This window comes from Chlamydotis macqueenii, chromosome 1 (assembly GCF_036417535.1).
Source record: "Chlamydotis macqueenii isolate bChlMac1 chromosome 1, bChlMac1.mat, whole genome shotgun sequence".
NCBI lineage: Eukaryota > Metazoa > Chordata > Aves > Otidiformes > Otididae > Chlamydotis > Chlamydotis macqueenii.
Window position 1 is genome coordinate 131,270,767 of NC_141556.1, and position 52,879 is coordinate 131,323,645.

General features: G+C 41.0%; 1 protein-coding gene across 7 annotated transcripts; it reads left to right on the forward strand.

Moving 5' to 3' along the window:
* The first annotated feature begins 214 nt into the window (after positions 1–214).
* SMPX (small muscle protein X-linked) lies at positions 215–51,049 on the forward strand. Of its 7 annotated transcripts, none has more exons than XM_086767181.1 (5): positions 215–345; positions 11,151–11,210; positions 16,805–16,894; positions 20,790–20,943; positions 49,942–51,049. In XM_086767181.1, the coding sequence occupies exons 2-4, from the start codon at positions 11,172–11,174 to the stop codon at positions 20,928–20,930; spliced, it is 270 nt and encodes an 89-aa protein (XP_086623307.1). In that variant the 5' UTR covers positions 215–345; positions 11,151–11,171; the 3' UTR covers positions 20,931–20,943; positions 49,942–51,049. The 7 variants fall into 7 exon arrangements, with proteins under 7 accessions (XP_086623307.1, XP_086623298.1, XP_086623350.1 ...); XM_086767172.1 differs by having other exon boundaries at positions 224–365; XM_086767224.1 differs by lacking the exon at positions 49,942–51,049 and adding an exon at positions 33,262–34,265 and having other exon boundaries at positions 224–365.
* Positions 51,050–52,879: the final 1,830 nt, after the last annotated feature.

Below are 52,879 nucleotides of genomic sequence, written 5' to 3' on the forward strand. Positions count from 1 at the left end.
TGAAAAGCCCAGAATGACAGGGAGAGGGAGGGCAGGAAAAGGACCCAAAGGTGTGTTCCTTCAACACCTCCTGCTTGGCACTTGAGCCCTGGTTTTACGGTGGTCAAGTGTCACAGGGGACCGAGTTACAGGGTGAATCAAACTCTATATTTAGGAAGAACAACTGGAAGCTATGACAGGAATTCCCTTTTACACTTCACTGCTCAGCCGAGTCCCACTCCAGGCTGGAGCAGCTCTCAGTGCCGTCCGGGCTGAAAGCATCGGAGCTATTTCAGACACATTAAAAGGATCACAGTGAATACCTCAGCTGGTAGAAGAAGGTACCTCTTTCAGCATCAAAAGGAGGTGCACATACTCACTTGACGGTTTGGAACTTTTCTTATATAAGTAAATAAGTAAGCTAATCTTGAAGGGGTCAATTAAAAACTTGAACGACCCCAAGGAGAACTCTTTAATAACTGCTGCGAGGTGACTGCAATCATTGTGGGTTTCTGCTTATTTTAATGTCTTGTGCAGCGTATCAGTGTATTCAGAGCAGATTGTTACAATTATTGCTTCATAGTCTGTGGGGATCTTTAAAGATTTAAAACAGAAAGTCACTTAAATACCTAGTGACTCGTAAGAAACATGACTCTGTATTAACTCAAATGCTGCAGTACATAGGTACATGCTTATTGTTTTCTATAGGTTTGTTATAGCTTGTGAATTATTATGTGGGGGTTTTGGTGGTAAGAGAGGTGTTCTTTCACCGTAAGCTTAACAGGTAACTGTACTGGAGACAACTGCATTACAGAAAATGTTATCATGTTTGCCTAGAGCCTGTAGTAAGTGTAACAGGCTGGAAGCTGCAAAGTGGGGGTTTCTCTTCTTTCTTGGTACTAGCTGGGTCTCACAGTAGTGTAGTTCCTGTCAAAACCTTTTAATAGATAATGCACTCCAGTCCTGTGTCCAAAGTACCTGTTTGGCTTGATGCTGTGGGTGCGGCGGGGGAGAGAGGACAGCTTCCAGCTGGGGTGGGGGGAGGGCTCTTTCTGTTGTCTGTGTGCTACTGTACATCTCTTGTGTGGGTTACAAAAGATGGCATTATGATATCTCATGGTATTTAAAGCAAATCGAATAAGTCAGCTTAGTATCTTGCTTCAGCCCTGTCAGAAACTATTTTTAGCAGAGGGGCAGAAGATAGGTCCTTTGTTTTACAAAGGTTCTTTTCAAAACCCTGATTTATTTCACTGTAGTAGCCCTGTATTTCACAAGTAGTCCTGTTCATGAGTACTTTCACTGCGGAGCAAGGGAATTTGCAGGGGAAGTCTGGCATAAACCAGCCCCAAACTGAACTAACGTTGCTGCTGCTTTCTAACTTTGGCTGAGCATGCAGCCCAAAAAAGGTAAAAGGTAAGGTGTGGGGAGGCCGAAAAGACACCGGGGAATACAGGCTGCGTGTGTCTGCGTTTCGCTGGGCGCGTACATGTGAAATCCTGTGGTAGAAATGAGGGTGAAGAGTGATTTTTTTCAAGTTTACAGAGCTGATTGGAATGCCAGAAATTACTTAATACAATCAGTGCAGCACTCTTGACACTCTCTCTCTTTGAGACATGTGGCAAAAGAACAAAGGAATTTATAAAAATGAACTAATAACTATAGTAATAAATGCATCTGTAATCTAAGGTTTATTTTCCCGTGACTGATGGTCAGCATTGCTCTGGAGGGAAACTCAGAGAAGGGAGGGAAGGGGAGGGAGCCGGAGAAGATTGTCTATTTTTACTCAGTAGCGTGCTGTTGTCCTGATTTCTTGGGCGGTAATGAGGACAGCATGAACTGGTAGGAAAATCACCTCCTCCAAAAGCAGTCCTACACAATTGTATCATGCATCCATCTTTAGGAACCAGTGTCTGATTGCAATCGTTTCGAACGTAGACTTCTTGTGAACCCAGAGCACCTCACTGAGGAGCAGAATTGCTGTGCTTGTTTTTTAAAGTCGAGATTCAGTGTAAATCCTTGCCCATTTAGCTCTAGGTGGCCCAAGAAGTGTGTATAAGTGTTTTTGCAACACGCGGGCATGCAAGATGAAGGAGTACATCCTAGCTTGATTTTTTTTTTGTGATAGCATTTACAAAGTAGCTCCACAGTGTTTTAAAATGTTTTATACGTTAATTTCCTGTGCTTTTGTTTCCATTTTTCATTCTGATTACAAAGAGGAGAAGATGATAAGAAAAATTAATTAAACTTTTCTGTATTATGAGTCCTATCTTTCCAATAAACTGGAGGATTATTTTGTGTTTGTCTTTGGAATACAACCTCTGGTTAACAGCACAGTTATTTCTATGCATAGTAAAGATTTTCAAAAAGGAAAAAGAGAGAGTGAAGTAAATCCTTTTGGCTATTTGAAATCTGTGCAGATTTTGTCGCGAACTTCAGTGGCCAAGATTTCACTCCCCAAAGAAAATTCTGAAGTTTTTAAAGCTACTTCTGATTTTAATATTGTAAATGTAAATGTAAAACCACAATATAAAACTCACTGGAAGCATGCTAGTTCTGTATTTCATAGTGGGATATTTTTTCTGGTTTACTAATTTAGCAGAAGGAATTTAAACCTGAAGCAATCTATGAAGACGACGTGCTCTGACTTACAGCTGTGCGTTGTTTTGGACAGCACTCTTTGCAGCTGAGAGTGCGATCAGAGAGGGACCTCTAATGGCAGGTCATCTTTCCTTTATGTTCTGCTCAGCATTATGCGCAGATTTCAAGCCAATGTGAGAATATGCGAGAGCAAGTCTTCCACGCAGCTCCAGTGATAACAATTTCAGGCTGATATTTCAGGATGAAGCCAACCTACAACCGATCTGTACTTTCCTTTGGGGTACCGCCTCCACGTGACAGTTATACTCTATGGAGTACCAAAGTCTTTGACCCAGTTCTGATTTCTCAGTATATTTCTGCTGTTCTCTCCTACCTCATTTATTACTTTTCTCAATATTTCCTTTCTCATCTCAGGTTAAATATTGTGGCCAAAATATGCTGTAGTTTGTGATCAATTAGTTCTCTGGTGAACTAATTTCTCACCTTTTAGTATTACTATCATATTTTGCCATATAATGAGATAGGTTAAATAACCAGACTTTGATGAAGGTCTAGTCCAGTTAAAATCTTAATTCTCAGTGAAAGAATAAAATGCCAAGATAATATTTCAAAATTTAAAATCTATTTCTTGCTTTTTTTTTTTAATCTTTACAGAATCTTTTTAATTCATAGAATCATAGAATCATATAATCATAGAATGGTTAGGGTTGGAAGGGACCTTCAAAGATCATCTAGTCCAACCCCCCTGCAAGGAGCAGGGACATCCCCAACTAGATCAGGTTGCTCAGAGCCTCATCCAGCCTGGCCTTGAACGTTTCCAGGGATGGGGCTTCCACCACCTTTCTGGGCAAGCTGTTCCTGTGTTCTATAACTCGCATTGTAAAAAAATTTTTCCTAATTTCCAATCTAAATCTACCCCCCACTGTAGACGCGGAAGTAACGGACACTGCTGACGACCAATATGATCAAGCAAATGCCAATTTATTGTTGATACATCCCGGTTAATATAGCCCTTCTAATTCCGTATCATGCGCAAGCTCTCTACTAATTGGTTAACTATATCATGCACGCGCTCCTAGCTAAAATATGATTCGTTAAGTCTCTATGTTCACGCGCACGGCCCTCTCCACCTGCACCCTGCTTCACATTCAGCCCCCAGTCACGTATGCCAGCTGTTTTCCTTCTTCTCAAGGTTGCTTCGTTTACTTTCTCACAGGAAGCTTCATTACTTTCTCACAGGCGGCCTCATTATTTTCTCACAGGTGGCTTCAGTACTTTCTTACAGGCAGCTTCAGTACTTTCTCACAAGCGGCTTCAGTGATGTCCTTGAGGCCTGCTGCTCACAAACATAACAATTCCATTCGGTCTGGATTGTTCACTAAGTGCCCCTGGTACTCCAGGTATCCAACAAATCCCCCTTTTTGTTTTGAACAATCCAGACCCACTTTCATCATACGTTCCATAGCTTTCACAAAGCATTTTTAAATATACCCCAAAATCATCAGTGTCAACAGCAAACCCGTCAATAATACCAACCCATAAACTATCAAATCTTTTAGCCAGCCTGTGACCCCCAAGGATTTCAACCAGTCTGTTAACCTGCTTTCCACTTGTATTGCATGCATGTTGCATCATAACTCTGCCAACTGATAGCGTATCGACTTAGAGTGATCAGAAACATTCATGCAACACATACCTTCAAAATCTTCATGTCCATGCGCTAATAACAAAAAATCAATGGCTGCTAGATTCTGCAAAAATATCATGACGCATGCTATCCATGTCTTCTAATAATCCTGATAACATGCTAGAGGTTAAATTCATTTGCTTTTGTGCCCAACAAGCTAATTTATTTAAGTTAGCTAAAGTTTTTGCAGTTGCTGCCCAAGGAACAAATAAAGATAATGCTATCCGCTCAGCTGTACCCAACAGGGTTAAATTGCCGTCACAATGGGGAGTCAATACTTTTAGCGATCTTCTTGCTCGCGTATGATACCGTAATGTTCTCATAGGTGGAGCAAACACTATCAATTTTCCAAAATAACATGGTCCTCCTATGGCCCTTTTTGGTACTCCTGACCTTATTTTACTACAATATCAACTAGGTTCATGTAGGCCTCTACTGAATCTCCCCTTTTTTTTTTTTTTTTTTTTTTTTTTTTTTTTTTTTTTTTTTTTTTATTAGCCAGATTGTCTGTATTGAGTTGTTAATCATTTTTTGCAAGCATGGTATGTTAATGATTATGCCTAGTATGATGCCTAGTATCACAATTCCGATTTTAACCAAGGACAGCAACCACCCAATTATGCCACACACAAGCTTAGTTAATAAAATTACTGATCACACGTTATACATATTCATGATTATGAAGCAAAGCTAAGTTTCACTACCTTCTAGTAATTTTCTACTATAACATTCTTCTACTATTATAGATATAACAACTCCAGTAACTTATCTATAAGAGCAATGACTAGTTTTCTGCAGGCCTCTGTTGAAACAAGCCATAAATTCTGCTAACAATGTTTTGTATCTTAAAGCTTCCCTTCTCATTCCATGGCTTTCTTCCTGAGAGCATGATTGCATTCCTCCCTCAAGGTCGGTGTGCTTTCACTGATACCATACTGGCTCAGCGGAATACCACATCTCCCCCTTCTTTTTTTATGAGAAGAGGCTTGTTTCAACGCTTTATCTGTTAAAGTCTGCACACATTTTAAGACACAGAATATAGATCAAAATACATATATAAAAGGAATGAATAAGCATCCCACAACTATTAGTAACAAGCTTATATCAAGTCACCAAAAGATTTCTGAATATCAAAACCATCACTTTGTTGCTGTTTTTGTACTCCTTTTTGCAAGTTTTGAATACTTTTGTGAATAGATTCCGAATGATCAGACAGATTCATGCAGCAAAGCCCATCAAAATCCTGACAGTCATGATTTTGTGCTAATAATAATAAAAAAATCTATTGCTGATCTATTCTGTTACTAACCCAACTATGCGAAAGACACCGCTGAGCAAGAGGCTGTTTATCAGCCGGGTCAGAGCAGAGAAGGGAGACAGGCGCAGCACCTTCAGGGCGTCCCCTGTTGTAAATAAAGTGTGCTCTGGGTCTGTCCTCTCCCCTCCGCTCCGAGCCACCTCTGTTTATCCCCTCAGCAGATTCAGTGAAAGAGTACTGACTAGGTGTTGCTGCATGCATGGCCAGTGCATACAACAAGGCCTGTCAAATATGTGCTCTGCAGGCTAACAGCGATTCTGTTTTATAAAGTAGCATAGTATATAGAATCTACATCAGTTAACAGCGTTAATAGTGCCGATGCAGTTGTATTTATTTGCTTAGCAAGCCAACAGTCCAATTTATTTAGCATAGTTAATGCCTAGGCACTTGCCACACCAGGTGTAAAGACTGAAGCAGCAATAATTTTACTTAGTTTCCAAAACTCTGTATTGTCTTGGCAATCAGATTCAATGCTATGTATGCTTCGTTTAGGTCTTTTATGCTGTCTAGATTTTGATATGTGCTCGCATGATTACGTCATGCTGTGTCGTTGCAATGTGTAGATCTTAAAGCATTTACAGTCATTACCCCTCTAGAAACATTAGTTCTTGAATAGTTAAAAAATAGACAGAAGTCCATCTTTACTGATCCCAAAAAGTTCCATCTTTTGTAGTTTTAGCACTCAGCACTCGTGGTTGCTGCTGTTTTACACAGAGTTGCTGTCCGACCGGTATCTGGCAGGTCAATCAAACATGTTCTGAAATACCCGCAGATGAGACAGACAGGGATCCACTTGTTTACTGCTCCTGTAAAGACATGAGCGTATCCCTTCCCCCATGTTATAAGAGGGAACGGTCCTTCCACTTATACAAAGCTCGACTCAGACAGGAGTATCTGTTAACCACGTCAGGGGCGGGGGGGTGGGGGCGCCTGGCGGCGGCTGTGGCCCCGGGCATATAGGAGGAAAGAAAACTAAAACCCGAGGTTTAAGACAAGAATAGGGAGGGATCCTTAAAGCCACCGCTACAGGCAAAAAACAGACCATCACTAAAACCAAAGCAGGACAATGAAAAAAGGAACAAGACAACCTCCCCCCACCCCTCCCTCCTCCCAGGCCCAACACCATCTCCACCTCCCTCCCCTGACCCCTGAGCGGGACAGGGATGGGGGGCGGGAAGAGGGAATGGGGGTTACAGACAGTTAATCACGCACTGCTTTATTGATATCAACGGTTTAACGGCTGCACCTACAGCAGCAACCATGACCGGAGCCTTTTCTTGTTCTAACATTCGCTCGACAGCTTCCAGCAGTTGCCCTGTACTAGATCCTTTTGGCAGCACACTAAGGGCTCTTAAGGGCTCTCTTAGGCTTTTTTTTTTTTTTTTTTTTTTTTTTTTTTTTTTTTTTTTTTTTTTTTTTGTTAGCATTATTAAAGGCAAGCATATCTAAGAACTTTGCTTTCATGTCATCATCCAGATCAGGGTGAGCCATAATTGCGGTGTGCAACCGATCAATACATTTCCCATATGGTTCTGTGGGACCTTGCCTTACTGACGTAACGGCAGGTCCGGACTTTTCATCATACACCCTAGCAAGCGCTCTATAAGCCAAATCTTGGCCCAGTTGTAACACTTCGGTAGCAAATTGCGCTTGCCAATCAGATCGTGTGTAGGGTCCCACTCCCATCAGCATTTGAGTTTGCACCCCGAATAATGGATCACCCTGTTGTCGAGGCGTTGCAGGTGCCCTATCACAAGCAGCCTGCCAGTACTGAAAGAACTGCAGCTGCTGTGACAGTAGCAAAAGCATCTGGACAATCATTCTAATATCATAAGGAGTTAAAAACTGTGACAAAAAAAAAAATATGCTGCAACACAGATTGAGTATATGATGATTTTAGCCCATACTGAGTAACTGCACTTTTAGCTTCCTTCAATATTTTCCAGTCTAATGCTTGCCACACACTTCTCCCAGTATTATTGGTCACAACTGGAAATGCCATGGGCAAAGGCTCTCCTTCTATCAAAGCACCTCGAATCACCTCTTTCCACTGCACTATCGGATTCAAAACCCCGGCCCCTCCCGCCGGCGTCCCTTGCAAAGGTGCAAAAAGACTGATCTCACCCGATGCTCCGTTCGGAACGAATAGGTTGGATGCTGACAGGTCTCGATGTGGCACAGGCGAAGGAGTTGACAAGTTTCCCAGCGACGCTTCTAGGCGAACCTCTAGGGCTTCTAGCCTTTTTAGTGTCTCTTGCAGCTGTGCATCCTTCAAGCCGGATGAATGTTCATCCCCCTCTTCCTCATGCCGTGGTGGCAGGGAAGAAGGTGGTAACGGGGGATAAACCGGAGCTGCTGGCGCCGGCGAAAAGGCTCGTGACTCTGAGCCTGCACTGGCGCAGTGTGGCGGGGTGCCTGGTGGTGGTACATCTGATGGTGAAAGGCTTTCGGCAGTTTTTCCTTCTGGTGCTTGTATATCTATAGTTATAGGGGCTGTGGCTGCAGCTCCTGCAGTCCTTGCTGGGACTCGAACCCCCCCACCCTCAGCACGAGCCGGGGCGGCGGCAGGGCTCGTTAAACCCGAGAACGGCATGCTAGTAGCGGAGGTGGACCTGCCGGCTGGAGTTAAGGCCACAAAAGCAGATGTGGCAACTGAACGTTCGGCTTTCATGCTTATCAATGTTTCGTTAATTAGCCTCCACACGGTGGAGAGTTTGCTCGCCTCCTTTGATCCTTTACTTTTTTCATCCCACAGCTCTTTTCCTATCTTCTCCCATGTCGGGAGTTCAAAAGCATCATCAACTGTGGAGATTAATTCCCTTTTCTTTGCCCACTGCAGCAAAGCTTCTAGGACGGCCGAGTCATAACTCAGTCCTCTCATAGAGAGCATATGTTGGAGGAGCTTAACCACTGCTGACTCCTCTTTGGTCAGTGTGGACCCCATCTCCTCCCCGGCCGCTCGCCTGGCCAAGACGAGATTCCCTCCGTACCTTTTGTACCTTTTTGCGCTATAGCGACTTCCCGAGTGCCGGGGCAGCACTCGCCTTCGACCGGCTTCCGCCCCCTCTTCTTTTCCTATTTCGGTTCCGTCGGGATGACCAACGCCGATCTGAGGGTCCCTGTTCGGGCGCCACCTGTTCACGCGGAAGTAACGGACACTGCTGACGACCAATATGATCAAGCAAATGCCAATTTATTGTTGATACATCCCGGTTAATATAGCCCTTCTAATTCCGTATCATGCGCAAGCTCTCTACTAATTGGTTAACTATATCATGCACGCGCTCCTAGCTAAAATATGATTCGTTAAGTCTCTATGTTCACGCGCACGGCCCTCTCCACCTGCACCCTGCTTCACATTCAGCCCCCAGTCACGTATGCCAGCTGTTTTCCTTCTTCTCAAGGTTGCTTCGTTTACTTTCTCACAGGAAGCTTCATTACTTTCTCACAGGCGGCCTCATTATTTTCTCACAGGTGGCTTCAGTACTTTCTTACAGGCAGCTTCAGTACTTTCTCACAAGCGGCTTCAGTGATGTCCTTGAGGCCTGCTGCTCACAAACATAACAATTCCATTCGGTCTGGATTGTTCACTAAGTGCCCCTGGTACTCCAGGTATCCAACACCCCACTATTTTAAAACCATTACTCCTTGTCCTATTGCAACAGGCCCTACTGAACAGCCTATCCCCATCTTTCTTGTAGGCCCCCTTGAGGTACTGGAAGACCACTATAAGGTCTCCCTGAAGCCTTCTCTTCTCCAGGCTGAACAGCCCCAACTCTCTCAGCCTGTCCTCATAAGAGAGGTGCTCCAGCCCTCTGACCATCTTCGTCGCCTTCCTCTGGACCTTCTCCAACTGGTCCATGTCCTTCTTTTGTTGGGGGCTCCAGAACTGGACACAGTACTCCAGGTGGGGTCTCACCAGGGCAGAGTAGAGGGGGAGAATCACCTCCCTTGACATGCTGGCCATGCTTCTCTTGATGCAACCCAGGATGCGGTTGGCCTTCTGGGCCGCAAGGGCGCATTGGCTGCTCATGTTGAGCTTCTCGTCCACCAGCACTCCCAAGTCCTTCTTCTCAGGGCTGCTGTCAATCCATTCCCTGCCCAGCCTGTATTTGTGCCTGGGATTGCCATGACCCAGGTGCAGGACCTTGCACTTGGCCTGGCTGAACTTCATGAGGTTGGCACGGGCCCACTCTCCAGCCTGTCAAGGTCCCTCTGGATGGCATCCCTCCCTTCCAGTGTGTCGATGGCACCACACAGCTTGGTGTCATCAGCGAACTTGCTGAGGGTGCACTCTATCCCACTGTCCATGTCGCCGACAAAGATGTTGAACAGGGCCGGGCCCAACACGGACCCCTGAGGGACGCCACTCGGGACCGGTCTCCACATGGACATTGAGCCGTTAACCACCACTCTCTGAGTGCGGCCATCCAGCCAACTCCTTATCCTCCGAGTGGTCCGTCCATCAAACCCATGTCTCTCTAGTTCAGAGAGAAGGATGCGGGACAGTGTCAAATGCTTTGCACAAGTCCAGGTAGATGATATCCGTTGCTTGTCTCTTGTCCACCGATGCTGTCACCCCGTCATACAAGGCCACCAAATTGGTCAAGCATGATCTGCCCTTGGTGAAGCCATGTTGGCTGTCACCAACCACCTCCTTGCTCTTTATGTGCCTTAGCATGGTTTCCAGGAGAATCTGCTCCATGACCTTGCCAGGCACAGAGGTGAGGCTGACCGGCCTGTAGTTACCCGGGTCTTCCTTATTCCCCTTTTTAAAAAATGGGGTTATGTTCCCTCTCCTCCAGTCATCGGGTACCTCACCCGATGTATTTCCCTTTCTTATTGTATATTAATACTTTAAGAGTCGATATTTCTATGCATACATAAATGCATAGAAATGCATAGTCGATATTTCTATGCATACATAAAATTATATTGAAACCTCTATTTTTTTTTATCTTATTACTAAAGAAAATCAATGAATCTATATGATCTAAAACTTTGAAGAAAGGCTACTTTGTGCCCTAGCAGTTGTCAAACAGAACTTTACATTTTAACCATCTTGTTAATTTCCAGTCTCTAGGTGTTAAAGGTTTGCAAGGACTTGTGACTCAGAAAAATGGTCATGTCTGCATTTCTTAATGTTTTGTAGCAAGTAATGCTTTATTTGAAAGAAGGTTTAAACTGAGAGTTCTAATGATTCCCACATACATACTGTGACAGAAATAATTATACATTGTTTATCCTCAAATGCTTCCCTTAATTCTTACTCATTTTACAACGCTATTAAGGTTTGAGGGATTCCTTATCTCTACTCATTATTGTTTTTAATGTGAAAGAGATATAGCTCCATTTGTGGCTATGAAAGATTAATAGGAGAAGCTCAGGTGTTCTGTCTCCTTCTGATATTCAGAAGGAATAACTAAGCAACTCTGAAACTTGAGACAGAAACAGGAGGTGGGCAGATGAAATGGATGCCTGTCAAGAGGAAGCATGGGTTACGTTCTAGCTTATCTTCCCGGCTATCAGAATGTCAGAGCCTCTAACACTTTCCCATTTTGCTTGCAGGGATAAGCCTCTGTCTTAAAAATGTCAAAACAGCCAGCGTCACATGTCAAAGCCATTCAGGTAAGAGACACTATTTATGTTTCTAATATAATAAAATAATAAATTTCAACCTCCCTTGCTTGGCAAACTGCATTTTCCTCATACAAAACACCACAGAAGTGCTGACTGAGGAATATTCTTTTAAAGTGAAAAGCTTGTTAGATATACAAGCACTGAAAAAGTTTGATCTGAAGAGCATCTTATGATCTGAGCTGATAAAAACTGGATCAGGTAGGTTGGTTGATCGCTTGCTTGCATGCTCCTTCCAGTGTTAGGTTATATCTATTGGTGGATCAGCTAAGAAAACATGGTGATACATCTGCATAACTGATCGGCTTTATGAGTAAAACTAATTCTTGCAACTATTAGATTTTCCACAGAGTTAATATAATGATGGAAGAATTCTAGGCTGAAAAGATGGCACAGGTATTTAAGTTTTTCATGTCTGCATTCCTTTAGGAAAAAACCCACGCTGCCAATATTTGTTTAAGAAACATTTTATTTAACAGCCAAAGTAAAATGAGAGAAATGTTGATGTTTTCATTTAAAAAATTCTTATATGTCACATACCTCTGCAAATGGCATATGCTCATAAGGATGAAGTTGGTCGTTACATACTTGTAAAAGAAACAGCTGGAGAATTATCCCAACGTCATCATGAAGTAGCATCATGAAGATTGTATTTAGCTCATGCTATCATTGATTCTTGTCAAAAGACCAAAATGCCTTCCGAATTTTACAGAATTTTCATGTACTTTGTAAAATGCACTTGCAATCAAATTTTCCCATGAGTTCGGATTCTCTTAAAGTTATGTAAGAAACACAAAAAGGAATTTCTAAAGTCTGAGCTGTCTTCTGTTTCTCCAAGGTAATACTAATTCAGTGGACTGGAGTTTCAAGAAGATTAATTACCCGGTGGCTAGACAGTGTACTGCAGTTGCAAAGCTCTGCAAAAATGCTAGTTCTCTTTATCATCATCAACTCCACTGGAACAGGCATGCAAACTACTGTACTCTAATTCAGTTGAAATTAGCAGAAGCTTGCCATTGATTTCACTCAGTGCAAATTTTCATCCCTCTTTTACAGTGACTATGGAAATACTTGTATGATTAATGAAAAAATGTAGATAATTTATAGCTCAAAAGTACTCACATTTTACATTTAAACTCCATAGGCACATGCAAACATTTTTAAGGAATTAATTTGGCTTACTGTTTTCCTTAAAGTGAAGGAGTAGTTATAGACTCCTTTTCAGTTGATTACTTTCCGACTTCTAAATGTAAAAAAATCCTTCTAGTTTGTCCATTAAAAAAGTACATTAAGTTTAAGCACCAAGTTTAATATTTTAAGAAAATTTCATTTTTGCAAAGGTAATTTGAATGATGAGAAAAGTTACAGCACAAACTTTAAAATAAATCTATTAAACATTGTGTCAAAGGTTGCTCCAGCGGGGACACTTGGACTTGAATTGATGCCTGTTACACTTTGAGCACTCTAAGAACCATGACTCAAAATGTCACATTACTTTTATATGTTGTGATTCATATATTATGATCTTTTGCTGTTACGTGCTGTTATAGTAGGACTGACATCTCCTGGAGAATATACATTGTCCTTCAGTGATGTAATGACACTTTACGAACTGAAGCATTCATGGTACTCCATATGAGAAGTGGCTTCTGTCTGACTGTACGATATGTACGCTAAAACCATCCCTTGCCAACAGCCACTAAGTACAGATGTGGAAGAGTTAAAGGTATTCCCAAGAGTAGTTTGGGGCAATAAAGGACCAAAGTACTGTTAATTCATGGTAACATTCATTGCTGGCCTCTCTCTCAGTGTGTAAAAGGCTGTGTACAGCTCTGGCTGAAAATTAATCTACCTATAAACATCACTCTTGGCTTTCCCCAGAGGTAAGGGTGAGGGATTTCCTTTTTTTTTTATTTTTTTTTTTTCCTGAATTGCATTCAGCTTTCTCTGTAGTTCCTTTATTATTTTTTTTTAACTTGAATATGTTTATACTGAAGTGACTTTTCAGCTTGCTCAGTTATCTTTCTGGACAGCTAGGAGTGGCTGTAATGCTATGGAAAACTTAGCCATAGCAGTCCTCAAATCCTGCAGGGCTGCTGCTAACTCAAGACCTAACAGTTCCTGATCTGGATAATTTGATCTGGTAAACAGAAAGAAGAACACAAATGTGTCTCTAAATACCAGTTTAATCAAGTCAAACCAGCAATATATGTTGTATGCCATGCTTACAGATATTTTTCCTTCAGTCTGTTCAGGAAGACCCTAGTCCAGTGCATCAGTGCATACTTACTCAGTATGAAAACTGCAATGGCATCTGAAGTATGGTAGGCACTTTACAAAAACGAAGGAAGATGTGAACCCCATAGTTTTGACAATTAGCATGCTTAAAAAGAATAATCACACCTAGAAAGTCTGTCTGAAGTAATTATAATTTAGGATTTCAGAAGTATGGAACAAAAAAAAATCCTGTTTATCATTTCACTGGATGGGGAACAAGTGAGGAAGAGGCTTGTATCTCTGTCTCAGCAGACACGTGACGAGAGCCCTGAAATGTGTTTTAAAAACAAAATAGCAAACTCATGCTGATTGCAGCACAACACAGTCCTTGCAGAGCTACGTTGGTGTACAGAATTTCCACTGTTCATCCATTATACAGCTGCTCATCCACAGAAGGGGACTGGCATTGGGTTAAAAGGGAGATTTACAATTCAGGACTCTGGTACCTCTGGTTGGGAACTACTTCGAAATCAGTCATACATTCATAGAATCATAGAATGATTTGGCTTGGAAGGGACCGTAAAGATCATCTAGTTCCAGCTCCCCTGCCCTGGGCAGGGACACCTTCCACTAGACCAGGTCACTCAAAGCCTGGCCTTGAACACTTCTAGGGATGGAGCATCTACCACCTCTATGGGCAATCTGTTCCAGTGCCTCATTGCCCTCATAGTAAAGAATTTCGTCCCTATATCTAGTCTAAACCTACCCTCTTCCAGTTTAAAGCCATTACCTCTTGTCCTATCACTACATGCCCTTGTGAAAAGTCTTCTTGTAGGCCCCTTTTAGTTACTGGAAGGCTGCTACAAGGTCTCCGTAGAGCCTTCTCTTCTCCAGGCTGAACAGCCCCAACTGTCTCAGCCATTGTTCATAAGAGAGGTGCTCCAGCCCTCCGATCATCTTCATGGCCATGGCCTTCCTCTGGACTCACTCCAACAGGTCCACGTCCTTCTTATGCTGGGGGCTCCAGAACTGGATGCAGTACTCCAGGTGGGGTCTCACGAGAGCAGAGCAGAGGGGCAGAATCACCTCCCTTGACCTGCTGGCCACGCTTCTTTTGATGCAGCCTAGGATGTGGTTGGCCTTCTGGTCTGCAAGCACATATTGCTGGCTCATTTCATACTAGAAATATTTTAATTTATAGTATGTGTTAGCAGATCCAGACAGTGTTAAACTATGTCCTAAAGGCTGCTCCTTTTACCAAGTCAATGTTTCCTGTCTGTGTATGTCTTGTCCAAATTCTGATGTGAATGCACTTATTGCAGATAAATAGTTCAAACTGCTTTCATGTGACACAGATTACTGTGAAAAATGCTGAAGCAGACCAAAGAGCAGGTTATTTAATTTAATTATCAGTCTGGAACTTAGTAGTTCATTTTTGTTTATTGAACCATTTTTAGTCACAGTTGATCTGTCAGTCACAGTAGGAAATGCAAGGGCCAGGTACCACCATTACCATGTTGCGGTATGTGCTGGGTTGCCATGGGAAGCTTCTGCTTTTACTGACTCCAAGGGGAAGGAATGCCCGAGTTCAAAATGAGCACCAAGAGGAGAGATAACTCTTAATGTTTGAACTCTGCAAACTTGTGTGACCATGCCAGCTGTTAAGTGCAAAGAAGTTTCATATTCCAAAAAAAGAAGCTGCCTGGAGGTATTGGAGCCTGGCAGGGGAGATGCTTAAAATTAAAAATAGCAAAGCTTTTTTTTCCACTCCTAAATGAAACAGTGAGTTAAATACTGTGAGGCTGAAAATGCCCTGTCTCCTGGGAACTTAGGAAGTGCAGATGAAAGGTTTCACAACAGCTAAACTAATGCTTAGTGAAAAAGCATTACAAAATAAATACCCAGTTGTCTATAAAATACATGGCCCTGCAGACATTTGCCAGCCCCACTGATACAGCAGCATCACCTTGGATAAATAAAAAAAACCCCCAGAAATAGATAAACAGAATACAGGGAAAGGTGCTTATTTCTTGGCAAATGGATTCTTAATTTGCTTGACGTTTGATGGCAACTGTCGGAACAGTTGTTGCTACTGAAAACAGTGGGCTGTTTTCCTGTGGTTGCCCCACCTGGGGCACGATCTGAAAGACTGTGATTTGAGCAGAAGGATGAGATTATTCATCTTCATTTAATGCAAATCAGTCAGATGGGAAACTACAATAGCACAGCTTGCTCTTGGAAGGTTCTCCGTTTCCGCTCTGTAACATTACAGATTCACCCGCTGGTTTTACCAGTGGGAGTCATGATATTTTGATGACATTTCCTAGGAGCAGCTTCTCTTCTGAGATCACAAGATAAGAGTAGGTATAAATTGTGCATTTAGTTGATCGTACCATTTGACTTTTAAAATAATCCAGATTGGACCACATTGGGAAATAGATACATTTTAGCTGCTCTTTCATAAGCGGTATTTTTTTATCAAAAATGTTTACTTTTAAGGTGTCTGTTGTAAGCCCCATTTATGCTATGGCTACTGGCTTTCTGCCACAGCTAAAGAATCAGACTGATGCAGTTGTGTAGTGGCATTCTGGAGGGGGTTTGCTAAAGCCAGGGGTAGTGGTCTGTCCAGTACTGGAGCCAGCTCAGCCTGCTCCGACCCCTGAGCCTCCGCTGCAGATTGGGCTGGGGTGGCTGGGCAAAACCCAGCAGGGGCTGGAGGGTCAAAAAGCCCTCCTGCCTTTTCCCACAGATCCTTTTTGCAACCGGGAGGCGTATTTCTAGGACTAAGGCATTACATTTGCAGTTTGTAGCACCTATGGGTAAATTTTGTCGGTAAAATCACATTTTAAACACTTAAGTTGGCTTAAGTTGGCTTAGGGTGGGCTTTCCTTCCTAACTACCTGTAGTTAAATAAGGTGAGAACTGGTGCCACTGGGAGAGGGAGAGTGGTCCAATGATTGGGTTGTTACTGTAAGATTTGGGTGATTTGCACTTAAATTCTGATTCTGGCACTCACTTTCTGTTTGACCTTGACCAAACTGAAGCAGACCCAGATGCCTAAAGACAATTTGGTGTCTAGTACTCATTTGATTTAAGTCCAGTGAAATCAGGGAGCTTTAAACTAAAATGCAGGACTTGAAAAGCTTTCTAGGTAGCTTTGTTTTTTCACTTTCCATCTTTAAAATGGAGTTGAAAGCACTTCTCTTTCCCACAGGAGCGGTGCGGTCATGCGTACATTGAAGACGTAACTGCTCGGAAGCCATGATAATATCTATACACTTGTCCCACCCCTTTTGAGTTTTGCTGTTTACCAACTGTGTGTTTATTTATCAGTCATTATTCTATGTATCATCATTTCCTTGTCACAGGCTAATATTAACATACCAATGGGAGCATTTCGACCTGGTGCAGGCCACCCTCATAAAAGAAAAGAACTTACACCTGAAGAAGTGGAGGAGGTAAGAAAAAAAAGGATTTGGGATTTTTTTTCCAGGAGAATCCCTGCCATTGATGGAAGAAGGCCTTTTAATCAACCTTGTAGCACTGCATACCAATCTTAGGTACCACAGCTGAATTTGTGCTGATCATTCATCGAAATAAATGGCCACCTACTAAACACTTGATACATACATAGTTCTGCGTTTGATGCCAAGGCGCCTATAGGAATTTAAACTATTTCAAAGGTGCGTAGCTCTGCTTCAACAGCAGAGGAAAGAGAGCCAGCATTTCACCAGTGGTATTTATCTAGATGGGAGTTGATGGGATACAGCAAGAAAAGTTATAGCAAGGCTTTGGAAGAATATGCTACTACCTGCTGTCCCATGGTGTGATTTATGGTTACACCTTAACAATATTGGAACAGATTTTCAAATCTGACACATTTTGGAATATTTATCAACAAGGAGAAATTGAATGGGAAGACACTAGCAAATTAAAAATAGAAATTGTGAGCCTACTTACCTGCATAGAGGGGGAAAATACTCAATTTTAGATTGAAATCTGTGGTTTCATGCTTATATTTTACAGGGAGGATTTAACACTGAGTTTTGAATATAAATTCCAATTTATACTTTAGCCAACATTGATCAGAAAGGTTATGATTGAACATGGATGTCATCTTTCTGAATGATGTTAAAACATCTTATTTAGCATGAGCTATTATAATAAATAAGAACTAAAATCAACAATGGAGGAAAAGCTAGTGGTAGATACTCAAAAAAAAGATAAAAACTCAACTAAAGGTGGATGCTTATGGCTTCCTGGCCAGTTGATTTAGTTTGGATTTATAATCTCCAGACGAGAACTGGTCCTGCTGGGCCACAGCTGACGGTGCTCCTCAGAGCCAAGGGCAGGAAAGGCTCAAATTGACCCCATAGAGCCAGGCTGCCTCTGGCAGGACTCGACTGGGTGGACTTGCTGCCATGTGGGCGAAGCAACGGTGGTGTGGCTGGAGGGAGTCTTGCCCTCTTGCAGAGCAGAGCCGTGAGGACCAGGAGGGAGGTGGATAGCCACTTCTCTCCAGGCATGCAGTGGTACTGCTGGGGATTCAGCCCCAAACAAGAAGCAGCCAGATTAAATTTGGATGAATCATTGGCTCCTCTGACCTGGTACAGGCACTTAAAATGGTCAGGTTTAGTGATGTAGGAACTAATTCTTCCCTTTCTGTCTAAATCAGACAGATTTTTTTTTTTTTTTTCTGGATTTCAACATATTTGACATAAATAGTCCTCTGTTTTCAGAGAACTTTTCTGAAAAAACAAACCTAGGCTGACTTAACTCTTCTTAAGAAGATTTAAAGAAAACAAAACCAAATGTACAAAGTGACCTTGAAGACATATTGAGGCTTTCTCCCCTGGAAAGACATCAAAGCATATTCTCTCTGCAGTAATTAAACTGGTGAAATAATGCATGTTATTAAGCAGAAACTAACATAGCATGTGTGAATTCTGGTGGTATTTGAGAAATAAAATAAATGACAATTGCTGATAATTAGATTTGGTTGGGTAATTGAATATTGCTTTGCTTCTCAGTTAAGAGACAGACATTACAGAAAGAAACTTCTTGGCCTTAGTTTTATAGCCAATGTGCAACCAAAGCAATGGGAGCAAAGACTACAGAAACAGCTCTTGTAATAGGAATAGAATAAAAATGCTATCAGTGGACTTATCTTTTCAGCTTTCTCATCTCATTAAGTTTTGCAATACAGCTTATGGTTCCTTAGATCAGCTTTAGACAAATACAACTTTTGCTAACAGTGCTTAGCATTTTTCACTGTATTTTAAAACCTTGGCAAAGGAGATGAGGGAAATATGGATCTTACTCAAAGGGATGGTGGAGTCAGAAGGGAATGCGTATTTCTGAAGGTCAACAGAGCGGATATGTTAATATGCAAAAGAAAAGGGGGTAGGAATTTCAGAAAATAACTCTTCTTCAGTCAGAGCATTTCCATGCATGAATTTGTTAGCTCGTGTCGTATATCTAAGTCCTTCTTCAGACTTCCTTCAATAAAACTGAAGGGCAAGGTCTTATCTCAGCTGTGCACTGCACGCAGAGTGGGTGATATAGGGAGGGGTACAGTCATAAATAGCACACAACTGAGATGAGAAGGAAAGCTAACATCATTCGATGGAGTGCAAAGTCTCCAAAATATGATCAAAGTTTGCGCCATTTGTACTACAAGAAGGAATGATGTTGTAGATGACTTTAAACAGTATTTTTAACACAGTGTCTGCTATGGGGGTTTGAGGGATGGTAGTTTTCCCTGATTATTCAGATTAGCTAGCTGTGCAAGAAAAGGGTCAAAGGAAACAATAGAAGTTCATGGCATCTTTGCTTACTGATAAAATTTTGTGCAACCCTTCAATCATCTTCTGCATCAATTTACTACTTTTCCTGCTGTGCTTCCAGGGTGTTAGATCATTAAGTTAGGTGTTAGACAGTATACATAGTAGCTGGGGCTCGACTACTGACTGGGATTTTAAATAGTCAAGCCAGAAACAATAGTATGATGTTATTAGTATTATCTTGTGTTAACTAATAGAGTATTAGCTACAAAGTGAGAAGATGTAATACAACTTTACTAAGACAAGCAGTATAATTGTTGCTTCAGTTTTCTTTTATATGGTGATCTCTAGAAAATTTGTAAAGGTCAGATAAGAGGAAAATGTCAGTTTTCTAAAATTCCTTGCTTTTTTTGCTACTTGACCTTGCAAAAAGTCTGCTTCCTGATTAGCATGTAGTCCATTAGTCAACGGGAAAAAAATAGGGGTTTGTTGACCATTAATGTTTGACAGATAATTTTTGCATTTTAAAAATGAGGACAAATATTAAGAAATGACTGTTCACAGTAAATACACCTTTCAAAAAAGGATGGCTAATAAGTCTGAATACTGAATTAACTCCGAAAAGCACATCCCAAGAGGACATTCACAGAGTAATCAAAAAAGAAAAAATAATTTCACTGTGAAAGTATTTGCAGTAAAATATTAATTAATTGCTAAACCTACATGATTCTCCCTACATGCCGGCTTTATAAACTACAGAACAGACTGGAACAACCTTGAACTCCCTACTGAAAAACTACTCCTTCAAAACATTGCTCAGTCTAGAATAGAAATTGTCTAAAATACATGCTCTACCTTACCTAGGAGCAATAGTACAGCCAAGGAAGTACCAAGGGCTGAAATACTGTGGTACATTGGGAATTTGGCTGAGATGCTCGCTAATATATAAGTGCTATTATTTAGCCTGTGTTTTTACAGTCTCAGCAAAGTAGCCATCAGACACTACCCCAATTCAAACATAAAATGACAAAAAAACATTCTGGTCTTACAATTGAGGTTAAGAAAAATTAATCATCAGCTCAAGCTGAGCTTGGATGCAGCTTTTGGTGTCCATAACCTACTATCATAGCTCTTCTCCGGAGCTGCAGAAGTGCTTGATGGTTTGCTTCTCCAACTGGCCAGCAACTGTGAGACTCTGAAATAAATTAGATTATAAAAATAGTTTTCCACTTTTTTTCCCCCCCTAAAATATGAAGAATCTATGAGTTGTCTTCAATGCTTCACTCAGTTAATTTTCTGGTAATGGTCTGACGCTGTAAATTCTTACTCATTTACCAAAAGATCCACGTTCCTCTGCACTGAGCATCTTGTAATTTTTTTTTCAGAATGGTTTTAGGCATTTTAGACAACAACCAACAGAATGAATTATCTTCCTTCCCTGCCCCCAGTTTCTGTTTGGATTGTATTTACTATAAAAACATCCTTTCCTGTATCTCAAATAACTGACCTATGCTTATGCTCAAGAAATTGCTATGGCGGCAGCAAAGGTCACTGGTATCCTTTTGTGCAGAGTGCTCCTGCTTCGACAGAGGAGGAGAAAGACAAGAAACATCTCCCAGGAGCTAAGAAACTTCCAGGTCCTGCTGTCAACTTGTCAGAGATTCAGAACATAAAGAGCGAGCTGAAATTTGTTCCCAAAGCTGAACAGTAGCTGGAACAAGCAGGTGAGTAAAAGAGAAGTTCTTTGTGTGGCTCTGGGAGAAGCAGGCTGATCCAGAAATCTCTTTGTGTCAAAAGACAGCATTCCAGTTGCTTCAGATGACCTGGAATCACACTCCGTATTTCAAAATGTAAGAAGAAAAGATCCTAATCCTTGGAATTATCTGTTATTTCAAATGCAGGTCATATGGGAGACTATATCTGATGATATATGGCACCCATTAACCGGCCTAACAAAAACTGTGTTCAGCTGTTAGGAGTATTGAAGCCAGCTTCTTGGCTCGCAAGTACAAGTTCCAGTTTTACAGGATACAGGACTTGTATTTGTACACACTAATTACAAATAAATGTATTGCAATGCAAATAAACTTGTTGCAATGATGGACAAATAAGTCAGTATTTTTAAAAAGCTCTTTTGAACCATAGATATTTGATAATATTTTATTTCTGTAATTTAAAACTGATATGCTAGTGGCTTCATGGATTTGATCACACAAAAGTAGCTACTTGTGGCACCCAAGGACTTACCATATGTCTGTGGGGGCTTGGAAATATGATTGTTGTAGTTTATCCCCACTCAGGACCAAGCTACGCAGTCTTACTCACTCCCCCCACCCTCTGATGCAATAGGGAGAGATAATATAAGAGAAAAGGCTCAGAGTTTGAGATAAGGACAGGGGAAGATCCTTGAAGTTAATGGGCAAAACAGACTCAACTTGGGGAAAACTGTTTATTTATTATTATTATTATTATTATTGAAGCCTAAGCAGGATAATGACAAAGAAAACAAAACAACTTCCCCCCACACCTCTCCATCTTCCCAGGCAATTATTTCTACCTCTTTCCCCCTCCCGAGTAGCACAGGGGGGAAGAGGGAGTGGGGGTTATGGTCAGTCCATCACAAGTCGTATTACGCCGCTTCTTCCTCCTCGGAGGAAGAACTCCTTACATTCCTCCCCTGCTCCAGTGTGGGGTCCCTTGCATGGGCTACAGTCCTTCATGAACTGCTCTGACATGGGTCATTTTTCCACGGGGTGCAGTCCCTCAGGAATGGTTCCCTGACGTGGGGTCCTCCACGGGCTGCAGGTGGATCTCTGCTCCTCCATGGGCCTCCATGGGCTGCAGGGGGACAGCCGGCCTCACCATGGGCTGCACCACAGGCTGCCGGGGAATCTCTGCTGGGAGCAACATTACTCCTACCCTGCCTTCTTCACTGACCTCGGCGTCTGCAGCCATTCCTCTCACAAAAAATTCTTCACAATCAGCTCAGGCAGACACCTCTCAGGTTCTCTTCACATCTCTTTTCGCTTCTCTTGGCTGGGCCAGGCTGAGTCGGGCCCAGTCGGCCACCCAGTGGGAGGCCAGAGGGTTGGGGGCCACAAGGCCCACAGGGCTCCTGCCTCCCCCTCTCTGTCCCCACTTCACCTTCTTCACTTCTTCCTTTTTTAAATTTTTCCCCTTCTTAAATACGTTATCGCAGAGATGTTATCAGGGAACATTCTGTCACCACGTGGCTCAGCCCTGGCCAGCAGCAGGTCCGCCCTAGGTCTGGCTGAGTCCACTGGACAAAGGGGAAAGTTCTGTCAGCTTCTTGCAGAAGCTGCCACTGTAGCCCCCTCCACTAAACAGAACCAACACAATGGTAGAGGATCCTGGGGAGATCTGTGCTCCTCTGGAGTGAGAGCTGGAGACCAGGCAGCGACCCTCAGGCAGTGCAGGCAGCACCAGACACATATGGGGTGAGCCACTGGTCTATGATTAACACCACAACTCATACTTCATCTTATTTTATTTAAAAGGAAATACTCGGCACGTCAATACAGATTTCAGAATTATTTCTGTCTGGTTTCAAACAAGAGCTGTAAGCCTCTGTTGTACATTCTGAGCCTTGAAGAAATCAACGAACATTTCTGTCCATGAAGTTATCCTCTGATTTTCCTTGAAAACCCTGAGCCAGTAAAAATGCCTCAAGCAGTTACAAGGAAAATTCAGCTGTACAGAGAAGTCTCAATACAAAAAAAAAAACGGCTGCAGTAAAAAAAAGATAGTTGTGTCACATAGTAGTAATCTGAATTGCCAGTTGTGCCTATTGAGACGAGTCCTTTTAACACGAAGAGAAGCAGAGGAGCTAAGCTGAGCAGAAGAACATAATCTGGAATTTACTGCACCAAAACATAAATGAAGAACAGAAAAAAAACCAGAAAGCAGTGCAAGAGGGTTCTGGGGACGCAGAAGTGCTATGGACCAGGAATTTTGAAGGAAATGGCATATAATCTGAGTGAATTGCCTCAATACACTATGCAACATTAACTTATTTTTATGTGTAGCATAAATATGCCATTTAGAAGGAAAAAGTGTTTAGTTTTCTTCTTGCTTTTACCCTGCTGTGTTGTAACATTCCTGTTATTTTAAAGAAACAACAGAGTCTTTGTCTTCAGAAAACTTGGGAAAAGGAAAATTAAGATTTTGTAAAATGAAACATTGTAGTCATCTCACCAAAGCAGTGCCCAGGGAAATATGAATTTTTAATGTTGAGGATTTAAAGGGTTTTTTTTTCTCTGTGAGAGATATTTAGACATAAATTTAACCCCATATTTATTCTCAGATGATCACTATTTTCAATGTTTAAAACAGTTTTTTAGTAATTAGTTTACTGAGAGTCTGACAGAAGTATTTAGGGTGTGTATGGAGATTCACTCTAAAGAAAACATTTCTACGGAAAGGTCGGTAAAGTAAAGAGCATCTTGAAAGCTCTGAGGTCATTATGAAGTCATTTCTATCTCTGTCCTTCTTTCAATATTGTATTGATTATCGGATTCTGACAGTGACACAGTTTTCTAGATTTTGGTTAGGACAGTCACAGATCGTATCTGAAAACTTAGCTTCTAGAAGTGCTGAAGACACAGTACTTACTGGAGACTAGGAGTTTGGGTTTGGTTGCAGCATATGTGCATAAATTCTGCATAAAATTGAGATGTAAATCAGTCACTTGCCGCATCCACAACCTTGAATGGTACTAAATCTAGGGACTGTCCCCTATAGAGGACTTCAATCAGTTCAGTTGTTTTAGGTATGACCTGCAACTTTGTACAAAATGTGATCTACTCAGTGAATTGTTTTATGATTGACCATGCCAGGCCAGTGAAGATTATATTTATTTGCAAGAAATCTGCCTTCTCATATGCCTTATACTTTGCTTCATCTCTAAGAAGGGGTTACTGATCGTCCTTTGGATGTGATGCTCTCTAAAGAATGGTAAACTCACTGGTCAATAGAATATGCCCGTGCAGAGTGTGTACTGATAAATGGGGGCGTTCTTTGGTTTTCACAATTTGGAAATGAATTCTTTGTCACATCAGTACAAAACCTCTTCAGATATTCACTGTTGATGGATTTCCCTTTGTTAATGTTTTTATATTTCTTGTGGTGCTCTGTAGAAAATGCCCATGGAAACTGGTAGAATAACCACAAATTCTCTGGATAATTTCCATTATGCTGTGATCCTATAACATGATCTAATAAAAATATCAAATATACATAAATATGTCAGGAAACACCAGAAGTTTTAGAACCACAACAATTATTTCTAACACTTTCTCTTAGTATTGTCATTCTTCATTGGACTGTTTCAGTAAATTGCAAGTCAGCAGGATCAATTTTGTTTTAATTTTGATCAGTGTTTTCTTGCTCAGTTTTACAGAGTGCAAATATATCAGCAAAAATAAGGAACCTGCAAAACAGTAGGTTGGTTCATTATTTACAAATCCATTCCTACATAATTTGCACTTTAGAGTAACTTCTGTTAAATATCTTTGGTCTTGCTCTTTCACCAAATTAGGAAACATTAATAGACTTGCTAAGATCATAGCTGTGAGTCTAACAGTTTGTGGGAGGGATGTAATTAGTGAGATGTCATGAAGCTGGATCCACTGAAGGTCATAAAGTGCTTATCAGTTAAGATATTCCTGTAGTCATCCCCTGCTGCTGGTCTGTCACCTATAATTAACTAATTAGCATACTCTTCTTTGTCTTAAAGAATTTTTTTTGCTTCCACAGACTTGTAGATAATGTTTTTGATGCAGCTAGTTTTAATATACAACCAGAGTTGTGATTTGTTTTCCTTTTCTCCATCTACAATTTTTTTTTTTTGCTGCTCCTTTTGCCTGCACAAGAGCAAAACATATGCAAAATAAAATAGTAACAAAATAGCACATACTAATCAGCTAAATATATGTCCTATTGCACAAGTAATTATAGGACAAATGGAGCCTGCTATGACTGAGATTTATTGCTGGTTGTTGTGATATCTTATATGATAACTGGTATGGTGAATGTACCTGAAAATGGGCCTGAGCACAAACTGGCACTTCACCTGAGAATGTACATAATTGCAACCAGTTACTGCTGCAACTCATGTTTGGGTTCTTTCTTTATTCTGTACCCCTTCACATTTTGTGTCCTGAAGTGTGGGCGTTTGTGTAACAAGACTTTTTACAATGAGCATGGAGCCTGAATGTTGGACTTCAGTTTTAAAGGACCTAAACCTTCAGCTAGTGTGGTCTAGTCTTTTCTTCTTGAAGGAGACTTTCATACTCACTGAAAGAACTTCTAAAAAGGCAAAAAAAAAAAAAAGGGAAATTTACTGCCTGAAGTAACAAAACAAAGTCTGTCGTAAACATACAGGCAGCACTCCTGGCACTGCATTCTGGTCATGTTTGGAGAAAGTGCTTGCCAGGATGTTCTACTCAGAATATGGTCAGACAAGGTTGCTGAGCCGTACCTGGGCTGTTCCTGACAGGGCACCTCTCTTGTTCAAAATGTGAGAAACCATGCAACTGGTACTTGTAGATAATCTGTTTTCTTTACTTGGAACTCTACTAGGGAGGGTGGTTTAATTGCAGAAGCTGTGTGGTAGTTCTGTTGTCAGGTTACAGAAGCAAGGGGGTTGTATTTCGAGGGCAGAAGATTAAACAGCTAGCAAAAGCTTCCCAGGGCAGCTTAGACTTTGTATTACTTGCAGCATTACCTCTTCTATAACATATTGTGAATCCTGCCTCACAAAAAAAATGAGGAATCTTGTCAGTAGAGCAACCTCTGAGATTGGCATCACTTGGGGAAGAAAGAATAAGAAAGAAAAAGAAAAAAGAAGTCCTTTAGGGAATAGAGCTCTTATATCCATAATTATAAGATGTTCCTTGGTGTTGCTATTTATTTACAAAAAAAAATGTCAATTACCCTGGGCTAAAAATACACATTATAACTTTGTCCACTGAGTACTGCAGATTTTAATTACAGTTTCCTGCTGTATACTGCTCTTAAGCTGCATCTCAGCCATCTGCCTCTCCTGATGTCACTGTTCTGACGCGCTCTTCAATGATTATGTTATTCCTGTGCTCACATGGACAAGAGGGATACAGTTAAACTGCTGTATAGCAACAAGCAAAGTTACTGTCATTTTGTCCAGCAAACACATCTAGAGCCTTGCTAGTAGAGGGACTCTGACATGCTGTGAGCTCTTGAAATAGCCCTCCAGTTTTAAGAAAATGTGGGGTTTTTTTTTTGTTTAAGCCTAAGTAGCCAGCCCCCACATGAGAGAAGGGAATTTCGTGTCCAGAGGATGCCTGGGTAGGTCAGGAGCTCAGATCTCCTTAACTGGAGTGGGAACAACAGGGTGAAGAGGGAGGGTGTGCTGCAAGAATTTCTGCAGGACCCTTCTGCCAAAGTCAGAGGAGGCCTGGGGTATGTCAGCAATCTGTACCTGAATGGAGGGTGCAAAGAGGACGGAGGCAGGCTCTTTTCAGTGGTGTCCAGGGATGGGCCATTCCTGAACCCACTCACTGTTTGGCCTGTGTTAATTTCAAAGTACTTCTTGTGTTTTTCTGTCCTTGGTTTCCTACCATCCTGTTGTCTTTGCTTCAGAGTTCCCAGATTAGTGGCACTTGAGGATTTCACGGCCAGCCATCAATTTTGCCAGGTCACTTCTGTTTGTAAAATTGTCCTAAGAAACTAGATAGTGGAGGGGTTTTAGGATTTTTTAACAGCATGTTTAAGGTTCTTTTGGTTTGCCTTCCAGGTTTTCTGAGTCTACTTATGTCATGCTTTCAGACTTTAAAACAGAAGAGCTAGAAATTTCGTTTCAAAGAGAAAACTGGAATCCCCAGGACATAATTTAATATCAGAGGAACCTTCGCAATCGTGTTGTCTTCTGGAGCAAAAAAAAACGTTATTCATGTTTTGCTTTCCAGAGTTTCTGGGTTCAGAAATAAAAATGTCGTTCCTTGTCTCTAACATGGCCTGCAGCTGTCTGTCACAAACTGAGAGTCTCTCCTCTACCACCGACAAAATGCCTTGGTAAGCCCCCAGCATGTCATTCCTCGGGCCTTTGCGAGTCAAGGAGAGATTTCCTTCACGTTCTCTTGTTAAATGTACGAAGTGAGGAGGAAAGTAGACTGGAGAGACTCGGCTTTCTAGATGTCTAAGAAAGGTTGAAGGTATGTGTTAGGAAGTTGATTTTACCAAGTGAAGAAGAGGGCTTATTCTTGTGAACAACAAATGCTTCTACATAAACTCGTTAGGAAAAGACTGTGTTTTGTGGTTTGGAAAACTGACGAATAACTTCAAAACAAATACTGAAAAATCGCAAACATTTGGCTGCAAAGTCAACTACAAGAATGGATACTTGTATTTTTTCAAACAAAAATATGAAAAAAAAAATTCTTTCTAAACTGTATCTTCAAGCAGAGCATTTATATTACTGGAAGAGACAAGCACAAAGTAATAACTTGAAGAACTCTCTACTGATTTTTAGAACATGAGCATGTTATTTACTCCTCAACCTTCACCATACTCAAGAGAGTTTGCAGACATGTAGAGATGAATAAGCCTCTACACACAGACAGAATAAATTTCTTTATTGACCCTCTTACTTTGAAACATTAATGCCCTTAAAGTAACAAAATACTTCATGTGCTAGCAATGTTTCCCACAAATCTCTGCTCCATTCTTGAGTGAGAACTGTCAGTTTCTGGGAGAAAGAAATATTTTGTTTGAAAGCTGAAAATTCTCCTTCTTAAAAATTAAGACATGATTTGCTGCTGTTTAATAACTGCTTTCTCTGTTGATTACTTAGTCCTGAACTTTTAATGTCAGACTCTTTTATATAGAAACCCCTATGTTCCCATCAGTGCTCTTTATGACATATTTTTGTAATAACTAAACTTTTTAGTCAATTCCCTGGATTGGATGCAATTTCTGGGGTGGCCTCCCTCAAATGAAACTCAGAAAGGCAGGAGGCCTCCTGAAGATACCAGACATGGAGTGATCGGTGAAGTAGGAAGGTGGGATACAGTCAGTAGACTTTTTCTTGCTTCTCTCTGCTATGTGTGTTAACAGGTATTATGAATGAACTGCAGCATTAAACAGTAAGTACCACTGGAATGTAGTCCTCTTGGAAATCTCAGAACAGGATATCAGGAATCCCTAAAACTTCAGCTGTTTGCTGTGTGAACAGATCCTGGTATTTAGAGAAGATCCTGTGACTTAAATGGCGCTTACCCTGAGGCACGTGCGTATAAACCCACGCAGAAAAAATTGTAACCGGGGAACCACAGGCATTAGAAATTGTTTGGAGAGTGGGAAAGAGATAGTACTGGCCACTATTAAGGAGATATGAGTGAGAGGAGAGCCATGCTATTTCTCTGTACGCAGGAACTGTCCCGACAGCATTAGGTGTGCCTGGAGCACTCAGACTCTGTAATGACAGGTGTCATCAGGAACCCAAAATAATAAGTAATTCCAGACTCTCTAACCTTACGCAGTTCAAAATGTGTTTAGCACAAAGGTTTTCAAGTGCCTACATCAGAGTAAAAAAGCTAACTGCTTTTGAATACATGGAGTGCAACTTCCTATGTTATTAACAGCTCAGATAGTTTTATCAAATCTACATAAATTGTAACCAATTAAGTTGACAGTATGATCTGAAATATCACGGCTCTGATGTGATAAGCAAATGAATTTTCTTCTAAATTTAGTGCCTCGTCATTTTGTTTTATAGTTTTTATTCATTTCATTTGATAAAAGACTACCTAATTATGCTTTCACAGCCTTGTGCTCAAGAACCAGATAAATTACTGCATCACTGTACTTTATCATCTCTTGCAGAGGTGGCTTGGTATTGCATGAGACTTGTAATCCCTGTCTGAGAGCAGGGCATCTACAAGTTTCATGAACCCTACTCTGTACTTAGGATTAGGCCTGCTTCAGCCCCCGAATTGCTCCTTGTATGCCTTGTTTTGAAAAGCGTAGCTCTTTTTAATGTCGAGGCTACTTCTATTGCACACTTGGTTGCAAATTCCTTCTGAAAATAAATAACACCATATAATGGTGTAGCTCACTGTATATAGATAGAAGATCATGTATAGGTAGAGCTCACCATTACAGTGATCCCAACATCTGTTGCCCAGTTGGCAACACTACTGAGGAAATATTATGCTGCAGATGTTATTGGTTTTTCCTGTTGCTATCTCCTGCCATTTTAACCTCCTATTCCCCTTTGACTTGCAGCAGCAGTCTCAAATACAGTGTATTTCCATGCACTAAGAGAACAAAGGACGCAGCATAAATAAGCGTTTCTTTGGTCGTACTTTATTTTTCACATTTGATTTGCTGCAGGTTGTAGCTAGTTGAAAGGAAACTCAGATGAACTAACCTTTACTTGAACTTGGGAACAAGTATAAGGTCTGTTTTTCTCTCCCTGCATTTAGTGGTTATATTACTATGGCTGTATTTGTTTCTGACCACAAATGCCTGAGCTCCATGTACAGACATGGATTTAATAAAAGCAGAATAAAACCGTCAGACTTGGTGCTCAGAACTTACTCCTCCACTTTGGTAAAGTTGCCAGAACATTGCTTTTAATTTAATAATTCAGTTATTCAACTGATAAAAAAATAAATTGAGTCCTTCAGCTTTTAGATCCCCTGGGTCTTTGTTCCTGTTTGTTGCCTTGGAGCGAACCTCGTCTTAAAATTGCTGTTACTCCTGTGCGGCCTTACAGAGCCTTTCACTGTACAGAAATGTAATCTTGGAGCAAACAATAGCTGCGGCCGCAAATGCTCTTAGGGAACAAGAGGGCGAGGGCCGTGCTCGCCTTGTTTCCCAGCAAATGAACCACAGGAGAAGCAGGCTAACCAGCCCATGTCCGCTGCCGTGTTAGTGCATTTTAACATGATGGTGGTAGCAGCAAGGAGAGAGCAGGACTGGCAAAATTGCTTTTACTGAGGAAACATCAAAGAACAGAAAAACTTCCCCCAAAGCCAAACTGCTGCTACTCTGAGGGAAGGACTTGATGACAATAACTAGATGATGTTATTTGAAGGCTTTGAATGGTGCAACCTTTATATTAAAGATGAAACCAACACAAAGTGTGTACTGAAATGGAAGAAAATATAAATCTGAAGACAGAATCAAATATTTGAGCTGAAATAGGCAGAATACAAGGAGGAAGAAACCTCCAGTTGTTTCTGTGTTTGCAAATCATGCTGTTCTTGAGTGCAGTATTCTTCCCAAAGACTGTCACAGACCAGGACAGAGTATGTCCTCTGCTGTATGCAGCATTTAATTAAGGATCTCAGATGTTTAACTTTTGAATTTCTCAATTTCCTTGGTTTTGTGGTTTTGTATGAAAATAGTTGAATTGATCTGTCTCTTCAGGCTCTGGATAGAAGCTTTTGTTTTGAAAAAAAAAAGTAATCTTTCTTCCTTTTAGTTCTCAAGACAAGAAGAGCGCTCTCTGTGAAGACAAGAGGCATACTTTCAGTTTTCAGTCCATTTTGCTGAAAGTAAAGTGAATTCAGATGGGCATATCTCACATGTACCCTTTTTTTTTTTTTAGTTTAAGCCCTAAATTCAAAAAGTACCAAATTAGGCAATGATGTAGTATTGCAGTCCTTTCCACTCTTTATATGCTTTTCTTATTTTTCTTCTTAAGTTAGGTATGTCTTGGAATAGATTTGCTATTACACGTTCAAACAATTACTTCTGGGGAGAATCAAAGCTGCTTTTTTAAGGAAGAGATAAGCGTTGTCTGTCAAGTTACTTGAGTTTAACACATTAGTAGACGACACCTGAGTCTCTGTTGAGCATGTTGATGCTTCAAAATCTTTGACAAGCCAGTAGAAACCTCAATGAAGATGTTCATGTTCTGCTTCACATGTGTAGAGAGTAAGAGGCTGAACCTGGCCAAACACCACAGCTCAGCTGACAAGGGGTAACCTGGGGCATGTCCAAGTGTGAAGTTTTTTGCAGTTTGGTTAAAATTAAAGAAATCTCTTTCCCTAAGGGAGGATGAGAAGTAGAGCAATTAGCTCCAACTCTTTAAATGCCTTACTTTAATAGACACTATGGAAATGACTGGAGCCTGACTCTCAGAGAAGCTTGTGCTGATTTGAGGCTAAAGACCTCATTCTTGAGCTGAAGATTGACCATCCTTCAGCAAAGGAAAGTCCTTGGGATCTCACTTGTAGTGAGAGTTTTGGCATCTAACCATTTCCATCAAGGCAAGCCTCTGGCGTGAAAATCATGTGCAATGGCATTAGGGTGCCTTGAGGCAATGGAGCGTTCCTTGACATCCCTCACCAGTGGCTGGGATTTTATTAATAGCACAGGCATCAGATACATTTTGGGCAGAATGATGCAGGTAGCCGTTTCTGGTAGCTGTGGAGGATGGCAGAACAATGCATTGCACCGCTGTGTACTCATTTGTCCCAGAGAGGCACTACAAGCTCTGTGCCTCCCAAAGTCTCTCTTTACCATGGAAGTGATCCTCTTGCATGATCTACCAGTGGGTACAACTGCCTGGATTCTGCCTTCTGTTAAACACCTACTGACTGGCTGGCTTCACCATTGAAGAGGGGAGCTGAAGTGCCCCAAACCTGAGGGATAGGCAGACAGGAGTGGAGAATTGATGGTCCAGACCCTATGGCACCACCTCTGCCTTGATTGCCATGTCCCAAGGGCTAGATGAAGGCCAGCATTGTTTTCTGCTGCTAGTGCCAGGCTGCACTAGCATTGCTTGGGGACAAGTCCTCATCCTTCTCAAGATGAAACTGGCTGTGAGGAGACATATGAATTTATGGAGAGAGGAAAGGGAGGTTGAGACCCCTGTCTCAACACATAGTGCCCAGTATCTCTGATCACACAGGTCCATTTAGAAACCTTCTGCCCTGCAAAACTCTGCTCTTCTGGTATCCCAAGAAGATGGCACTGCATACGCTGTTAAGAAACCTTGAGCCACTTCTGCAAGCAGCATTGTGAAGCTTGTGTGGAGAGCTGGTTAGATATAGTTAATAGAAAAAAAATTAAAACAATCAGATTTTCTTCTCTGGGGCTTCAGCAATGTCCTGAGCCAGGAGCCATTTCCCCTCGCAGTATGAACCATCTCCTCCAGATTCGCACCTGAGGACTTTTTTAAAAAACAAGAAGAACAATTTGAAAACATGCAAAGAAGGAATGTGCCAGTGGTTCCTCCTTTCTGCCTGGGCTCAGTGATTATCACACAGACCCAGCCAGGATGCCTGAATAAAGCCACTCAACTCCTTCTTCTACTCAAAAGGATTAAAATCCGCATTTCTTGCCCCACTGGAGGCTGCAGGCTGCCTTGGCAGGGGGAGACTCTTTCTAGACTTTGAGCTAAAGCTAGGCTGCTGTACAGAAAGGAATTAAAATTAATCCGTAGACAACTGAGCCTGATGGCAGCTTAGCACTGTGGAGTTCAGCTGGCACCGGGGAAACCTGCTCCCATGTGCCTTAGCCTGTGGATTGCTGCGTACCTTGTCTAAACGGTGATTTGTGTAACAGCAGTTTCCTCAAGCTGTGCTTTAAAAGAAATCAGGGTAGCTGCTGCTGTGGTTTTGTACAAAGCCTGATGCAATTAGGTAGGTGCTGAGGAGGGATGTCTCTGTGGAAACCCACCGAGCTTCTGGGTGCTGCTCAGGGTTACGTGTCTCAGGTACTCCACTGAGTAAGCTTGTCAAAACTCATATCTGTAGATGGGCGTGAGCACAGTTTGAGGTTACAGTGTAGCTGGGCCTTGATTTTGAGGATCACAGTTTTGGAGTTAAGCACCTATGTCCCACTAGCACCTTAGGCATCTAAATTGCTGGGACTCTTCCCTCAGTACTAAGGCACACAATGCCATCGCCACTCAGTGGGAACTATGCTCCTAAATTGCTTAAGTGCTTCTCAAAATCCCACTCCAAATTTGAATACGCAAATTACATGTTGTTCATTGTTCAGAGTGAATGGGCCTCTGTGTCTTTTTGCAGTCAGATCCAGGACTCATACGGATACAGCTGTGGGAGTGCTCCAACAGAAGCTGCTACATGTAAATTCAGAGAGATGCCTTTCTGCAGATCTGAGCAAAATAAGTCTTTTCCACAGATACTGTAAACTATGTTGGTGGAAATTCAAAACAGGAAAATAATTGGTCTTGGATGCGTGTTTTTTTAGCAGCAGGTGATTCCACTTACCTTTTCCTTCTATTTCTCTGTGGGAAGCATACATTTTTCTTTTTTTTTTTTTTTCTTTTCAGTTTCTTTGGTCAAAAAACTATTTTGTGTTGTTAAACAAGGTGTCATGGGGAAGTTTACTTCTCCCGTATATCTTCCACTCAATCCTAATACCTTGTATCTAAATGCTAGCCTGTCACAGGTTGCAAAATCAAGTATTAACAGTACAGTCTTGTACAGACAACATGCTGTAATGCCTGCATTTGTGTTTTGGGGAAATCTGTTTATTCCAGGAAAAAAAAATAGGCTTACATTTGAAGCTCTAATAAATGACAAAACCCTATAAACACAACATATATATATATACTGGTTACTGGTGTGAAATAACTTCTTGTGTACTGTAGCTGTATGTACAAAATACTAAATGACAATAAGCTTTCCAAAAAAAGAGACAATTACAACACTACCTGCAGTAGCTTTGAAGAAGCAAGATAATGCGAAGAAATAAGCATATCCTGCATGGGCAAGATGTCAGAATACACAGTTTTCTAATACAGTCGGTTACATGTCAAGTTAAATTAGCAGCCTAAGTATGATGTCTTGCCTTTATGCTTATCCATCTCTGAAGAGATCCTCTGGGTTATGTACAAGACAGCTGTCAAATTTCCCAAGCTAATTAAGACCTCTTGCTTTTCCATGGCAAGGAGACCACGAAATCCAGGACAAGAGTGTTTATTATTCAGAAGAGGCTGCAGAGAATGTGGGTTGGGGACAGACTATGTTGGGTTTTGGCAGTTCACATTCATTTTCTTATCACCCTTTCTTTTCCTCCTGTGTGCCGTATTTTTTCAATGTGTTTTGCTTCATATGAAGTGCTAAGCATTTCAGGAAAAGTATTTGCAAAGTGCACAGAGATCTTTCAGTCTCAATTTGAATATTTTTAAAATAAAGCCATAGCCAATTTCGATCTCTTCTGTAACTATATTTGCAAGGATGTGACCGTTGTCCCAGGCCGTCTCTTTTTATTGCACATGCCAAAATTATATTGAAAGAAGACAAGTGGATGAATAGTACTGTGATTAATCACAGTTCAATCGTGCTATGATGTTGTCTGTAGGCATATCAGATGTACACTATATTTATATGTAACAACACTCACTCATACATTATGAATTCTGTTGAGAAGAAGCCATATGACCAGGAGAAAGTAGCATTTTTAGAAATAGTAACTAGCACAGAAAGTCAAATGTGGGCTATTTGCAGTACAGCCTGGGTAAGGTGGCAGAAGAGGCAGAACTGAGGATGAATAAATTGGATATCACTGCCCAAATAGAGGCGGCTGAGATTTCTATTTTCTTGCTCGGAGAGGAGCCCCTTCTTAGCATCTCCAAGATCACAGAGCTTGCTGCCAATGCATTAAAAGCAAAGAAATCAATGTGAGAGAGCTTGGGGATGGGTATTGCTTCAGGAGTGGCAGCCCTTGGTTTGCCCCAGCCCTATCACTCCTGTACTCCCCATCTTTGTTCCTGCAACACAGCTGTACTAGAGCAGCAAGCCACATGGAAATAACCTCCCCTGCCTTGGCACCTCAACAGGGACCACTCAACGATACTTCAGCTGACTGGGATCTCTGGGCACATCTTCTCTTTTAGTTGAAGAACAGTGCAGAGCAGTGCCCTTTGCCTTGCAGAGCTTCAAACTACCTGAGTGCTGGCAAAATCCCTGCAAAAATCCAAAAAGAGCTGAAATGATGACAGAGCTACATCCCATTGCCAAGACATTCGAACAAACCCACGGGCCCGGCAAAGCTCTCACTAGAGTTTAGCTCCGGGCAGCTGCTGAAGTGAAGCGGGGCAGTTCTCTTTGTAACTTTAATTGTGGTTTGGTTCTGGGGTGGGGAGCACAGCGGGCAGCAGAGGAGGGCATGGGAGGAGGGAGAGGCACCATGGCGAGCAAAGATTGCTTGGGTTTTAAGTGCCAAAGTGCCTTTGTCTTTACGGCAAAGGCATCAGGGCATCATCTCCTTCTGTATGAAAAGGATCTGTAGAAGTTACACTGTTGTATTTTCTTCCCTTTCACTGTAATAGCAGAAGCAGGCACTTTGCGCTGCGACCCTTTTGGGTTTCCGTGGCTACCACAGAAATTGTGCTTTTTTACTTCCCTCACCCTCTTCTCAATAATAACATAAAGGAACAGTGTGTCCTGTGGCTCCTTCAGCCATGCAAACTGCTAAAATGCGAAAGACTCTTTTCTGACAGTCATTTCTCTTCTTGTGCTCCCTGGGTTTGTCATTAATAAAGGCTTTTTCCCCCCAAAGCATTAATTTTCAAATGAAATTGTGGTTTTACCATCTCTGCTTATATCATGATTCTAGCATAGAACATCACCCGAAGGGCTGATGCTGAATCTAGTTTCTAGTTCAAAATCTGTGGGGTTTTGGTGGGGTTTTGTGGGGTTTGGGAATTATTTTTTTTTTGTGTAAAAGAGGGGGAAATCATTGTTACAGTGAGATGAATGACAGTCAAAAGATACCTGTAAATATATATGGGGTTTATAGAGAGAGAAAGTTATTGTGACAGTAACTCTTAAGGGAAACTAGAGGGCAGGCTTCTAAAATACTTGAAGCTCTGTAAAGATGCAGCTAGGTACCACGTCAGCTTCCCAAAAAAAAAAATGTTAAGTCCCTAACTCCTAGGGGTTTTGGATGTTTAACCAGCTAAATGCTTTCAAAATACTATCCTGAGATGGCTTGGGAAGCCTATTGCATAAAAATAATAGTTATTGCTATGTATCAGCAGCCAAGCAACTTCTATTGTAAGTCTGCTAATTATTATACCCAATATAACTGAGCCGCTATTTCCTTATCCCTCCCTTCCTCTCAAGGTTGCTGTGTCATGAATTGTGTCCCATTGTATACCAGGAATCACTTTGGACTGGATAGGGGTTTTTTAATTATTATTACATACGCGAGTATTGCTTAGCATCTGCATGGGGCTTGGCTTCTGATCAGTTCATTGCGGGATGTTTACAAGGACCCTTGCAGTGGCAGAGAAAAATTGAGAGAAGCAAACTGTCATGGTCAAATTGGCGAAGAAGAAGTGAAATTAATAGAAAATGTTTTTTTTTTTTAACTTCTCATGGTCCAGTCTTCGAATCTGGGGGAGATGGGGCATACAGTATAATTTTTAGGGCTTGGAGTTGTCAAAATTAATCTTGAAGGACAGCATTAAAGTGTTTGGCATCACACACCTGAATGAAGATGCAGATCAAGGCAGCAGGAGACTCAGATGAGGCAGAGGCTGTGGAACCAGTTTGGACATACTCATTTTATGTTATACTGCAGAGCTGGCCCCTGCCCTCAGCTGGACCACAAAGATGCAGGAATAGCTGGGGTTAAACCGTACTATTTAGGGTTTAAAAATGCTGAATATTTCTCCCCTGATTAGAGAAACTAGCTTTGTTCAGCAACTTCTGGACAGTAGGAGTGTTGAGCAGGAATTAGCGTTTCCAAGTCTGGCAGACATGAAGTTGTCGGCCCTTGGAAGCCCCCATCAAGGAGGTGGACCAGCCTCTTGGCAGACCGATGAGGAGCCAGCATGGGGGCTGATAAGAAACTGTCCAGATCAGTCATGCTCAATGTTCCATGTTGCATCTGGAGAATTACTGAATGCAAGATATTTCCATAAGAAGTTATACTTTCAAAGCATAAAACTTTCCCAGTGGAGAAATGTTCCATCAGAAAATGTTGGACCAGTATGACTCTTGGCATATGCTAAGGTACAAAAGCTCATTGCATTTTAAATAAACTTCAGCAGCCTCAGTCCACGCCAACTCTCAAACAACAAATCAAGCAAACGCGACTTTTTCTCCCATAATTATCCAACCTAATAATTCTCTTGTCATTTTCCCCTTTTGCTTCACTGAAGGAAGAAAGGTTGTGTTTGCAGTACACCAAGACGCTGTTTATTTCTAGTTTCACTGCCCTGGAATTTAAAATTCATAAACAGTCATGATATAACTATATATAGCTTTAATCCCAAATTATGTATGTACAAACAACACCAAAATTCAATTACCTTCAGGACACACATGGTCAGACTTGATTTTATAAAACATTTTTTTGACATAGTCCTTTCTAAAACCAGCATGAAATGCACATTTTCTTTAGGGACAAATGAAAGACCAAGTTTGCCTTGCCAAGGTTTGAACACATGGCTTTTAAAAGTCTAACAAATTAACACCTAATGCTTAGACCTTTCCCCTCAAACATTAAAGTTGCATGAGAGATGGAGAGCATTTGCACTGAAAAATGAATGGCAGAACTAGCATCCTGGAGGATATGTGCATTCTGAAGAATAATGAAATAAAAATGTTCAGACAATGTTGAAGAGAGGTAGGAACTGAAAAATCAGGCAATAAGGGGGGGAGTGTTTATGTGTTCATCGGTGCAGATGAATTAACTGTACAGCCTGCGTTATGTAGTGTTACCTGAAAACTATGATTTATAAAAGTTTTCTCCTGACCATCTCGTATCTGCAATATTATGTATGGTTACAAAACTAATACAGTAATTTTGATTCACCTTTTGTACATACCAGTATGTCTCTGATGTAACTTATCTCACTTTAAGTATAACGGAAAGAAAATTTGGTACCTATGTCTTAACTTTTGGATATGAATAAGCACTATTTGGCTACGTGTTCAGTCTTAACTGATTAACTAATACTTGCGTATCAGTTAATAATTTATCAATGATATAATTTTGATATGTGCTTTTTGTCATTTAGTTCCTCAACTTTTTCTGAAAATGAAAAAAAAAATCAACTCCAAAAATGTCGGTAGGCAACAAAGAGCCATGGCACATTAGAAATGCCATTAGTGAGGGCATGTACTTGTGGGCTCCATAGGAGTCAGCAGCATGGCAGGTATTTCACTTTCCGCAGCCTTTGCCCCTGCAACTCTACTTTCTCCCGTGAAATAAAAATTCAGAGTCTCTTGCTTACAATTTTTAGTGTAAAAATTACAAATAATTTTTTTTTAACCCTTCTCAGTATATGAAAAACATGCGGATACCAAGCAGTGTTGATTAGAACTGGGCATGCACCTCTGGAAAAAATGCCAGCTTATCAGGAGTAATAAGTGGCAGCCAGCATGACAATGACAAAAAACATGAGCATTCGGGTGTGAAATCAGAGAACCTTTCCAGCAGCAGCATTTTGCTCTGTGAGATGTTGCATTTAGATTTGTGAGAAAGTTTCCTACATAATTTAGAGTAAAGCTTTAATATTTGATTGAAGATCTAGCACCAAATGAAGTGCCAGCATAAAGGAAGTCTGAGGCTAATGCCTTCCTCCAGAATCTCTTTCGTGTAGTAAAACAACTTAATTGAGAGTCATTGTTCATCATTTAATTATGTAGCACAGTTACGCATTTTAGGTTCATATGGCATGAAGCAGCATGATCTTGAGGGTGATAGCCCACTCCTACAAAGGCTTTTACTGCACTGTTTGAGGGACTACAATAAGACTGCTGAAAGGATGCAACTGGAGGGGTCTTTACCTTACCATAAAAAAATCAGTAAAAATCCAATTTCTCCAAATTTCAGCCTCCCCAAATCAACTGTTTTTCTAGAAAAACAAAACTGGATTGCCTGAATTTTCACAGAAAAGCACAAAACATCTGGGGTTTTTCAATTTCCTGAGAAAGAATCAAAATTTTTAAACTGAAGCAGACACTTTTTGCAAGAAGCTTTGTTTTGTTAGATTTTGAGCTTCCTGTCCTCCCTAAATAACAAATAACATTTCTGAGTACTGCCAGCACCTGTTGTTCAACAGCTTCAAACTGTTGATGCTAAGAGTCTGGTGCAGACACAGGCCATTAAGATGATTGTTACAAAATTTTATAGTCCAAGTTACTGACTGAGGGTTTACAAGGCTGCAGGATGCCACACCAAACATCCTCCTTCGCCTCTGGGCACAGTTCCTGGGGGTGACTGGCTCATGCAGCTGCCTGTGGGTCGCTCTGAGCCGAGTGCCTGGCTGAGGCACGTGCGAGGCTGGTGGGGTGAAGCTTCCGCTGGAGTGAGTGGGACTGCCATGAGAGCAGGCAGGAAGGTTTTGAGAAGTGCAAAATGCCTTTGGTTGCCCAGCTTGTGCTGCCCTACGTGGGATGTGAGAGGGTGTGACTTTTTGGAGCTGTCATGCTTGTGATGGGTTAGCTCATAATCCAACCCAAAGGCTGTGGCCCCCACGCTCAGAAGTGAAACAATCCAGAAATTCTGGTTTTTAGCTTTATAATAATTTGACCATATTTTATCCAGGTTACACAGCACAACACCAGTCATTGTGTTCTTACCTCTTGTACTTTAGCTGCAGACACCTGTGAGGCATTTCACCCCCAGTTATCTCTGTGGTGGGCTACCAAGTGCTGACTGTAGGTAGTCTCTGCGACAAGAGCACTAACTGCCATATACATTTTCTCCTAGCTGGAAACTTTGCTTTCAGAGACACATCCTTGTGGAGAAACCTCAATCATGCAATTAATTCTCAGCAGGTGCATTTCATATGGCATCAATGATTACCTCCTTACAGAGCCTTCATCATTCTCAGTACAACAAAGATGTCCCATTGTTTCAAATGTCACAGGTTTGTTTTTTTTTTTACTTCTAGTGGTTGATTTTTATTGCTGCTTTTTTTCTGTACTGAACATTTTATCAATCATTATTTTATTTCTAATAGCGCTTAGTCTGGCCCCTTCTTTATATATCTTTGTCCTGTAGGCATCACAATTACCAGTCTGGGTGGTTTTTTCATAAGGGGCCCTAGCAACATCTTTTCATTTTCAGTGCACCATCACTAAGGTGCATTTCTACCGGCTATTTTTTGCCCTGGGCCTGCAAGCTGCTAAGTGGTTTTGGTTATCGTTGGAAAAATCAATAGGATTTGTAGCACCTCGAAAGAGGTAATAAGCACTTTGCAGGATCAGATCTCAGGCCTTGGCTTCCTTGCTGATGAATTTGCTACATCAATGATTCCTGAAGTTTCACCCTCTCTGTTAGCTTTTGCCTTGAGAATCTGAGTTGCTATTATGGGGAATGAAAATGAAATAAAACTAAACTGTCCTGGATATCCCTTTCCAATCTCTGTGCCATGTTTTTTTTTTTTAAATGCTTAAGCGTTTTGAGTCGTGTGGCTTCAATAACTGACTATTTGGGCATACTTGCCAATATGATCAGGATGATACCTTAAAAAGAGGACCAAGCCCTTGAGTGGTGCCTACACTGAGAATCCAAACGCTTTTCAAAGCAGAGGTGGTACAGGTGAATGAGAATAGCTTAACATGAACTCAGTGAACAATTTTACCCCCATATTGATTAATATGCACACACCTGCATGAACTTAGCAGGACTTAGTAAAGTGCCACAGGAAAAACTTTTTTTTCATAGAATCATAGAATTGTTAGGGTTGGAAGGGACCTTTAAAGGTCATCTAGTCCAACCCCCCTGCAAGGAGCAGGGACATCTCCAACTAGATCAGGTTTCTCAGAGCCTCATCCAGCCTGGCCTTGAACGTTTCCAGGGATGGGGCATCAACCACCTCTCTGGGCAACCTGTTCCAGTGTTCCACCACCCTCTTCAGAAGGCAGTAATTTCAAAGGTAGTAAGCACCACAGCATAGTTCTCAGTAACAGAGGTAGAAGGAGCCACTGCAGCTCCACATCAACAACTTTAATCACAACATTTGGTATATACTGCTCTGTCTTGGCTTCCCATTGCGAATCACAAATGACCTCATACGCTCCCAAAGCAATTGAAGATGGGCCTATGAAACCTTTTTATAGGGACGACACTTTAGGTTATGAGAAGTCGGAAGGAAAACATTAATAAAAAGATGAAAATTGAAATGAAAACTTGAATTTAATATGAGGTAAACATATATTACAGCCACTGTGCTTTAAGACATGTAAACTGTGAAGAGAAAATGATAAGAGTAGCTTCAGAAAAAGTCACAGCAGCAGTAGCAATACCAATAACAGAATGTATATCAGAGTTTGTATTGTTTTTTTGCAATACCGCTTTGAAGTATTACGAGTCCTTAAAAATTCAATCTCTTAATGAACTGTTCAGATATTATAACCTTCAAGATAGGCTTTTCCAGCTTTAAGAAACTGTTGATTTTTATCCCTATAAACAACATATTTATACCAACTTCTGTAATGAATCCATAAGCTAAAAAAAAAAGTGCTCATTTTGGTGCTACTTCATCTAAATGACAGCTAGCAGCCCATCACATATTGTTTTAGGCAACTTTCTGATCTCAGCCAAGAGATGCCCAAACAAAAGGAAAAAAAAATTACTAATAAGACTGAGGAGATAGAAAAGTTCAGAACACATTTCCATGCTCTAGAGAGTGTAATGTTTGTAACAAGTTACAAATCCTAAACCTTTGGAGTTAGTACTAGTCAGGAAGTAGAGGCGTTTGTTATGGGAAGAAGTTATTTCTTTTTCATTGGAAATGCTGAAATCTGGTGGGGGTTGCAACATCTTGAACTCTCAGGAACCACATATGATAGCATTTGGGTTATCTACATCTGGGTTCCACTTACCAAGAAAAATGAAAGACAGTATAACTCATGTCAAGTATCATGGCTTTATGAACATTAGGTCTTTTCAGAGAACAAAAATGTAGAATTGATGTTCTTTATGAAATTTTGAAAAAAGACTGATTGATAAAGAAAATGCGAGGTTTTTCTTCTCAAGAGAAAGAAATTCTCGGGAGAAATAATTTAGAAAAAAAGAGAAATATTTCAGTATGATATTTACTGAGTATTTCAGCAGCCTTTACTCTTGGGAGCTCTCCTGGGAGGTGATGGCAAACTGAGGACTTGCCAGGTGTGTGGTGCCTGCCCCAAAGCTTCCCACTCTGAACATGGAGCCCAGGACCTCTAAGGACTCCAGCTCCATCTAAGGTTTGTAAGGCTGCCTGACCCCTTACTGCAAATCCACAGCTAGAAGCTTGGAGATACCAGACCCCAGGGTCAGTCCAAAATTTCTAGGGCTTTCAAAGCCTCTCCTTAGAAGTCAGAACCCTGAAGTACCTAGACAGATGGAGAACTCCCACAGGTTCCCAACTGTTTGACTGTAGAACATTGCTTGGACACCCTCTAAGAGCTGCCACCTCTGCTTGGCTCTCTGGTCCGTGGCAGTGAAGGATGTTTGAGGGAAGGAAAAAAGTCTACCTTGAGAAAAACTTCAAGATGTTATACCCTGAGTGAGCCAACTGCACTGTTGTCTTCTCAAGATGAGAAGATAACTGCAGCTGCTGAGTCAGTGAAGAAGAAGTCTTTACAATGGAATTTTTCCTTTTGCATAACAACTGTCCTAGAGACCAGCTGATCCATCCAAATCATTGGATTTTACTGTTGTTACATGGTTAATCCAATGGCAACTAATGGGAAATACTGGGTCCTTCAGGGAACTGATAGACTTCTGTGCTTACACAATTCTTAGTCATTTGCTTTAGAAAGTTAAAAAAAAAAAAGTCTGATATATAGAATAGAAAGAAGCTAAGCTGCTGCATCCACTGGCTTCAATCAGGATTCCGTGCAAAACCTCACCATGAATAATATTCACATGTATGATTTGTTGGTGCCCTCTCTTGTTCCCGCTTTTTAACTCCCTGGGAACCACTTGCATAAATCAGCTGCTGTGCCCCAAGTAGTTGCAATCTCCAAATAACTAGGGGACCAACCTAGCAACCATGCACAGTTTAATGCTACTGCACTGAGCCAAAAATCCTCCAAAGAGCTTCGGGCACATGCTGGTATCTAATCTGGTTTTTTACCGCTTAAACTCTTATGGCAGCAATTAGGTCAGTGCAACTCCATTCTTTTTAATTGCATTATACCAGCTAAGTCCCCAATGTATAACTTTCAAAAATGCCACAGATTTGTTTGTTATTTGTCAGGAAAGAAATCTGCTGCCATGTCATATTGATCTGAAAGACCTCCATTCGATAGCTGTCACTTCAGAGCCACTGGGCTAAATTGTGTCTCTTTTGCAAGTTCCTTTGCTGACAAAGCTTTGTGTCAGTGTAGGTAACAAGAAATTTTGACAACAGTATAACACGAGGAATGTTTTCACTTGATTGTTTTTTTTTGTCTTAAATGAAAAAGTCTGTTGTGGTTGATTAGACACGCTGTTCCACAGTACTTTGCTGCAGATCCCTTGTGCACGCACTGCCGAACCACAAACAGTGGAAAGGGTCAAAGCTATCCTTGATTCCCCATGTCATACTTTTGGAAGACACATGTAAATTAATTTGAGGAACAACATATGTATGAGAAAGTGAGCATATGGCTTTCAATAATTTCTTCATGGTGAAGATGGGCAAAGTTAATTATCAAAAAGATTATTTTTGTATTTTAGTGGAAAAGACTTTCTTTTTATCTAACGTTCTTTATCAGACAAATTTAAAGAATAAAAGTTATGACTCTTTTTTGTTTTGAAATTTTGTGTGTATGTGTATGCGCAACCTGAATCACCATTTTTAGCTCCTTCCTCACATATTTCGACTGACTGTAGGTGAAGTGCAAAAAATATGAGATATTATTTAATCTTCCCATTATTTCACAGAATCACAGAATGATTGATGTTGGAAGGGACCTCTGGAGGTCATCTGGTCCAACCTCTCTGCTCAAAAAGGGCTACCTAGCGCAGGCTGTCCAGAACCATGCCCAGAAAATATAAATGAGAGCAAATATATTTTAAAAGATATATGAGAGATGCTCAGACGTAAAAAAGTCACTGTTATCATCCTGACAGAAATGTAACAAATGTGTTGAAATAACTTGCAAAAAGCATGCAAGAAATTGTATTTTAATTTAAAGTAGGCTTTTTCATTTAGTCAATCAGCTACCACTGGGAGAGAGTCAAAGGATGATCTCCCCTTTGCCACTGAAATCCTCTCTGATTTCTCATCGTAGTATTAATATGTTAACCTGGAGCGGATTTGACTTCCTACTGCTTCTTCCACCATCTGTATGGACAGTGATTCCAGTTAAGATATAAATGTTAAAGAACTTGGACAGGAGAAGATGATCTTAGCAGGTGATGCTCACTGAAGGGAAGTGAGGGCAGACAAATTAAAGCAGATCCCTTGGCACTTTAGATTGCAGTCTCAGGAAGAACAAGGCTTTTACCAGATATGCAGGAGAATTATGGAGTCAAAGGAGATAGTCCAGCTTTATTTCACATTCTCAATTCACTAAAGCAATTTCCTCGCATTTATCTTTTTCCCAAGATTTTCCTCATAAAGATCAGTGTGTTTGTAATTCTAGGCTAGTTTTGCTGCAGACAAACAAAAGTTCATGAACTCTGTCCCCTTCTTACCTTACTGAAACTGATACCCTTTTCATTCCCAGGATGCTTTTTGCTAGGAATGCCCAGATGTCATTTAGAAGTTGTGGGAACAAAACTCTTTCCTGGGTCTCCTAACTCCATAGGAAGTCATTACCTTCATTTCCCACTTGTACTTTTGCAGAGGCTTTTTTTTTACCATTTTAATAAAATTTTTCTGATCGGTGCAAAATTTTGTGCAAGCAGCTATGCCTGTTGTCCATGTGCAATGCCCACGGTGTGTAATGAATGTTTTCAGTTGATTATAATCTTCAGAGCTTGCATGATTTAAATCACGCTTCACAGCTCGGTTAAACGGTATTGTAAAGAAAAGACCCAGTTCTCCAACTGTAACCCTTGCTGTCCTCTCCCAAGTAGAGGGCTTCTTGTTGCCTTTTCTTAAATGTTGCATGTATGACTGTGATAGTGGTGAGTAAGAGATCTATAAATGGGTTCTGGTGAGGAGTAAACATCATGTGGTCATTCACTTTGGAAGCTTGTCGAGTGGGAGGCATTTACTGAACCTTGGTGCGCTTGCTATAATCGCTGACTTTCTGTGAAGTTCTAATGGAATATGTCTGTTTTCTCCTTTGTAAAGTTACTTCTTACAAAACAGGCTGCCTTAACAGAATCTTGGAGTTAAATATATAAGGCTGGAAACTGTAAACAAACTTTATTTAGCCCTCAGGTGATTTATGCACGGTCTTTAATTATACAATATTAGCAGATCTGGAGATACAGTCAATTCTGGTTTCATTTAATGTTTCATCCTATTTCAGCTAACATGTTGTATAAGAACAGAATATAGCAACAGTTTGAATGATGACTGCTGTTTTTTTTTAGAGTAAATCTTTTATCTGCTTGCTGTTAGCCAGTTTGGGCATATTTTCAGGGAATGAAAGGGAGATGCAACATTGACAACTGTAATTTTGAAGAAAAAAAATGAGGTTTCACAATTCAGTAATTTATTTAGACTTATTTTTGAAATAGCATCTGTATTGAATAGCACGAAAATTAAATTATTTTTAACATTAAAATAGCCATTGCTTTTTCCTGTGGTTAGAAAGCTCAAGGACTCTGTCTTTTTTGCTCCAGAAGCTGACACTGGCATCTCGCTGACTGCAATCACAGCCCTGCAGATTCTTAAACAGGGAACGAAGGAAGTCTTGAGGGCTGAAAAAACCCCTAATTCCAGGATTCAAAAAAAGCTCCTAAGCATGTGCTTATGTCCATTCTGAATTAGGACAACATTTAAGCATTTGCTGTCAAGTACATCCTTTTCTGTTTTCTTTAAAATGGCAGTGTTGTTCAATAGAATGAGGTTGATTGGAGTGACAAGAGAGGCGCTGGTAGATAAGCTGCAGCAGCTGAAAGAATAACCAGGGAACATAACTGTGAGGATTATTAACGTACCATAAGCAACCTATTTTTGAGTTTACAGACTCCCATTGATCTCTGGAGGAGTTTGAACTCTAAAAATAACATGCATTTGGGAGCTGGGAGAGAGAGAATTGGAGCCGGCCAGAGGGAGGTCTGAGTGGATTGTGGCATCATGGGGAGATAATAGAGGGTCTGCTGACTGCAAAGGGGGTTCAGGTAGCAATTATAAGCAACCAGAGAGCAGAGAGTACACCTGAGAGAAAGATAATATTAGGAGGTGTTAAAATAGCACTGCTTGCGAGCAGTGTGCTTTACACAAAATTTGAGAACAGTGGGCTTAATTTTTCTCGGCACCTGAGCACTGAAACAAGGCTCATCATCATGACAATTTGGTTGCTCCTGCATTTAGGTGGCAAGTGACAAGATTCTTGGTGCTGTAGGTTTGGGTTTTTTTTTCCCCTTCCTGTTAATTAAATAGTTCTCCAGGTATATGCCCTTCTAGCAGACTGAGTTTCCTTTGACTAGAGTTGCTATGGCTCAGTTGTGCCTGGGAGAACTGGAGACAGCAGACCTTTTGGTGGGTCTACTGTCTAGTGAGAGACCTGTGCCATGGGAGGAGGGAGAAGAGAGGTGCTTGCTCAGATGGATGGGATATGATGCCAGCTGGGACCTTTCAGCCCTGAGGTCATAAAGGCATTAAGTGATATTAATATAGATTGTAGTGGGAGCTGGTTTTCAAAGATCTGATATCTATGAGGAAATGAAGGAAGGACAAAGGAGTATTTGAAGAAATGGAGCATATGGCTAAAAGTAATCCCAGCAGCCAGATTACTTGGATTATTAGCAACACAGTAGTATGGTATATAACACCTTGTTTTAGTTTGTAAACTCACTGACAATTCCACAGCAAAGCAGGGGGAAGGAGGGACCTTGCACCTGGCTCGTGAATCCACCCTGGCCCTCATGAGTGGAGGACAGCTTTCCTTGAGACTAACAAAGTTTCTTCCCAGACATAGACTGGCGGAAGCTTGAGAGCACCTCTGGGGATGGTCCAGTCCAACCTTCTGCTCAGGACAGAGTCATTGCTCAGGGTCATGTCCAGTCAGGTTTTTAGTATCTCCAAGGATTATATCTCCATAGCCTCTCTGGACAGCCTGTTCCAGTCTTTGACTGCCCTGACAGTAAAAGAAGTTTTGTTTCCCACTTACATGAAATTCTCTGTATTTCAATTTGTGTCTGTTGCCTCCTGTCCTGTCACTGGGCACCACTGGGGAAAGTATGGCTCCATCGTCTTTGTACCCTTATCACCAAGATCCCTGGGGACTTGGTGTGTGCAACACAGGACAGCTGGTATTAGGAGCTCAGGGAATAAGGAAAGGCTAAAACTACTTATGTGGGGGAAGATGAGCATGGAGGTCCCTGCAAGGCAGATGTCTCCTCCAAGATGACACCTGCAGGAAACACAGCCTTACCATCTAAGATGCTGAATCTGCTAGAAAGGTATAAAAAATACCATGTAATCCTAAAAACTGGAATACTAATTTACAGCTGTCCTTCACGCCACAAACCTGCCCATAATGCATTTGGAGCCAGAACCTGATCTTGACCTCTTTCAGCAGAAGGATCAGAAAACACTTGTGACACTGAGGACCACATTACGCTCGGGTGTGCCTGCTGCGCTCTGCACACACTCTCTTCTGATCCTGGGCTTGAGCATTTGGGTTTAATTACAGCCAGCAATGTTTTATCCGCCCACCACCAGAAAGCAGTCACCTTATGATATTCAGGAACTGGCACAGAACAGTTTGAAAGAGAAAGGAGAATACTTGACTGAAACACAAGGAGAGCGTGGGTAGGCAGGCGGTAATTATATAGGACAGGATTACACGTGCCTGTGTGTCCTGGGGAGCCATCAAATGCAGCCTTAAAGTTGGATTTTTTTTTTTTGAGAACAGAAAGATAAGTACCTAAAATTACCTGACTGGAAGGAAATTTCAGCTGAAACAAAATAGCACATGGCCCTACTGAATCAGGTGATGAGACAGTTACGTCGTTTGATTGCTAATGGCCACAAAGTGCATTAGTAGCACTACATGTGGTTTTATGACCTCTTTCCTGTGGACAATGACACCCCCTCACTTTTTTTTTCAAGTCAAGTTAATTAACTCTTGACTTCTTTATTCGAAAGTCACCAGCCCTTTCAGGCAGTTAGTGTAAGCCATGCAGGGTTTCTCTTAGTAGCACCTCTTTTCTCCAGGGAAGTTTTTCTTCTCAAAGCAAGGCAATTCCAGCCTTTAGAATGTCCCTCCAAAATTTATTCGGATGTGTACAGCCTACACACGTTCAGGAGCACAGCAAAACCTCACTTTATGTAATACAGTCATGAAACATAGAAGGTTGTCATTTTTTTTCCTCTGTCCTGTGGCTTTTTCTCTGCTTTCTGAACATATGTTAAAGGTTCATGAGTTCTATAAAATTTACCAAAAATAGAGATATTCCTCCTCCCCAAATACTTACATCTTAGGTGATTAAATGTATATGCTGAGAAAGTTAATGTCTTGAACTTTTCAAAGTTAATTGCAAAACCTATTTTTCTCAGTATTGAGCTGTCTGGAACCATGGATATCAACAGCAACCACTGATATCTCTTAACTTCAAAGAGAACAGGAATAGACCCTATGCTGGGCTTCAAATTAGCTGCGGCTGTGGAGGAAAGAGTCACTGTAGACAGGTCAATGGAAATTGCTCGTCATTCCCCAGGCAGCCGCTAAACACCCCCCCACCTTGCGTTACATAAGTAAATAAGTTAACTCCCATGGGATTTATACAAATAGCACAGAAAATGGTGTGCTACCATGTCTAGAATACTGTCTTCAGTGCTGGTCAGTCATGAATATTAAAGCAGAAATAGGGGAGGAGTGGAGTTGTGACAAAAATAATTACAGGAACAGATATACTTCCAGAAGGAGAGGGGCTTAAAATCCATGAGACTGTTCAGTTTGGACAGGAGACAACGAAGGAGACTCACTACCAATAAGGGCTCTGATAGGCAGAACAGAGAAAGCAAGAGAAGAGGATAATCAAAGCAGCTGAAAAAAAATATTAAAAAATAATATAGATACGTATACAAGTACAGTATACCAATAAATAGTATTAATTGTTAAAATTAAATACTGTCTTGATTTTTACCCAGCTGATGCACCCCTACTACCTGCAGCACGGCCATGCTGCTGTGCCGTGTGGTTGGATTTGCCGCCCGTGCCTGCTGAAGCAGTGCTGGGGCTTTCCGGGGGATTAGTCCCAAGGTCTGTGTAGGGTTGGACCCTGCTTGCCCGAGGGCAGGGGCAACCCAGGAGCCCCCGGGCCCTGACGGGCAGCTGGCAGCAGCTGGGCAGTGGGATGGGGCAGGGGTACTGTAGTGTGCCCCTGTACTGAGGGCAAAACTCAAGGCTTTGAAGGCCTGAGCTCTGAACAGAGTCATGAAGTTTCATCAGAGAGACGTTTGGAGAGTGGGTGAAAAACCTGAATCAAAAAGATTTGTTTCGCACCCACTCTGTATTCCCCGGGCTTGGCTGTAAACAAGTACACTCATATAAAGCAAAATTGCAGGTGCGGGGAACATACTCCCCCTCACAACTTACAGGTGCTTGTCTGCATGCTCTCAAAATACCTGTGAGTGCACCAACAACTGATTAATTTCTGATCTTGTGTTTGTCACACAGGTCTGACAAGAGAAACTGAATGGATTCCAGTGAATGGAGATAATTTGAAATATTTTATATATTTGTATGAAGACTGTGAACTTCCTAACTGTGTAATACCCCATAGGAAGCATCTTCTTTGTACATTTATATCAACACTTCCTTGTTCATTTTGTTTAACATAGGAGAGTAACTGCTGAAATAGAACAGAACATGGCAACTAGCAATGAATGTGTATATATTCGGGAATAATTTTGACCTGAGAATGGGGAATAGTGTAATTTGAAGTTTGAGCAAAAGTAGAATAAATACTTTTTTTAAAAAGTATTTAAAAAAATAATTATTTGCATTTAATTTGGTTTCTTTCCTTTTGAAAAAAAATCAGTATGAACAGAAGAGTTTTAAAATTATTTGATATAATGCAGAATAAGTGAGGAATGTAACGTGTAATTTCCTGTTGTGTATTCCTGGTTATAGGACAGGAATCATGTATCATGTGTAATAAAGGAAATTAAAATATTTAAAGGGATGGTCTTTCTGATCAGTTTAGATAAATTCTTCTTTTGTTGTAGAGACAAAGTATTTATTTTCCTTGAAATATCTAAAATGCACTGGTGTTCTGATATTTATACATCACCTTTACTTTATACAATGAAAATACAAGATGTGAGCTAGTGGATAGAAAACTTGCAACCTTTACTCAAATAAACAGGTCAACCAGCCTTGATGGCGCACACACCTGCGTATAGGTCGAAGGATCATGGTCTTCAAAAGCCTAAATAAAAAGGTGACACTGAAATACTGATGCTGAGCAAAAATCACATAGGATCACAACAACGCTTACATACCATGATTAATCCCTGACACTTGTTTTATAAGGGCTGTACATAAATAAAGACTGTTTGATGCATAGTGTATTTTTGGAAATGAGATCTTATTGTTAGAGAAAATTAATACAGTGTCTCCTTGATCTCTCTTGTGTTGTGTACAGTGAAGGGATAAGAGGAGCTGTTTTGTCGTAATATTCTTCTACCATTGATTGAAAACTGTTCTACATGCTCTGAAACTCTCTGCCTGGCTCTTATTTATTCAATTACAATAAAGATAATTTTTCTAGTTAGAAAACAGATTTCAAGTTGAATATTATTAACAATGACATCCATTTAATTCTTGTTTGATACATCAAACAATTGAAAAGCTAACTGGCAATATTTTGTGTTTTAAGTTATTACATATATTTGCATGGCTTTGTACAGGAAATTAGAAAGGAGCTCTGTTTTCTGCAGCTCAATTAAAAGGACATTCTTGTATTTTTTTACTTTCAATATGCAATATCAACATTGCTTACTATCCTGCTTCATCTTTATACGCTCATGGCTTATTTCCCTTAATGCATTCCTTAGAGGTGAACATCCCCAAAAGATGGGTTGGAATGAAAGTGTCAAGAGGCAGAATGCATCAGAAGCACCTTTCATTTACATACCGATGAGATTAATGTGTCTGTTCAATCGAAAATGAACAATTCTCCCCTGCACTGCGTTATCAGTCGCTGATATTGGACTGCATTGTTCCTGCCAATATGGGAGTGATAAATAGAGGAGAAAACACAATCCCCTGAGCCAAAAGCACGTTGAAGGCGAGATGAGTCAGGGCCCCAGCTTTTATTACTCTTTACCCCCTTTAAAAATACTAATTTTGGAGAACTGTGGAAAGGTAAAGCCACATTTTTTTCCCCTCCTTTCACAGTTAGGAAACTTCATAGTGGAAATTTCAGGGGATGGGGAGAGCTAGGACCACATCCCAGTCATCATGTCTGAATGTGTAAGGGAAAGAAAAAAAAAACCGTCCCTGACACAGACATGTGCTTCTTTTGCCAAATTTCAACTCCTTGCTACAAGGTGGAAGGGTACCACCAGTCACTACTGAAACACCTTAATGGTGGGGAGGGGCTAAGTAGAAGCAAATAATATTTTTTTTCTTAGCTTTATTTTTGTTTTAAATGAAATTTGAAAATATATATAATTTTAAACCATCTCAAAGCTGACAGCTATGGGACGTGGGGATCAGTGAGGACTCCAAGCTAAGTCTTAGCACTACAAGGAATCTTTATTAAGCATAAAATCAGCAACTAAATACTAGGGAAAAAAAGGAGATTATGAAGGCTCTCTGTGTCTCAGCTAGCAAACTATCAAGAATTGGTCTGAACCATCATGTGCTAGTGGTATTACTTTTCATTTAAGTCTTTATGAAAGGGTCTGACTGTAGGGAACACAAAGACCAGTGAAAGATGCCCCAAGCAATTCTGCAGTCTATTACTTCTGGCATGGAAAATTTTGCCTCCCAGATGTTCCATTTTGGCACAAATTTAGGGAAAGATTGAGATCTTACAATGATGGATGAGCACAGAAATACATAACAGATCATGCTGAAACCATGCCTGCTTCATGTGGTTATGTGCCAACCTTTGTCAGTATGAACCAAACTCACTAACAGGTATATATTGACACCCTGCTAATGAGATTATACGTGACCACCCCTCGGCCTTGAAGCCGAAGGAGTGGTTGCAGGAAAAGAAATAGTTATCACAACCGAACCACAGAGAGATAAACCCCCCTCCACTTCACAACACCTAACCTGCTCAATGAGGAACCCATGAAATAAGGCAAAACAGTTGGATTTCAACGTCATCCCTATGCTCTGGTCTCCGCATGGTGCTGGTGTGACAGTGACTCAAAGGGACAGTATTGCCCTGCTCTCACTAAGCTCTGTGGACATAAGGTGGAGGAAGAGTTTCCTTTGTTAACTCCCTACCCAGTTCTCTGCACTGTATTTTTTTTTTTGTCCCAATGCTGAGACAGAGACTTCTTTAATCTAAGGGAACATATTTTTTTTTTCTGAGAAATTGCTCAACAATGCGGTGAAGATGTGTTCTGTTAGAAAAAAGAAATAGTTGTTGTGC

Coding starts and splice junctions, on each gene's coding strand:
- SMPX (XM_086767181.1), top strand. CDS start 11,172: ATGTCAAAACAGCCAGCGTCACATGTCAAAGCCATTCAG. Junction 11,211..16,804: donor CACATGTCAAAGCCATTCAG/GTAAGAGACACT, acceptor TCCTTGTCACAG/GCTAATATTAACATACCAAT. Junction 16,895..20,789: donor CACCTGAAGAAGTGGAGGAG/GTAAGAAAAAAA, acceptor CCTTTTGTGCAG/AGTGCTCCTGCTTCGACAGA.